The following is a 71,057-nucleotide window of genomic DNA, read 5'->3' on the forward strand; positions in this document are numbered from 1 at the left end:
GAACTTTTTGAAAATATTTTGTAACAACAGTTGCTCCGGTGTTTTCCGCATATATTGTTTGGGCAGACATCACATGAACTATTTCATCACGACAAATTTTAGATTTTAATATTGATAACTTTAGTCACAATGAGGGTGAACTGATATACCCCCTCGAAACAATGTTACTATCAGTTGGCACCCTAACGAGTAGTTTATAATGAAATACAGCTTTTTAACCCAAAAAAAAATCTTTTGAGAATCCAACTCTCACCACCACCAACAACAATGATCCAGTAAAATTTCACAAGCGGAGTCTGGGAAAGTAGTGTGTGCGCAAACCTTACCTCTATCCTGAGGGGTAGAGAGGTTATTTCCTTTAGACCCTCGGCTCAAGAAGACGAAAGATACAATATATCAGTACTATGAATAAAAACTATAAAAATAATAACAACATCACAAGAACTAGTAAATAGATGGAAAGTAAACAATAACTAGTAAATAAGGGTCTGACACTAGGGAAATGAAAAGTAGTGTGAACACAATATTGACTACTAGCAATCTAAGACAAAATCCTATCAGAGTAGCCTCACACTGGTGCAAGTTAGAAATATGTTCAACTACCTCCTAACATATAACCTTAATGCCCGACCTCCACAGCTTTCTATCGAGGGCCATTTCCTCGGAGATTTGAAGCCTCTCCATATCCCGCCTGATCACCTCCCCACAATACTTCTTAGGCCGCCCTCTACTTCTTCTCGTACCCACCAACACCAACCGCTCGCACCTCCTTACCGGGGTATCTGAGCTTTACATCTGTACGTGTCGAACTATTTGAGCCTCGCTTCCCCCATCTTGTCATCCATGGTATCCACGCCCACCTTCTATTGAATATCTTTATTTATAATCTTATGTGCCCTCGTGTGCCCGCACATCCACCTCAATATCCTCATTTCTGCAACTTTCATCTTCTGGATATTTTATAACTAGCTAACTCTCAGCCTATACAACATGGTCGGTCTAACCACAAACTTACCTTTGAGTAGTAGTGGCACTTTCTTGTCATACAGGACTCCATATGCTAACCTTCATTTCATCCACCCCATCCTTATACGGTGTGTGACATTCTCGTCGATCTCCCCACCCCCCTGGATAACCGACCCAAGGTACTTGAAACTGCCTCTCTTGAGAATGACCTGCAATCCAAGCCTCGCGTCCATGCCCGCTTCCCCCGGCTCGGTACTAAACTTTCACTCAAGATATTTCGTCTTAGTCTTACTCAACTTGAAACCCTTAGACTCAAGGGACTGTCTCAAAATCTCCAGCCTCTCGTTAATGCCGCCCCACATCTCGTTTATCAGAACTATGTCGTCAGCGAATAACATACACCATGGTACCTATCATTGAATATGGTGTGTCAGTGTGTCCATCATTAGGGCAAATAAGAATAGGTTGAGCGCAGATCCTTGGTGCAACCCCATAACAATTAGAAAATGATCAGAGTCGCCTCCCACTATCCTAAACCGGGCCTTAGATCCATCATACATGTCCTTAATAGCCCTAATATAAGCAACCGGCACACCTTTAGCCTCTAGGCATCTCCAGAGAATATCTCTAGGAACCTTGTCATATGTTTTTTCCAAATCAATAAATACCATGTGCAAATCCTTCTTCCTATCCCTGTATTGTTCCACCAACCTTCTAATAAGGTGGATAGCTTCCGTAGGAGAACGACTCGGCATAAACTCGAACTGGTTGTCACATATAGACACCATCTTCCTCACCCTCGCTTCTACCATCCTCTCCCAAAATTTCATGGTATGACTAAGTAATTTGATACCCCTATAATTATTGCAACTCTGGATATCACCTTTGTTCTTATACAACAGAACCATTATACTCCACCTTCACTCATCCGGCATCCTCTTCATCCTGAAATTAAGATTAAACAGTCCAGTCAGCCACTTCAAACCTGCTCTAGCCACAACCTCCAAAATTCTATCGGAATCTCATCAAGTCGGTAGCTCTGTCCCGACTCATCTTACGCATAGCCCCCATGGACTCTTCAACCTTGATGCGCCTACAGTACCCGAAGTCACGGTGACTCTCGGAATGCCCCAACTCGCCTAGCACAATACCCCGATCCCCTTCTTCATTCAGAAGTTTATGAAAGTAAGTTTGCCATATCTACTTAATTTAGGCCTCTCCCATCAATACTCTACTGTCCTCGTCTTTGATGCAACTCACTTGGTCTAGATCCGGAGCCTTCCTCTCTCTCGCCTTGACCAGCCGAAATAATTTCTTCTCCCCGCTTTTGGCCCCTATTTCTTCGTACAGACGAGCAAAATCCAGAGTCTTAGCCTCTGTGGCCGCCAACTTCGCCTCCTTCCTAGCTACCTTATACTTCTCTCTGTTTGCTCTCTTCTCTTCCTCGCATGTGCTCCCTACTAACTTCAGGTACGCTGCTTTCTTCGATTCCATTTCACCTTAGACAACTTTAGTCCACCACCAATCGCCTTTGTGTGCCCCAGAGTAACCCTTCGAGACTCTCAACACCTCTCTCGTTGCCTCATTTATACAGTCTGTCGTCGCCGACCACATATCGCTCGTATCCCTACTACTCCTCCAGGCTCCCACAACCGATAACCTCTCTTCTAACTCCTGAGCGTTATCCTTAGTCAAGGCTTCCCACTTGATCCTCGGTCGTCCTCGTGCAGTCTTCCTCTTCTTCTTCTTCTTCTTCATGATACCGACGTCTATCACCAAGAGCCTATGCTGCGTCATGAGGGTCTCACCCGGGATAATCTTGCAATCCTTACACAATCCTCCGTCACACTCCTAAGGAGAAGATAGTCAATCTGAGTTTTTGCCACTGTATTCTGAAAAGTAACCAAATGCTTCTCCCTCTTCAGAAAATTAGATTTCACAATCACCAGCTCAAAAATGCCTTGGCAAAATCCAACAGCGAAGTACCTCCTATGTTCATATCCCAAAAATCGAAGTCGTCATGCCCTCGCCATAGCTGCCTGCAATCGACCCAATATGTCTATGGAAATCTCCTCCTATAAATAACCTCCCAGTAAGCGGAATATTACGCACAATCTCATCTAACCCCTCCCGGAAGCGCCTCTTAACCTTCTCATCCAAGCCCGCTTGCGACGCATAAGCGCTAATGACTTTTAGGGTGCACTCTTGAACCACCAACTTAATACGTCTACCACAGATTCTTTAAGTTCCCTATCCACCAAAATACCCATACCATTCTTACCCTTCAGGACTCCAGAGTACCACAACTTATATTTGTCCGCATCTCGCCTTCAATCCTACCCACCTAGTCTCCTGGACATACACTATATTGACCTTCCTCTTCTGGAGTATCTTCGCCAGCTCTATAGACTTACCCGATATACTTATATTTCATGACTCAATTCTCAATCTATAGGTTCCCTTGTGCCCGTTTACCTCTCTTGCCTCCCGTCCCACCCCTATCCCTGCCCTTCCCCAAGGACAGAATCCAACTTTCACCGGCAAAGTAAAAATTCTAAGTAGCCAACTAATTAAACTACTAAAACTCCCAAATTTGGAGCATATTATTGCACTATTTACAGGGAAAAAATGGTAAAAAGAATTCAAATTCACAACTCCCGTGTTGTCTTATTTCTCACATATCTCAATCAGTTAACTATTTTATTAATGACATAAGTTAAAATAATTTTAAAGTTAAATTACGCGTGAATAACAGCTATTATAATTTTTTTATTATTATATTATTATTATTTTTTTATTTTTTTTGCGAGGCTGTGTTTTTCAGAGTATAGAACCCGGGGAGCAAGAAGACGACTGGGAAGTCACCACGTGGTTCTCAACTTTACAGTAACACCATCCTTAAATAGTAGCCCTCTCCACACCTCTCTTTCTTCTCTTCACTTACGAGCTTATTAGTCTTCTCGAGGGTTTTATCTCGAGGGGCCTGTACATTACACCTAAGGTGAAGCGTCTGTTTTTAATGTTAATTTGCTGCATTTGTTTTAGTGAGTGGAACCCCAGATGGTAAGGTTTCAATATTTTCTTTGCTTTACTTAGTTGTTTGATGGGTTTTCAAGGGACAATGAAAATTTAGGTCGGTTAAAGTGTTGTCGCGTTGGGGTTCTTTTTAAATCTTTAGTACATTTTGTGGTTTGAGAATGTTGTATTCGTAGCTTCTTGAAACTGTGAATTGCTAGTAAATCAAGTCTCTTGTACAGATTTCTTCTGTTGTAACTACTTAAGTCATTACTTCTGAGTTCCCTTTTTAATATAACTTAGTTTTAGCGCGATTCTTGTTTTTTTTAAGTGGAAAAGAGCTCTTTTTAGACTTGTAACTTGAAAGTATAATACACTTGATTTCGTAGTCAATTGAAGTGTTTCACAAAGATTTGTAAGTATAAAATATACTTGATTCCTGAGTCAATTGAAGTGTTTCACTTTCTCAAACGCATTTTTGTTAATTTTAGCAACATCTTTCCACAGTCTGTTCTGTCCTCTGGCTGACAAAATTATCTATTGATCTTAGAATTTGGTGTAACTTTGCGAGCATCTTCTTGATATCATTTTGGTTGATATTCAGATTCTTTTTTTAGACAGAGAGATTCAGATATTTGCTTTATGTTAATCTGTAATCGTCGGTGATGACTCCAAATAGTTCATTCTATCATTGCTGCCATCTATTAGGTCTTTTTTTTTTTTTTTGGAGGATTTTGTTGTTGTTAAGTGAAAGGAATTTTCTAAATATGTATGTATACGGTGATACCAGTTGATATGATTTTGGTTTAAGTCCTTGCTATCTCACAATGCATTGATCTTATTAAGTATTTATCTGTGTCTTTTGCCTGTAGCAACTGCAGTAGCTTTTGGGTACACCTTCTCTGTTACTACTATGGATAATTTCAGAGGTTTTGGGTTGGGCAAAGCATTTAGGAAACAGAGGACTAATCTGTATCGCCGGCCGCAAAATGAGTCCCAGATGCTTCTGGATTGTCCTGACAATTCATCAATTTCATCAACGCCGCAATCTGATAGTGTGAGCAGAGCATCCAGTCATGACATTGTTGATTATGGTAATATTTCAGGAACATCATATAGTAACCTCAGTGGCACTGAGACTGGCATGAATCAAGGTGTGGAAGATGGAAACTCTGGAGACTTCTGTTACAGTGATACTGAACAAAAGGATGATCAGATAGATATGAACAGATTTAGTGAAGGATACGTCACAGCATCTCATATAGAAGATCCCCAAATAAGCGGAACTGTGATTTGCAATAACCATTCTGGACTGCATGGAATAGTATCGGATGGAGCTGGGAATGACAATAAAGTCAAGACAGTGAAACTCAAGGTTGGCGGTGTTACAAGAACAATACACACTTCTGTTGCTGGATCCTCTTCAACAAAGTCTTCCTCCTCTTCAGATGCCCCCCAACCATGGCAACCAAAGGTCATTATTCATTGACCTGTTGTTATCACTCCATTGCACACATTTCATGCTATATGAAACTTTAGGAAACACATCATACTGACTGGGGATGCACCTTGGTCTAACACTAAAGAAATGGTGTTGCTTACAATTGGTATTTACCAGATGTTGCATAGAAGATTGTAACCTAAATGATCTTGGTCTAAGGTGCCAGATTAAGGTTCTGGTCCTAAAGGGCATGGGTTCAAATTCCACATGTTAAACATAACTTAATGCATACCAGGATCTTGAATATGACCGTCTTACAGAGAAGCCTTACAGAAAACGTACCCGATGCGGAAGACACTATTGTAAAGAAACAATGAAAGCCTTGTAGCAAAAGCTGTTTCTCGCCCTTTGCCCTAACTTACGTTACCATTTAGTTACAAACTTTCCCTAACATGTCTTGAATGAGCTTGTCATGTTTAAAGTTCTCTAGAGCTTCTTAGTCTGTCCTCTCAGCAACTCTTGAGCTTCTTTAAGTGGTTTTCTCTTTTTCATGGCTGCAAAATCCAAGTTTGTGGCCTGTGGGGACATCAGCTTGCAGTCTCTTTCCCTTGATAAAAGTTTAAACTTAAAGCCACCAGCTAAGTCCATAAGAATGTGACCATCCATACCCTCCCCCCCCCCCAAGACCGAAAAGAAGACATTTATTAGATTTCTTGGCTTACTGGTGATTTAGTGTTGGCAGAGGCTAATTTGAGGTCTGCTTTTCATATTTTGTAGGAGAATACTGGTGGACATCATCCCTCTTATACTGGCAAGGCAATTGGCTTACGAGGTATCCCCTGGAAGGATTTTGCTAAAACTGGTTTTAGCATCAGGAATGTGGATTCCTTGCAGGATCAGTTACCTGGGCAGATTGTCCCTTTGAAACAATTTGGAAAATATAAAGCAGCTCATAAAAGCAAACCTGTGCTTTATAGACATTTATCAGATGATGAAGAAGATGATGATGAGATCCGTTACCTGGAGAAGCTCAAGTCTTCCAAGTACTCTGCTATTTATAGTGCTGGCTATGAGGATGTTGATGAACCTGGAAGTAAAAAGCAACGGAAGATATCAAAGGTGTCAAGTCAAACTAGTAATGGTTATGGTGCAGGTATTAGTGATTACAACTCGCTCAAAGCACGTAAAGGGATGAAGAAATCCAAATCAGCTAGGGAATCTCAGGATACTGACTCTGAAGAAGGAGCGGTGCTTTCTGATACTGGGTTAGAACCCAAGAAGAAGCAACAACGAAAGGAATTCATTGATTTCTCAGTGGATGGTGGGACAAAATTGGCGGTCACTACTCGCCAACAGGCAATTCAAACTGGAAAAGATATTTCTTCCAGCGCAGGCTTGAGTGCAATTGGATTCCCCCATGGGCTTCCACCTCCACCACCTAAAAGTATGTTTCCCTGTCTTCTGTGGATAACATACTTCAGCTCAGGATCAGCTGGTAAATTCATTTTGATCTGGTTGCAGAACAAAAGGAGAAGCTATCTGAAGTGGAACAGCAGTTGAAGAAAGCCGAGGCTGCACAAAGACGGAGAACGCAAGCTGAAAAGGCTGCTCGAGAGTCGGAGGTTTATACCTCTTGCTCTAGTTTATGTGCTTATGTTGATATAGCTTCCGTACAGCTATGTAAGTTCTTTACTTGTATTGATTTTTACAGGCTGAAGCAATAAGGAAAATCCTTGGTCAAGATTCTAATAGGAAAAAGCGAGAAGATAAACTTAAGAAGCGACAAGAGGAGTTAGCACAGGTGAGATGCAGCACAAGTCGAGCATCTTGAATTTCAAAGTTTATTGTAGCCCCTTCTACTTTATTGCTTTTGGCAATTTCCATAGGATTTATTGAAAGGGAAGCCCAGTGCACAAAGTATTCCGCGTTCATGTAGAGTCCGGGGAAGGGGGCGCACTCAAGGGATGTGATGTAGACATCCTACCCTAATGCAAGCATTAGTGGCTTCTTCCACGGCTTGAACCCGTGACTTATAGGTCATACGGAGACAATTTTACCATTATTTCAAGGCCCCCCTTCTTCCGTAGGATTTACTAAGGGTCAAAATTTTAGCAATTAACATGTTCATGGTGGTTTCATTTTTTCTTCTTTCTTGCCTTTTTCCTTTCTTCTCCTCTCCCTCTTGACCATCCATGGGAATGGTTCCTTTTAGTTCATTCCTTTCTCTGGTCGCCGTCCATAGTAATGGCAAGAAGTATCTTCTTCTTCCCTTCTGCCACTCCTGCTCCTTGCTGCTTAAAATAGTCTTCCATTGTCTTTTATAGTGTCTATGACATCCTTCAATGAGCACATCTGGATCAATTGTGGTCATTCCATGCACTTCTAGAATTAGGGAAGAAGCTGTTAATATTTAAAGAGAGTAATTTCTTGATAAGGAGTCAAAAGCTACAATGTTAAGTTTTCTTCTGCACTCCACTCTTTATTATATATCACAAATTTTCTTTTGCACATATGTTTATTCATTCAGGAGAGGAATGCAACTGCTACTGCACTGTCATCAAGTACTATCAGATGGGTCATGGGTCCTTCTGGTAATGTTGTGACGTTTCCTAATGAGATGGGACTCCCGAGCATATTTGAGCCTAAGGCTTTCAGGTGATATATTCTTTAGAACGAAATGCTTATTTTTGAAGTTTGGATGCTTAGAGTTGTTAGCTTGCGGACCTTTTTCCAATATTCAAGTTTTCCCCCTTGTGTAACTACTGATCACTAAATTATGTTACCTTTTATTTGGGGTTTTATCTGGCTTTTCAGCTATCCTCCACCTCGCGAGAAATGTGCTGGTCCATCTTGTATGAATACGTATAAATACAGAGACTCCAAATCAAAACTTCCTCTCTGCAGTCTCCAGTGCTACAGAGCAATACGTGAAAAGATTCAACCTCTGAGTGCTTGTTGATTGTGCTGAGCTCCTCCGGACCTTATACAGTTATACTGATAGGTACTTGGCCTATTTTTTGTAGAGAATCATGTGGTGGATGTTTTGCATACCATCTTATGATTCTTCTGTCATACTTCTGCTGGCATAATCTATCGCTTCAGCTGGAGTTGTTCATAGTAGTGTACAGTATCGAACCACAGTAGATTATATACGACTTTAGTCGATCCAGTTATCATAACTGGCATTGAAAACAGGGACTTAAGGTCTTAGCATTTTGAGTCGAATGGTAGTTTAAATGCAGTCAAATACTTTGAAGTCGAATGTCAATCTAAATACTGTCATACTGTGAATACACTTTTTGTTGCTGTAATCCTTTCCTTCAACAGTTAAGGGAGGAGGTCCTGTGTGAAAAAGAAAGAAAAAAAATACTAACGAGGGTCTGTGCATCTATTCTCCCGAATTTTGTCCTTTTCTCCAGAATATTCTATCATTGTTTTTTTTGTGTGTGTGTGTGTGTTCGACACGATAATTTTGTTAAGTAAATTTATAAAATTACTGAACTAACTTCAATATTAACTTTATGCTTTAATTTGACAATGTACAAATGTCTCTTTACCTACATTTTTGTCCATGTGCAGTTTGATGAGTTTCATATATGATCATATGTTATAAGTAGGAAATTTTACGCCCTATAGAAAAGCTTAGTACCCTATTTATTTTAAATAAATATCATTTTAAAAAATTATATTATATAGTTACCTTTTACCCTTTATAACAAAATATCTAATTATAGTTATATCCTACACTTAAGGCACCATATACGCTAATTAATATTTTTCTCTCTCCTTTCTCAGATTTTCTCTCACATAATCATGGTAAATTTCACAAACCACGTTATCTCTCTTTTTGCATACATTTTACTCTCTTCTCCCACGAAACCACGATTGAATCACCATCTCCTACGACGTTGTAATACTCTCCGGAAACTGTCAACACCTAACAATTCTTTTTCATTCGCTTTACTCCCACACTATCCCCTTTTCCCAGGCAAAACTCAGTTAGTTTTGTTCACTTCTATGCCTATATAATCGAAATACACTCTGTAAGCAAGAGGGAGTTGATCATGGCTTCGTACCTGGGAGTTGCGAGGAGTGGTACAAAAGCTACGATGGTATTGATGTGTCAAAAGCAATGTACAGGATGCGTGGGAATAATGAGATTCAGGATTTTTGCTCGACGGAGGATTCGTCGGAAATTAGGGTTTGTTGTTGAACAAAGACGACGGATTTTGGAGCTGAGCAACTTGTTTTTCTGTTAATATATTTCAATGTATTTTCAATGTATCACGCTGTATTTTCATGTATTTCATTGTATTCATTGTCTTTTTTTCTTTCATTGTAATTCAATGTATTTCGTTGTATTCCATGTATTTCATTGTATTCACTGTCTTTTTTTCATTGTATTTCAATGTACCGTTGTATTCTATGTATTTCATTGTATTCACTGTCTAGCTATATGTCATGAATGTATTCATATATTTTTTTTTAAATTAATATCATTTATGTATTCAGGTGTATTATATAATTTCTCTGAAGATTGCTTTGTTTTTTGGTGTATTTTTCGGTTGAGAATCTTTTTTATAATTGAAAATACAAAATTTGTGTGTTATAATTGAGTTTATTGAGTTATATTAGGAGTCTATTATGTTAATTGATTCAGTTTCCGTTTTAAAAACAGTGTAATCCCCTATTTCACGCCGTGAATACAGTCGAATAAAATAATTTGTCCAGCTGTAATCCCACGTTTCACTCCATGAATACAGCCAAATACACTCGAATATAACAACTGATTAGCTGGACTTTCCTGATTCACGCCTATTTTTACTACTGTATTCATGAATACAATAGCTTAAATACATCTTATAACCACAAAAAAGATATCTATAATTCGTAATATAGCAAATGGTATCTATAGATGGCTAATTACTACTAAAAGATAGTGCTTTCTTATAAGTATTCATTAACCCAAGTCTCTGCAAAACTAGAGGTAATTGTAAATATATCGTACTTAAATTTTTTGATTTCTCATATTACCATTATTTGTTCAAATACATCATACCTTCGACATCTTAAATTTAACATCTCACAGCATTGGTATATTTATCCATGGGTTAGCGTAAGTGTTGAATCATGGTTAAATGATAAGAGTATGAGATTTGTGGTCTATGTATGGAAAGTAGGGGTGTACAAAGTAAATCGATAAACCACAACAATTCGATAATCCGAGTCAAACTGAGAAAAAAATTCGACTATGGTTTGGTGTTGGAAAAAAAAAACCCGATCATAATTGGTTTGGTTTGATTTTAACTAAAGAAAGTCAAATCGAAACCAAACCAACCCGACATTACATATATAGAAAGTTTAGATATATTTAAATATATAAATATACTTGTTGTGATGTAATTTATAAATATATTCTTAAACTTTTTCATAATTTTATCTTTTAAGGTATTATTTCAAGGTTGGACTTAGAACTTTTGAATGTTCCAACAAGTTTTATAGCCATTAATATTAATAACTTAAATAATGCTAACAAAAGCACAAACTAAAATCAAATCAATATTAATGCTAACAAAAGACATTCAATTCAATACTACAAACGACAATGTATTGAGTATCTATTTTTTGTTTTGCAATAATTTAGATAAAAATGCATAACCTATTTTTATTTTTTCTTTAGCGTTTAGTCATGTAATTAATACTCTCTTATTAGTCTACTTATTTTAGCATGACTTAGTACTTTTTGATTATATTTATTTTTATTATGGCTTTTTAATTAGCAATATTTATATTACATAATGTTATTGTCTTTATTGTTGAATATTTTAGGAGTGCCATGACACATCTCATATTTTGTATTATTTTCTTGGAAAATACCTTATATAGTTGTATCTTATTGGGATTAAAGAAATATTTTGAGCACAAGTTATATGTTGTCCTACGAAGATTTTACCCGAAAAAAATTCGAAAAAATCCGGATAACCCGAAAACCTGAGAAAAATCGAGATTGAAAAACCCAAGTTTTATTGGTTTGGTTTTAGATTTAATAACTTTACACAATTGGTTTGGTTTTATATTTAATAACCTTACACAATTGGTTTGGTTTGGTATTTATAAAATCCGAACCAACCCGGCCTATGTACACCCGAACAGAAAGAACGGGGTTGGTGAGGAGGTCCAAATTCAAGTTTACTTTTCTTTCAATTCCTGTTCTTGATATTTAATAAAGTGGGCAATGGGGCAGTTGAGGGCATGTTCATGTAACATCACTTCATGGCCACCTTTCTTAGGTTATCATCCTCTAACTAACTTATAGTATATAAATTTATTTTGGCCTAACCATTTTGAACTATAAGTTTTTATTTTATATCTATAGTTTTGAAGGAATAACACTATTTTCGAATAGTAGAAATATCCTTATCAACCTGTAAATAGAAATAGTACTTTCTGCTATGCAAATGCCTTCATAGACTCTCTCGTGCAGTAGAATTTATTTTGCAATATTCAACCCTACCAATTTTATTCAAACATTTAATTTAATGTAGGTTTAGAATGAAAACAGGAATTTTATGCGCTATTATATATGAAATCACACGTTGATACAATGTCGAGAGATATTTTCCATAACAGTTCATAGGTCCAATTTAGTCGAGGACATGAAGGCTGAGCAATTCACCCCCCCCCCCCCCAAAACAACCCAACCCCCAACCCTCCAACCCCGGGCCATTGAACCTTGTTAAATATCACTAACGAAATTCTTGATTATGCGATTGAGGTTCTCCAGATCGGACTAGGCGAAGGAAGTCTTGCCTTAGCCCCAAAATATTAAAGGCCCCAAAATTATAAAATAAAATGAGAAATATATATTTTATAATTGCTCTCAAAATAATAGCCGATATATATATATATATATATATATATATATATATATATATATTTGTTTAAATTGAAAAATTAAAATGTAAGAAGTCTCCCTCATGGTACATTGACTTGGAGTATCGTTTATTTGTTGATGACTGTTTCTGTGTCTAGTAATGCAATTTGGCTGCTTGCTTTTGGAAGTTATTTTGTACTTAAATCAAATTTATAATCTAATCTATTGTGCCATAACTTGGCACGCACGCTGATGTTTACTTGAAATGTTTTTTTTTTTTTTTAAAGCGTTTCTCCAGATTCTATTTGCATGTCTAAATCTTTTATTAGGTGGCGAAAGCAACATTTAATGCTGAATAAGAAGATTTGGTTCATATTGTTTTGTTTAGCATTATTTTTCAAGTTTAGGTTTGTGATCTTTCAGGCAAAGAAAAAGAGGACACAAAAAAAATAAAAAAAAAAGATGGTCAACGAGGTCTAATTTTAAATGTCCTTGTACTAATATATAAGCTCTCAATTTCAAGATTGAGGTGAAGGTTAATATTTAAGTCAATCAGTGGGACCAAAGTATATGACTTTTCTCTCCACCTGCTCAGGGTAACATAGATGACATTTAATTTTGTAATTTTTAATTTCACTATTTCCTCTGTCTTCAGTGTACCAACAATTGTATAATTATATATTTACTTAATCTGTATAACAAATACTCCATTATTTAGTAATCTTTCTATGGTACACATTCTCCATTTCTTGAATGATTGGCTGGGTAACCATTACACCGAGGGTACAGTGTCAAAGTCGCATTAAAGCGCATGGATTACAGTTGGTGCATTTAATATAATCAGCTTCAGTTTTTATGTAATCATCTTTATTGATTTAAAAATCTTTAGTTTGGCGTTAAAATAATATAACTAAAGTTATATCCTCCTGCTGCGTAGGAATTTTTCCTTTTCGAACATATTCCAAAAATATCATCTTTTCTATTGAAAAGTGCTTGGTTATAGTAAATTTTGTTTTACTGAAAGTTAATTAATACTTATCCCTTCCAAAAACGAGAGAGTAAATTGAAAAATTTTGCATGTCGAAAAAAAAGTGTTACGTAAAAATGACGAAGAGTTTTTTATATTAGTATTTTCTAGCGTACTTTTCTGATCGATAAGAAAGTAAAGTCATAAATTAGTAAGAAATACTATTAAACATGATCTTTTCATAATTGACAAATGACTCAATGTATTGAATAATTTTTTAGTGAGGAATTATTTTGCAGTTGAAATACAAATATAGACTTTTAAAATGTGACCATATAGTAGAGAACATGATAAAGTTGAATTTTGACACTTTTTTCTTGCCCATAATCGATGTAAAACAAAAAGTACATTGTCAATGTTGGTGTTTAAGCAGCTATCTTAGGATACAAAGGCTTTTACTAAAGTAACACTACTTCACTTTACTTTTTTTTGCCAATAAGAAACAATTGGTTAGATATTTCATAGTATTTCAACCAAATATCTTTTTCCACTCAAATCTCTGAAAAGTTAAAAAGTGCTTGCTCATATTTCAATTCAAAAATTTGTAGACCAAGAAAAAAGAAATCATATGCATCAGAACATCTTTTCTTCAAACTCCTCCCCCCCCCCCCCACCCCCACACACACACACACAAAGAGAGACTCAATATAAGACCATAGAAAGAACAGTTAAAAGAAAGAAAAAAGAAAAACTATAAAAGTGGAAAATTATTCCAAAAAAAATTAAAAACAGAAGGACGAAAATAAAGTACTGATTTAAGGGGACCTTTGTTCAAAGAGGTGACAGACAAAAGACAAAAGCAAGTCTCTTTTAAGTGACCTGACAATCACGTGATCTCTTCTCTGCCTACTCTTCTAGTACTGGTCTTTGATTCTTGATCCCCCCCTATTAACCCCCTCCCCCACCCCCACCAACAAGCCCATGCTGTTGTTTCCTCGTTTAAAGATTTGTTCCTCAAAATCCACGCGCTCACTTTGTTGTTGTCTCTTTTCTTGCTTTTTCCAACATTTGATTCTTTCTTCACTCCTCATTAGCTCTTCTCTCAAAGTTGAAACCTTTGTTGGAGTTTCTTCACTCCCCAGATCTCCTTCTGTAGTTGAAGGTATGTTAATCTTAATCACTTGTTTAGTAATATTGTGCTGTGTATTTGTCCTTGTAATTCTTGATTATGCCCTTTTCTGGCTTAATGAAGTTGAAATTTTGTGTCCTTGTAATTACAGCTTATTTTTAACTCTTGGTGTTATTTTTCTTGGAAAGTTTTTCTGCACATTCTTGGGGACGGGGTATTTGATCATTGGCTTAGCCTGTTGTTTTTATTTTATTTTCTTTGCCTTCTTTTGGTGTTTATTTATGCATGATTACGTCTTCTCTGTTTTATAATTAATGATCTTGGTCTTCACCCTTTTAAGCCTCTGGTTTTCAGAAAGTTTTCTTCTTTATTTTTAATTAAAAGAAACTTTTATTGCCCTTTCTGGTTGGTGGGATGATTTTTCTTAACTGCATTTTGGTTTTGGCTTGAGTTCTGAGTTGTTCTATGTATGTTGCTAATTTTGGGTGTGTTGGGTTCTTTTGTCCTTCCTGTATCACTGAGAAAATTTACTTGTTTTTTCTGAAACTTGAAGGAAAATGGGGTTTATTTCAAGGAAATTATTCCCAGCATGTGGGAACATGTGCATCTGCTGTCCTGCTATGAGGTCTCGATCTCGACAACCCGTGAAGCGTTACAAGAAATTGCTAGCTGAAATCTTCCCTAAAACCCCAGTAAGTACATTCAATTTAGTTTTCTTGAGGTCTAACTAGGGTCTTTATTTCTTTTAGTTGTGTTTTCATCTATCTGTCCAATTCCTTGCATTCTAAAAGTGGAAGCAGGTGACTTGGAAATTTGAGTTTTCATGGTTATATCATTTGGAGTTCACTCCTTCATAGGAGTAGAAGTCAAACACTAATCCTCTGAACCACTATTAGACATTTGTGTTCCACTGTCTGATGCCGTCGTCCAATATTAGTTTTGTACCTAGACTGCTTTATTATGCTTGAGAAAAGTGGATGGACCCAAATCCAAAAGTATCATGAGTAGTGGCTTGCTTAAGTGCATTTCTGGCAATCATGAATCTGTACTTGTGATAGACAACAGTAAATTACTCTGCATCTTGTGAATGCAGGATGGCTCGCCTAATGATAGGAAAATAGTGAAATTATGCGAATATGCAGCAAAAAACCCTTTCAGAATCCCAAAGGTATTGACTTTCTCTCTGCTTGTGAATTTAAACTTTACGTATAGCATGGAAACAATGATACCTAAATATATGAAAATATTGCATCCTTTAAAGATGTTGTGGTTTTCCTTGTTCAGATTGCGAAGTATCTTGAAGAAAGATGCCACAAAGAACTGCGAAGTGAGCACATTAAGTTTATCAATGTTATTGCGGAGGTGTACAATAAGTTGCTTTGCATGTGCAAAGAACAAATGTGAGTTATTATTGTGCATATATATAACAACCTTGATGAATTATAAGAGTTTAAACCCCAAAATATTCTCTTGTATTACTATCCCGAATATGATAGAGTGAAATTTAGCCCTTTCTTCTTTATACAACCTTACTACGTTTTAGCCATGATTTCCCACTATCGCTCTTTAATTTCTTGAAGCACTTTTTCAGTTAAGGTGTAGCAACTTACTTTCAGAATAAATAACTTAAAAGAGCAGATAAGGTGTGCCATAATTTCTAATCTGATATTAGTTATCATTAATTGAGCTTCCTTACCACCGAGATTTTGTGTTTTATCAATAATCGCAGGTTCACATAATACTTACCATCTAACTAGTTGCATATTAATTCCAACCATCAATAGGCTAGCCAGTCGTTAAGTCTATTTGATAGTTGATACACTAACTGGTAGAGTGATTCTATTATGTAATGGTTTAGATTCTCTTGGTTTGTTAAAACCTGTCCTAGATAACTCTGAGATCATTATATTTTGTGAAATGAAGTCAATTTGGAGTAAGCTTCCATTTTATCTTCTAGGAATGTAATATACTACCAATTTTTGTATCTGCAGGGCATGTTTTGCTGCTAGCCTTTTAGACATGGTTGTTGAACTGCTGGATGACTCTAAGAGAGATGCTATCAGGATTATTGGTTGCCAGACTCTGACCAGGTTTATTTACAGTCAGGTGATTAAGGAAAATATTGATGAATGCAGCTATGTGTTATGTCAATTTCTCTGCTGGGGTTGCAATCTGCAGATGTAATGAGTAGTTGATTAGCATAAATACCTTATACAATTCAATGAGATGTAAAAGAAACGTTCTTGAACATGTCTAGTTGGGTATTCTTCACACCGCGATATCCTGGTTGATGAAAGAAGTGTTGCACGACTTAATTCACTTTAAGAGCTTCTATTGGCTCCAAAGGCGGTATTTGGTATTCAACATGCAATTCCAAAGCATCATAGTAAAGATTAAAGCTAGTGTTGTTTTTGTGCCAATTCCATCTACTCATCTCTATGCATGTCAATCCAGTCCAGTTGCAAAGATGATTGGATTCTTTCCTGGTCAGCTTTACACAAGAACTATCAGTATTGATATTATAATTTGTTGCTATCATGATTTTAGCTGTCTCAGATGACAACTCCAAAAGGATGTAAGAAACGAAAAGCCGATAAAGGAAGAGGACATTAGTTTACCTACACCTTCAGGTTAAATGATGAATTCAGAGTGAGATTATCCTTATTGGGTGTTCATAGTTTTAGGCGCCGGCATGTTATAATTGTTGTTTATTCTTTCTTGAAGTTTCAAATGCTATGAACGTATTTTCATAGTCTAGTTATAGTCATTTTATGGATTGATAGTTTATTTGTCCTGTTTGATTCACCTCGATATGAAGCACTACTGCTAAACTATGTTATTTTGGTAGTGAAAACTTGTGTTATTGAAGCTAAAGCATATAACAATATGTTTGGGTTTGTCTTAATTGTCTAGACGCGTGTCCTACTTTAATTTTCCTGTGTAAAGAGTCTCCTCTTACCATATTGTATTTGTTATCTAAGATTTGTATCTTGTCCATTTTAGATCAACTTGTTTGTAGAATCTTTTTTGCCCAAGAATCTTGTATGTAATATTACTACTTCCTAATTATAGTATACCTGGAGTCATTCTACACCGAAAGTAGATTGCCATTAGGTTTTTTGATGTGTAAAATTACTTACCATCTTTTTCTGGAAGCAGGTAGATGGAACATATACGTATAACATAGAAACTTTGGTTCCCAAAGTATGTTCATTGGCAAGGGAGACTGGTGAAGAACATCAGAACTTGAGGGCATCAAGTTTGCAGTGTCTTTCTGCCATGGTACTGTGGAGTTACCTTTTATGGCTGGAGTTGAAAACAATGTTTTAACAATGGTTTTGTTATTTTGGCAACATTTTGCCTCTTTTGAGAACGTTTTTTTTTTTTTGAGAATGATTTGGCGGCATTGTACCTCATACAAGTTTGCTGAATGTTTAGTTGGATCTGAGCAATTGATTCCACCTTTGCAGGTTTGGTTCATGGCAGAGTTCTCTCATATATTTGTTGATTTTGATGAGGTTAAGAGCTCTCTCTCTTTCTCTCTCTCATGCAACTTGTTCTAGTTCCTTATGATTAAGTTATTGCTTCCCTCTTGATAATTTTACAATGGTTATGGATTCTTCATTTTGCCAGACATATTTCATGACTCTCATAGTGATTTGCTACTAACTTCCTAAGATAGACTATATGTTGTGGATAACATTGTACCCCCCCCCCCAGCTCGGCTGGGGTCCTAGCGAGTCCTCTATCCATTCTCGTTTGTCTTTCAAGCTGATCTGACATAAGTTCTTCATGGCCAACTTTCAAGTGAAAAATTAGACCAGTAAATGAACTGATGTAATGAACTTAGCTGAGCCTGTATAAGCTCGAAGCTGATCTGTTTACTTATTGAACAAAACAGATTCATGCTTATTGCATAGCTCTAGGAAATGAGCTGAGCTTGGTAGATCAGTTCAGCTCTTGCCTCGTTCCTATTTTCCTTTGTGAATATGAAAGGTCCACATAAGAAAATGATTATTTCTACTTACCATATGAATGCCATTTTATTCTGAAAAAAAACTCTTAAGAAGAAGTTTAAACAAACTAATAGATGACTAGCTTCATTAATAAACTCGAACTCAGCACTCGGGTTATCAAAAAATAAACTTGAACTTGAGCTGAGCTCGGCTCATTTGTCTAAACAAGCAGAGTTTAGCTTGAGCATGAGCTTCAATAGATTTACTCAAGCTAAGCTCCTTGGCTCATATGCTAGGTGTGCCATGCTTTTCTGTGCTTGTACTTGTAGCATTAGCCAAACCAAGTTCGAACCTCTAGAAATCAGCTAGGGTTGGCTCATTTGTAGCTCAAGGAAAGTTGTCTTGTTTTCTCATTCCAATTGGTTATTCTAGATTGGCTGACTAGGAAATATCTAACTTGTGGATGTTTTCTTCTAATTATGGTTATCTTTTGTTAACAATTGACAATTACCAGACATCATTGAAGTTCTTTTTCAACTTGTGCAGATTGTTCATGTTACTCTGGATAACTATGAGCCTGAAATCCATAATGAAGACTTTGAAAGAGGGGAGGCACACCACAATTGGGTGGACGAAGTAGTTAGATCTGAAGGAAGAGCTGTTGGTAGTGAATATGGTCCTTGCCACATAACTAGACCCCGGCCTGATAAGAAAGATCCATCTTTATTAACAAGGTTGGTGCCGTTAAATCCAGCAAAAGTTGGCTTCCTTACTAGATAACTGCAACTGCCACCAATGAGTTGATATTTGTTTTTAATCAATTTATCTGCTTTCCTTTCTTTATCTGTCTAACTCAGATTTTTTCTACAGAGAAGAAACTGAAACACCAAAAGTGTGGGCTCAAATATGTCTGGAAAAGATGGCTGATTTGGCCAAAGAGAGCAGTACAATGCGCCGGGTATTAGATCCAATGTTTGTCCATTTTGACCATGGGAGGCACTGGGCTTCCCTACATGGATTGGCTGTGATGGTTCTTTCTGATATGATCTACCTTGTAGAAAGTTCAGGTAATCCACCAATACACTGCTTCTTGGACCTGCTGTCATTATCCATACTGCTCCCAGTATGGACGTGCCTGTGTTTTACAACAACTTTTCCTTTGTCCTTGTCCTCATGATTAAGATTCTTGGTAGTCGGAATTTGCTCATCAATCTATGGTTGTATAACCATATCTCATGTCACTGTAAAGATGTTATTTCTTTGTTGGTTTCCACACTACATTCCTGCTAACAAAAGTTGCTACATCTTCTCTGCAACCTGTATTTCCTTACTGTGTCTTGAAAAGAAGGTGAATAACAAAGGACTGTATGTTTAGTATATTGCTTAAACTGGTGGGTCATAGGTCTGGTATCTGTTATGTCACCATGAAATGCTTTGCCATGACATTGAATTTCTTGTAGTCATAATAATTCTACCGGACATTGATGGCGCAAATATTGGAATTGACTTGATAGCATCTAATTGTTTTCTTAATGCTTGTGGTTCTTCTCAGGGAATCAAGAACTGATTTTAACTGGTGTAATTCGCCATTTAGACCACAAAAATGTGGCACATGATCCTCAAATGATGTCTTATGTCATCCAAACTGCTACTGCTTTGGCTCGACTCATCAGATTAGGAGCTAGGCTCTCAGATGTACGGTTTGTCAGTGACTTGTGCAGATACTTGCGTAAAAGCCTTCAAGCAACTGTCGAATCGGTTCAAGAGCAAGAGCTAAACTTCAATCTTGCACTTCAGACATCCATTGAAGAATGCTTCCTAGAAACTGCAAAAGGGGTAATTTATGTTAACGAATGAAGTATATGATAATGTATTTCTTGATATTAACAGAGTTTTTTCCTCTTAGATTGTTGATGCACGGCCACTGTTTGATATGATGGCAATGATGCTGGAGAAGTTGCCATCTCTTAAAGTGGTTGCCAGGGCTACAATGGGGTCCTTGATCATTCTTGCTCATATGATCTCATTGGCATCTGTCGTTTCACGATGCCAACAGGTAAGAAGCTAGCTTTTGTCATCAGATGTTTTGGTCCTCTTAGATGGCTGGCTAGTATGCTTACATGAAAATATGTTTCCTTCACTTGAGCTTTAATTGCACATTTTCTCATCTTTTAATGAAAACTAATACGTGATGTTGAAAATGCAATGAGAAAGAAAATTCCCATTGATGAATTAAGTATGCGTTCATCTTCTATATCATTTGCTTTTGAAACTGGATTTACTTTTGTATTTAACTATCTTTTAATTCTTGTAGGTGTTTCCTGAAGAGCTATTTGTTCAGCTATTGAAAGTGACATTGCATCCGGATGTCGAAATTCGTATTGGAGGACACCACATCTTTTCTGTTCTCCTAATTCCAAGTTCGAACCATATTAGACATGACATAGCCAACCATACAAGGAAATGGAATGCCAATGGTACATCTACGTTTGTGTCAATTACTGCTCTACTTGAGAAGCTTCGGAAGGAAAAGGATGGAATTAAGTTGAAGGAAGGGTCTGGTAGTCCAGATGATTTAAAGGAGAGGGACATAGTTGACGAAGAACGGAATAAGGGTTGGGCCCTAAAGAATTCTCCAAAATTTCAAAATATTAGTTCTATGATTGATTGCACAGCTGTATCAGTTGGTAGCTTGAATGAGGGTGTAAGTACATTAGTGATATCACATTTTTATTCTAGCTCCTTTTTTTTCATTCCCGCTAATTTCTGGCCCAACTGAACCTCGATTTTTACTGGTTGACACAGGAACCATACATTCTGAAGCTAAACAAGGATCAAATTGTCCAGTTGCTGTCAGCCCTCTGGACCCAAGCCAACATGCCAGATAATTTACCTGCAAATACTGAAGCTATAGCTCAGTCATTCTGCTTAACGCTTATTTCTTCACGTGTTAGGGTGCGCATTCAGATTAAAATAACTCATTTGTAATGCATGTTAGTTTGGGTGGATACACCTTGCATTTTGTAGACCTCCAAACAGTCATTTGCTTTCTCTAAGCATCTTGTATCTAAACTATGCTCATGATTCTTAATCTTCTATTGTTGCAGAAAACCCACAATAACTTAATGGTCCGCTTTTGTCAGCTTCCCCTATCACTTATGAAGTTATCCGTGGACCCTAATAATGGTACGGCACTGTACTGTAGTTTTCCAACTAGTAACGAACTCATTATTGTCTGGTAAAATTACCTTGGAATATTTTCTTTCAGGGTCGCTACCTCCAGCATACCAGCGTTCGCTTCTTGTGTTATCAGCTGCAATGTTAGCATTTACAGCGAAGATTTATCAGATAACTGACCTGAATGTTTTACTCGAATCATTACGGGGTTGTGGTGTGAGTAATCTATGATAAACTTTTCATAAGCTTCATTCTCAAAGTCACAGCTACATTTTCTGATGCTTGGAAAAATTAATGCAAACTAGTGGTCTTATCTTGCCTTTTCATTAAAAGACTCGTAACGGGTAGGATATTCACAACATTATGCAAATAGAATAAACTATTTTTCTGTGTTGGACAAGTTGTGATTGCAACGCTATGGAAATAGAAGAAACTGTTTTCCTGTTGTTGAACAAGTTATGATTGCAACAACATTGAAGTAGAAGAAAGTCTTCTTCTGTTGAGGAACAAGTTACAGAAAATGTTGTTTCATCTCTATTAACATGTTGCTTAACAATTTTGTTGTATCTTTAGCATATTGTACGTATTAATTGCTGCTAATTCCCTTCATGTTCAGGTTGATCCTTTTCTGGGTATCAATGATGATTATCAAGTATACCTGAAGCCTCAGGCAGATGTGAGAGCATATTGTTCTGCAGCTGATAATGAAGCAGCTGTAATATCACTATCAGAATTGCGGAGCAAAATTCATGAGTGCCACGAGATAATAAAGGATATCTTAGTTAAAAGCTTGTCTAGCATTGCAGAGGTACTAGCTGTCTTAAAAATATTATGCATACTACTTTTTTTTTTAACTAACCTCCTCTCCCCAGTCCTAAAAAAAGGAAAGAAATTACGAAATGGATTTATTTAGGTCCTTACTTATTCTCTTGGAATGTGCCTTAGGTTGAGGCAGATGACATATTCAAGCAGCTATCAGAGGATTTCACTCCTGATGATACTTTCATATTTTGTCTACAATCAATGGTTGACATGGATCATGCCCAAATAGGATCACACTCCAGAGATTCACCTTCATTTGATGGGGTATGCTCATCAAGCATTCACATGTTTCTTTGTGATGTGACAACGGTGGTGGATTAGCATTCATCGTGATACTTGTTGCTACATGAATCTCTCCATATTATTCTCTAGTTTTTAGTGGCACTTTTCTTATTGTTAATATATGCTCTCATCAACCTGAATCACAACCATTTTTATACGTTTGTCGCTTATTGCTGCAGGATTTTTCTCCAAATTCATTTGTAGAGGATGACAAAGTAAGTGAATCCTCAATTGCTGACATCGCCAGATTCATTCCCAAAATTCCTATGTCTCCGTCCCCTTCAATGACTCATGTTGTGAGCATTGGACAGCTTCTTGAATCGGTAATATTCCCTCAACCCCTTATCTTTGTCCTCAAACATGCATCTGTCTATTTGCCTTTGTGTACTCCCATGGATGAGCTTGCTTGTCGAAGTAGAGTATAGTCTAGCCAAAAGGAAAAAATTATTAATTATAAACAAGATTAGGGAGGTGTGACTAATAGTTGATTTGCCTGTTTCTGATAGACTATCTCCATTTTGTAAATGAGAGTGTAAACTATTTCAAAGAAAAGGAAAGTCTTCATTAAAAGAATTACTTACAAGCTTAGGGAGGTGTGACTAATAGTTAATTTGGCTGTTTCTCACAGGCGATCTCCATATTGTAAATGAAAGTATAACTATTTTTAAAAAAAAGGAAAGTCTTTAATAGAAAAATTACATAATGAAGTAACTAGCTATCTGCAACAGTATCTGTCAAATACTGGTTCTGATTTTAGGTGATGCTAAATGCACTTTTCTGCAAATAGATTTCACCTTTATTGAAATCAAAAAATGAGTGTATTTTGCGTTTGTAGCTCTCTCTCTCTCTCTCTCTCTCTCTCTCTCTCTCTCTCTAAAATTTTGAATTCTTGTCTATCAATTCATATTTTGATCCAATGGTCAATGTTTAGCCTATTTTGAACGTCAAGTCTATGTCAGAAATTGCACAAGAAGAATGCAATTTTAATTAGTGGGAGTAAAAATATAAACATGATAGACGTATTATCCTTCTATTTCATGCAACATCCTACGAAGTGAGAAAATGTGAGTTTAAAGCTGAAGCAAAATAGTTAAATATCTGCTCAGTATGGGCCATTAGTTCTTGTATTTGCCAGCAGGCTTGCATTTGAAGTTTGTTCATAAAGTTAGCTTGATATTGATGTTTGTTCATAAAGTTAGTATTTTGCATCTCCTGTCAAGTTAAAGAGATGGATTACAGCTCCTTAGTATTATGCTAGGTGGTCTTGCCTAGTTTCGAAACATTTTTGTGCTTCTTCCATTGTCTGACAAGGGCAAGTTCTGCTCCCTGATTGGAATCTTTTATTTATGACTGCTCGTGGTGTTTTGCCGTAATATTATTTAGTTAGGCTGTATTAAGAATTGAATCTGGACACGCATAAAACTGTCATAGTTTTGGTTAGTCCAAATGATGAGAGCAGACAGATCACAAAGATAATGATTATTAGGGGGTTTGAGAGCAGTATTATTCAGTTAGGTTGGTTTTGTGTTTTCAGGCACTCGAGGTGGCTGGTCAAGTAGCTGGTTCATCTGTCTCCACTTCACCGCTTCCATATGATACCATTGCTGGTCAATGTGAATCTCTTGGCACTGACACAAGAAAGAAACTCTCCAATTGGCTAGCTCATGAAAATCGCTGTACGAATGCAGCTGGCATGGCGTATCCGGCCTTCCCAACAAATGGGCCATCAGCAGTCGCGAAGGTGATACTGTGTTAACTGTCTTCTAACTAAATCTTCATGTTTTTGAATCCTGTGACACTTGTGTATGCTTGGAAACTTGGAGCACAAATGTGTTTTCGTATGATTTTGTTTTTATCAGTTTCCAAGTATGTTTTCAGGAGATATAGCAAAACGACATCCTAGTATAGAAGTTGCTTTTGTTCTTTTATGACTCTTTATTTATGCCCCTTACTACGCCATCATTGTTTTAAGGCGTAACGTTTTGCCTACTTGTATTTGATAACCATATGGGCATGTGTTAACATTTCACAACTTGTGTTTGCTGCAGATACTTGAAGAAGAGGGACCTGTTAGGGGGCCTCCACTGTCAAAGGAACCATGGTTAGCACTTAGGCTACCTCCTGCAAGTCCTTTTGATAACTTCCTTAGAGCAGCTAGAGGTTAGATGCACGCAACCGGTCTGTTTAGTTGTAAATGACAAGTAGCTAGTGGTGACTAGTAGGTTTAGCTCAGTCTTTTGCTTAGTTCTAACCGCGGAGCTGCCACGCCTGAATGTATTGAGTGCTCTATGTTAGTCTTTGTGCGACTTAGTTTGCTGAATCTTTGTTTTAAAGTGCAGTATTACTAACGCATTTCTGGCTGTATCCAGTTCTAACTTATGTTATTATGAAACTGGCTTTAAGACTGCAGCTCCTAAATATGCCCCCCCAAACCCCAAACCTCCCCTTTCTGGTGCTAGATTATGTAAATGTTCATTTCCTCTATTTAGTATTGTAACGTATTTGCATAATTATTTTAATGATGATTTGTTTTGTTTCTAAAATGTAGTATAGTATATAGGAATGCTCAAATGTCCCCGTAAACTCTCGTGCTCGTCATTAGTACTCATCATCCATTAATTACTGCCATTTCACTCAAAATATCGTAAAGGGCCAACTCATAATTGCTAGGAGCTCATCATATACAAAAGAATTATATATAACCAATGCATGTACTTCTGCCAATTAATCATTGTGTTTAAATGTTAATACCAAAATGATGAAATTTCAACTACATTAGTATATGATATCTTTAAGATTCAGGCAATAACTTTGAGATTCGTATCTAACATGTCTAAGTCATGAAAAATATAGAATAACAATTCCTTTAAAGAAATAAGCAAAGCAAATCAGACAGGATAATACTATACATGCTGTCAGTGCAAAGAATACTATGGTAACGCGCACGATGTGATCATATGGAAACCTGAAATATGACAAATGGCAAATGCTACCAACTTTATATATCTGCGATAATTTCATCTTATATATGCACGTACTCGCAACAATCAAGAAACCTTTGACTTTGACAAACTAATGTTGTGTTGTATTTATTTCGTGGGCATGAATAAAATTTGAGGAGAAATAACGAAAATGAAGTTCTTCTCTTGTATTTTTGTGCTGTTAAGTCTCTTTGTCTCCATTGTTATTGCTGTAACGGATCAGAAGGTAGCATACAACGTGAGCAGTATTATTCCGGCAGTTTTTGTGTTCGGCGATACCGTAGTTGATACAGGCAGCAACAACTGGTTTCGCACGCGGGAACATCCTACATCATGGGAAGAATTTCGAGGGAGGAAAGCCCAATGGCAGATTTTGTGATGGAAAAGTTCCCTCTGACCTTTTTGGTACCAAGAATTTACCACTTTAATTTCCTCCTTGTTTTTATATGCTGACATGGTTTAGTTCAGTTTGGATGTGGCAGTTGGGTCAAATTTGAGCGTGTTAAAACATGTCAAATCAATAATGCTAGCTCAAAGTTTGCTTGGGTCAATATGAGTGGGTAACACGTTTCGATGGATCAAATAACAAGTCATAAACTCAACTTTAGGTCGTCCGACATGACTAAGCTCCCCTCTTTTTTTGAAATAGCTTTTTATTAAAAAAATGTAAAAGCTACTCATATGTAATTTTTCTTAGATTAGGAGCTTAACTTCTTCCAAATTTACATAACTCTCCATCTCAAATTTTGATTTTTGGATGCTTGAGTTTGGATTGCATTTTGACCCACTGATTTACATTATTTTGTATCCAATATTAAATTTTGAGTTGGTTGGACTAGTTGCTAAAAAATGAGTAGATCACGAATTTCAGTTTTATATAAGTAACAGTTTCCTTGATTATATTTGTTATAAATAGTGGAAGAACTGGGAATAAAGGAGCTCCTGCCTCCATATCTTGATCCAACGCTGCAAGCTAAGGATCTCATAACTGGAGTTTGCTTTGCTTCAGCAGCCTCTGGATATGATCCACAAACAAACGCTTTCTTGGTATAGTTTCCTTTTCCTTTTATCCTTAAAGAATAAAGGTGAGGAGTTATCTTTTTTCTATATTTTTTTATTGATCTTTTTTTTCTGATTGATGAAAATGCAGCCAGTTTTATCAATCCCAAAACAGTTAGAGTTGTTCGAAGAATATATCGAAAAACTTAAAGCTATTGTTGGACAAGTTAGAGCTTTAGAAATATTAAGCAACAGTCTTTTTATAGTAATTACCGGCCAGGTTGACATTCAATTTAATCCAGCTTCCTCTCTAAACCCATCGTACAACCAGCTCTTGGTCAACTTTGCTTCCACTTTTTTGCCGGTAGTTTTAATTTACATACACTTAATTTAATTATTTTATGGTTAAATTAGCTACTAAACTGAAACTGTTTGATCTTTGCTATTTGAATTTTTATTTTTGAAAGGGCCTGTACAAGTTAGGGGCACGCAAAATTGGTGTATTTGGTGTAGGACCAATAGGATGCTTACCATTTTACAGAAATACGCAAGGAGGAATTCAAAGAAAATGTGTCGATTCTCTTAATCACAAAGCATACTCGTTCAACAACAAGCTCTCGACTGAGATAAACTCTCTTATTAACACATTTCCTGACGCTAAAATGGTCTACATTGATTTCTACAATTTCATCCTTGATCTAATCAACAACCCTACAAAATATGGTAATTACTATGGCACCACCCATTTGTTAATCTTTAATACTACGTCCGTTTCAATTTGTATGAATCTATTTCCTTTTTAATTTATGCAAAAAAAAAGACTCTTTTCCTTATTTGGAAACAATTTATCTTTATGCAATGATTTAGAGTCACACAAAATATATATGCCTCATTTTATACCACAAGTTCAAAAGTCTTTCTCTCTGTTTCTAAAGTCTTTGTGGTAACGGGGGCAGAACTCGGAAGGCTGGTCAAGGTTGTGTCCTTCCGAGTGAACGAGGTCGACCTTTCAACATCAGAAAAGACTTCTCTTCATCACGAGACTAATCGGATCCGCCATAGACACCCGAGAGATCTTTACAAGGCAGACTAAAATAAAAGACTAAGAGGTGCCGCAAGCGAGCAAAGAGTTATACTTTCATTTCTTTGTTGAGATTGAAATCAAATTAAAAGGTTAGGTATAATGCACGTAGGCCAAGTCAAGAAATGGACTTGCCCAATCAAATGAATTCAAATAAATTAAAACGGATGGAGTACTAAACTATCTTTAATCTTCTACAGCCAGCTACTACTTGACAGGAACTTTTGTGAACTATCATTCCTAATAGCTAATCGTTACACAATTCATATCGTTCTTTTATTAAAATGAAATTGGAATACAAAGTTTAATTTCATTTTATTTGATTTGCTGTGGCAGGGTACAAGATTGCACAAAATGGGTGTTGTGCTCTTGCTGGAAAACTAGATTTGCTAGATTACTGTCCCACCGCATGTTCAAATGATTATGACTATATTTTTTGGACGGTTTCCATCTTACAGAGAAAGGCTATAGACTCCTAGTCCGTCAAGTTCTCCTCCAACATCTTCAAACCTTCATCTCATGACCAAATGATCGATTCATATACACAAGCATGGTTCTACTTTCCTCTATTTGGTTACTGTTAGAATATTAGTTGGGCTTAGTTAGGGTTTGGTTGCATTTGGGCTTCATTATTTATATTGGGTTGTAGTTGGCTTTGTATCATTTTTCTTTTTCAACTTATTCTTTGTAAATGGATCTTACTTAACTAATAGAAGGTTTTAGAGAGAGTGAATCGGTCATTTTTGCTAATTCAATTTTTCTCTCTCTATTGTGCGACGATCTTCTTCTCTTTCTCATTGTCCCCAAATTCGAATCTCATTGGATTCTAACATTGTATCAGAGCCATGGAAATCACCTTGTTTCCGATTGTGTCTTTGATTTCCTTGGTTAATTCTCCTTAATTTTTTTTTTGTTTTGTTTCTGGATCGGGGAAATTCTCAATTTCGTTGCTGTTTTTTACCTAATTTTGTTTGCCATCAATTTGACCTTCTCCTTCAGTTCACGTCAAGAGATTGATCGAATTCCTTCATATGAGAATCAGCGGTTCAATTGTTTTGGTATTTGAGGCGTTTTCGAGGAGTTCCGTGGAGGTATTTCACAGAAAATTATGACGGGAAGTTGCTGTTGTTTTTAGGTGTTCTAAGTGAATTGATAACATCTCATTTTTTTAAAATTCTCTGATTGTGTAGCACTTTTTTTTTTGCGATGGGTGATACAAGTGATCATGATGAACAAATTAACCAGAATCCATCTCTAAATTTCCAATTTGATGATGAACCTGTTTCCCCCTTCACATCCTTTCTATTTGCATCCCTCTGATAATCCTGGTATTATGTTAGTTTCCAAACAGTTTGATGGTACATGCTTTGGTACCTGGAGGAGGGGAATCATTATCGCACTTTCTACGAAGAAGAAAACAGGGTTTATTAATGGTAGTTATGTTCGACCTCATATTGAGTCCCCACTCTTTGATCAGTGGGAACAGTGTAATCATATGGTTATTAGTTGGATACTCAATTCTCTAGACCCGGATATTTCTCAAAGTGTCATATATTCCAAAACTGCCAAAAGACTTTGGGATGAATTGAACCAGCGGTATGGACAGTCCAATGGTGCTCGAATGTACGAAGTTTAGAAGGATTTGAGTTCAGTTTCTCAAGGGTCATCTGACGAGAGTGGTTAGTTCAACAAAGTTAAAAGACTTTGGGATGATATGGAGTCCTTAAACACAGATTCTTACTGTATTTGTGAGTGTACTTGTGGGGGTAAACATAAGATGATGAAAAGGGATCAAAACTTGAAACTAATGCAGTTCTTAATGGGCCTCAATGAAATCTTCAACAATGCTAGGGGAAACATCTTAATGATGGAGCCTATTCATGTTGTGAACAAAGCGTATTCTTTGGTTATTCAAGATGAGAAACAAATGGGCTTTCAAAATCTTCCTGTGTTTCAATCGGATTCGGCTTCCTTTTCTGTTGGATCTAACTCCAAACCCAAACACTCCTTCAACAATCCAAGAACTAATTTCAATACTCAACCGCAGAAGTATCATTTCCCTACTCTGAATCAATATCAAAGGGGAAATTCTGATGGATAAGGAATCTCAGATCCTCAGAAACTGTTTTGTAGGTATTGCAAAAAGAATGTGCATCTAATAGAAAAGTGTTATAAACTTCATGGCTATCCACAGAACTTCAAATTTGGCAATAGAAACGCGAGAGTTGCTACTAATGTGTATTCCAATCCTGAAAGCAAAGTTGACAATTTCTCTGAGAATCCCACTTCATCCACTACCATAACCGCAGACCAATACAAGCAGCTAAGGAACATCCTTCAACAAGTGCAAGTTGTAGATGAAGGCCAGAATCAGTACCCCTCTGCTTCTGCAAGTTTCGCAGGTATTCTTGCTTGTTTCTGTCACATGAGTTATGCAACTTGTTCGTGTTTAAAGTCTCATTTAAATCCTGGTTCTTGGATTATAGACTCTGGAACAACTGACCATATGACCTCTGATAAAAGTTTACTTACCAATATAGCTAACTTACCAATTCTCATCCTTGTCACACTACCTAATGGATATAAAGTGAAAGTGACCTCTATTGGTACTGTACATACTAACTCATTAGTTACTCTTTCTAAAGTACTCTATCTGCCTACATTTAAGTACAATCTTATTTCTGTCTATAAGCTCATTCTTGACACTTCATTACTCCTAACTTTCTCCTTAATCGCATGCTTCCTACAGGGCCCTTCTCTGAAGAAGCCATTCGTACATGGTAAGCTGGCTAAAGGGCTTTATCTCCTCAATTCCGGCTCCACAGGACCACAATCTGATTGTTCCACGGTTCCTTTTTCACTTTCTGTTCATGTAAATAATGTCAATATGAATAAGTCACACATTTTGTGGCATAATAGGTTGGGTCATCTTCCCTTTTCCAAATTACATAAAATCACTTTTATCAATGTTCCATCTTGTGATAGACAACCTTTCATTTGTGATGTGTGCCCACTTGCTAGACAACAACGAATTCCTTTCCAAAATAGTCAGTCACATGCTTTAAATATTTTTGATCTTGTCCATGTGGATATATGGTAAGGGTGTTTAACGGGTAGGCCGGGTCGGGCTGGGTTAGGATTTTTTGGACTCGTACGGGTTATGGTCCGGGCCAGTTACGGGTTGGGGCTTACCGGATTTAACAGGTTCGGGTTCATCCGAGTAAAAATTGAACCGTAAGGGTTACGATTTGAGGGGGTCGGGTCGGGCCGGGTTTAGTGTATTTTTTTATTTTTTTATTTTATATAACTATTGTAAGTTAAATTAATACTTTGTATTAATATAAAGAATACAAGGAAGATGGGAAAAAATTGCACTTATAAATTGCAAGTGCTATATTTATTTCAAAATTCAAACTTACAAATTGAAAGGTTTATATTTAACAACAAGTAAATTAACCAAAAAAGAGTAAATTCAAAGGTTTTGCATTGCCTTAGTAAGTTCTTCATAATCAATATGAACTGAGTGGCCTTCTTCTGGAGTGTTAAATTCGGATGGGTTACCATGTGTTAATATGTCTCCAAGTTCCTCATCTTCTGGGCTATCAACATCTTCACATCCTTGATTTCTTCGTTCCGATCTAATCCAATCTCTGAAACATACTAAAACTTCCAAATCATTACTTCCTAACGAGTGACGGGTGTCTCCAAGTTGTTGTCTTGCTTGGCTAAATGCACTCTCTGATGCAACAGTTGAAATTAGCACATTTAGTACGTCCCGAGCCATAGCGAAAAGAACAGGAAATTGCTTTCCATTCTCATGCCACCATCCCAACGGTGAAAATTCCTTTGTGCGAGGCTCTTTTTGCTTCTGCAAGTAGAATTGAAGTTCATCAATGTTCCTGCTACTGGTTTGAGTGTTAGAAAATGTAGAAAAAATATTAAAACTATCAAGGCCTTCTTCATCATCCATAGTAGCAGAAGTGGTACAGTGCATAGTGGGATTAACATTGCCTACATTAAGAGCAGCATCATCAATTACATTTGCATAATAATTATATAATTGTTGTAAATATTCATTTAGCTTGTCCATACAAGTATATAAATCTGAGGTTTCAGTTGGTCCAATCTCCATATAAGTATATAAAGAATTCATTAATTGGTGACAATCAGACATCTTAATAGAAGGATTTAAAACAACACCAATTAAGTAAATCGGAGGAATTGAAAAGAAATATTTTTTGAATTTTGCTTGCATTTTTTCAACAACATCCCTATATTTTCTTTCTTCTTAAATTCAAAGAGTAGAAAAGAAATTCCAGCTATATGTACTAAAGCCATAGTAACAGTAGGGTAATATGCTCCAGAAAACTCAACAGTAGCTGTATAAAATTTATGTAAAAATTTAATAACATATTAATGACCTCCCAAGTAGTAGTTGTTAACATACAGTTTGGATCAATACAATGCGCATTAGCAACTTCAGTTATTGGGAATCTATATTTGTAGCAACATTTTAAAAATATATGTATAATTCCATCTAGTAACAATTTCGTCTGACATGAATCTGGGTTTAAGGTTATACTGGACACACTTATTCTTAAATTCCTTTATTCTAGATTGTCTATTATTTCCTTGAATAACACTCTAACATGAGTAATCTCAGTTGAAAATAAATCAAGGCCACTTTTAACAATTAAATTATAAACATGACATGCACACCAAACATGAAAAATTTCATCAAGAGGTGGTTGCAAATGCAGTTTTAATATTGAAATTGCGGCATTATTGTTAGAAGCATTATCAAAAGACATACACAATACTTTTTGCTTGAGATTATAAAATTCAACAACTTCACAAATAGTACTACTTATAAACGCAGCAGTATGACTCTGATCTTCATCATATCTAAAAGCGATAATACGTTTTTGCATACAAGTAGTATCATCTATCCAATGATATGTAATTGTCAAATAATTATTTCCATTAACAGCATGACCAATATCATAAGTTAGAGAAACTCTACAAGGAAGGTGGCTAAACAAATAACGTATGTATGTTTGATATTGTCCATGAAGTCTAAAGATATCAAATCTACAAGTACTTCTAGGGGTACCTTTAAATAAAGGATTGTAGATCCTTTGAATATACATAATAAGATATGATGAAGAAGCAAAAGAAAAAGGTGGACAACCCAAAGCAATCATTTTTGCTAACTCCTCACGATCCGTCATTTTATTATATTTCAGAAGACCTCCAGTAGTAGGGTTTAGAGTTGATTGATTTTCATCTCCATCAGATCCTCATTCTATAGGATGCTCAATTCTCATATGTCTACTAAGTGTCCCAGTCCCCCCTAATTGTCCCCAGTCTTATGTTTAAAGGTATCATTACAAAGTTTGCATTTAACTCTATCAGTACCTTCTATTTCCTCAAAAAATTCCCAAACCTTACTTCTTTTTCTACGATTACTAGTCGGGTCCACAGGTGGTCTACTACTAGCACCACGACCACCACCCCTGCTAGCAGCTCCAACACTACTAGGTGTAAGTGGTATCTCATCTTCCATTTCTAATTCATTATCATCTATACAAAAATCTTCCTGCAATTGTTCATAATCTATATTATTATCAGGTAATGTTTCAGGAATATTTGGAGAGGTATTTAAATTACTACCAGATGCTGAAGCTGAAGTACTACCTTTTTTTTATTTTCCCGATTAGTAACCTTGTTATAAACTCTTTTTGCAGTATTAAACAAATTGTAAAAATTTAACTACTAGCAACAAAACAAATAAATATGCAAATAAAATAGTAAATAGGAGAAAGAGTTAGAGGGAGTGCACCGAATTCGGCAATAAATTGAGCACTTGATGATTTTGCAACTCCAATGTTACCACAAAGAAACATCAATTATTCCAATTTTGAAGTTCAATTGTTCAAACTTCAAAAAATAAATACTACGATAAATTAAATTTCAAAAAAAATAGCCAAATAGTTGATTGCACTTTAATAGGTGAAGAATAAAGATTGAAGAATGAGAGAATATGAGAATTGAGATTGAGAATTGAGAGATGAGTGAAAAAATGAGGAAGAGAGAGGGGGGGTATTTATAGTTTTTGAAAAGGGGTTAATTTTTTAAAAAAAAAAAATTGGGCTAATTGTGCAATTCAGCCGTTGGGCAACGACCATTTTCTGAAATGGACCGTTGCCAACAGTCAGATATGGGCCCATATTTAAAAAAAAAAAATTACTGTTAAACCGGTCCGGGTCGGGCCCGTTAACCGGTTTGATATCATTGTTTATCTATCGGGTTGTATCGGTCTGGGTAACCGGTATTTCAAATGTGAATGGTGCAACCCGCATGTCCCCCTTAACCCAGCCCAACCCAGCCCCCTTATACCGGTCTGGGCCGGTTTCGATTTTAACCTGTATGGGCTGGTCCGAAACCGGGCTGACCCGACCCATTTAACACCTATAATATATGGGGACCATATCACACTGCAACATACAGAAATTGCAAGTATTTTTTAACACTGGTAGATGATTGTAGTATAGGTACTTGGACTCATCTTTAAAACACCAGAGGGAATGCACTTTCTGTCCTAAAATCATTTTTTTCAATGGTTGAGACTCAATTCAACCTGAAAATTAAAACCATTAGAACAGATAATGCCCTAAAACTTGGTATGAGTTTTGAAGCCACTCAATTCTTTCAGTCAAAAGGAGTTTTACATCAGACTTCGTGCCCTTATACACCTTAATAAAATGGTATAGTTTAGAGAAAGCACAAACATCTCTTAGAAACAACAAGGACTCTCCTATATCAATCCAAACTTCCACTTCATTTTTGGGGAGATTGTATACTCACAACTACCTACTTAATAAATAGACTTCCTAGTACAATTTTATCTGGAAAAATCCCATTTGAAATTCTATATGGAGTCCAACCTACCTATAATCACTTGAGGAGTTTTGATTGCTTGTGTTATGTAGTGGTCCCTAAGCCTTTAAGAGATAAATTTTCTCCAAGATCTACTCCATGCATTTTCCTTGGTTACCCTCCTGGAAAAAAAGCATACAAGCTGCTGCAACTTTCAGACAGGAAAATCCTCATCTCTAGAGATGTTGTTTTTCATGAAAATATTTTTCCTTACTTTGAGTCCACTTCACCTACAACATTGTTTCCAGATGTTTTTAGTTCTTCAAACTTTGATTATCCTACCTCTTGTATACCTGGTCCTACTAATTCCTCTCGTCAGCACACTTCTCCTTCTTCCCAAAATATTTCTACACCTTCTCCCTCTTCTGTTACCTCACTTTCTCCACCTGTTTCAATTCCTATCTCTGATATTTTTGCACCTTCTCAAGTTACTGCACCTGAAGTTCCTCTAAGATATCCTTCTCGGCGCCATCATCAACCTTCTTACCTGAAAGATTATGTGTGTGTTTCTGCTTCTTCTCGTTTTCCACTCACTTTAACTTATGTTCCTACTTCTCTCAAGTCAGTTTGCTTTAGTAGTTTAAGTTCAACTAATCAAGGTTTAATAAAGCTTTAGATATTGTTCTTGAGCCAACAACTTATCAACATGCAGCATTACATCCTACCTGGAAGGAAGCTATGTTGAAAGAATTTGAGGCCCTTAAAGCTAATGCGACTTGGAATATTGTACCTCTTCCACCTGGAAAGAAACCAATTGGAAATAAATGAGTATATAAAATTAAACATAAGGCCGATGGGAGTATATAAAGATTTAAGGCAAGATTAGTTGTGAAAGGGGACACTCAACAAGAAGGAATTAACTACACAGAAACTTTTTCTCCTGTTGTCAAAATGACCACAATCAGATCAATCATTGATGTAGCTGTTAAGAAGGGTTGGAATATGTTTCAATTAGATGTCAACAATGCCTTTTTGCATGGGGATTTAGATGAAGAGGTGTACATGAGAATTCCTCAAGGTATGATGGTTTCTGGGAGCAATATGGTGTGCAAATTGAAATTTTTTATATGGTTTAAAACAAGCCTCTATACAATGGTATTCCAAGTTGAGCGAATCTCTTATTCCCATGGGCTATTCAGTTTCTAAGAATGATTACTCACTTTTCATTAAGTCTGGTCATGGTCTTATTAGTATTGCGGTTGTTTATGTTGATGACATTTTGTTGAGTGGGAATGATGAAAAAGAAATGTCTTCCCTCAAACTTTTTCTGGACCATCAGTTTAAAATAAAAGATTTGGGGCTTCTTCACTATTTTCTTGGTTCGGAAGTGTTACCAGAACCTGGAGGGGTGATCGTTTGTCAAAGGAAGTTTGCTCTTGATCTCTTAACTGAGTTCAACTACTTGGATTGCACTCCTGTAGCTAGTCCGATGGATGTTACTATGAAATTCAAAGCCAATTCTGAGGAACTCTTGCCTGATCATACACTTTACAGAAAGTTGGTTGGGAAACTGAATTTTCTCACTAATACTAGACCCGACCTTGACTTTTCTATTCAATTTTAAGCCAATTTATGCATGCTCCTTCTTCTTCTCATCTCACTGATGCCTTTCATGTGCTTAAATATGTCAAAGGGACTTTGGGTCAAAGTTTTTTTATGTCTAATGATCCTGATTTTTCTCTTCAAGCTTACTGCGATTCTGATTGGGCAACTTGTCCCCATTCTCACAAATCTGTTAGTGGTTATTTGGTTCTACTTAAGGGGGTCCCTTATTACTTGGAAATCCAAGAAACAACAAATCGTTGCACTCTCTTCTACTGAAGCAGAATACAGGTCTATGCGTAGAGTCGTTGCGGAGTTGGCATGGTTGACCAGATTGCTCAATGAGCTGTCCGTTGCTTCGATTGTTCCAGTTCCCCTTCATTATGACAGTTAATATGCCATCTATATATCTCGAAATCCTGTTTTTCACGAACGCACCAAGCATATTGAGCTTGACAGTCATTTTGTGCAGGAAAAGCTTCATGAGGGTCTCATCTCTTTATCTTTTGTACCTAGCAGACTGCAACTTGCGTACATATTAACTAAAGCTCTTCCTGGAGTGGCTCACCGATCCATCTTAAGCAAGTTGGGTGTGGCAAACCACCCTCCAACTTGAGGGGGGTGTTAGAATATTAGTTGGGCTTAGTTGGGCTTTGGTTGTGTTTGGGCTTCGTTATTTATATTGGGTTGTAGTTGGCCTTGTATCATTTTTCTTTTCCAGCTTGTTCTTTGTAAATGGATCTTACATAACTTATAGAAGGGTCCAGAGAGAGTGAACCGGTCATTTTTGTTAATCCAATTTTTCTCTCTCTACCGTGCGACGATCTTCTTCTCTTTCTCATTGTCCCCAGATTCGAATCTCATTGGGTTCTAACAGCTATTGTTTGGGGTTTCCAGCGTTGTATTTTTTCTACTTTTTCTATTGACTGTTTGTGATGTAGACACCTATTTTTTTGTTGTACATTGAAAAAATTTAAATAAGTTATCTAAAATCTTTCTTAAGCTACATGGTTTAAATCTGTTAGGAGAAAAAAATTCAATTTCCTTAAGCGCATTTTCTCAAATTAGCAAATCGTCGTTACAGTTGTGACCTTCATTTAGTAGAAAATCTGTAAGTTTGACACCTATAGGCTATAACATATGATCAAATTGTCCAACTTGAAAATTTAAGTGATCTAAATAACACCATGTTTGTAATTACTTTTATTAATTGAATATACATGATTAAATAATTAATATAAAATATATGATAGAATCTCTGTACAGATCTAGCAAGGAAAACAATTGCATGCGATTGAAATAAGCTAGAATGGAAATCAGAGAACGAGAGAGGAATAAGAAAGCGAATCTTTCATTATGTGACTAACTGCCCTGTTAACACAGAGTGAGTTAGTTATATACAACTCAACTCACATGAGCTCACACGATTCATGTGTGTAGAGTATATGAAAGGACTAAAATACCCCCGCTCACAATGTAACTACCACAACTAATATGTCTTTACTCTAATACTCCCCCTCAAGCTGGAGGGTGGAAGGCAACAAACACTCAAAGCTGGGAAACTAGCAAGTTATGACGAGGAATAGACAGACCCTTTGTGAACAGGTCTGCAAGTTGAAGAGCAGAGCTAACATGGTGAGGTGCTATGAGCCCAGACTTGATTTTTTTGTCGCACAAAGTGACAACCTATTTCTATGTATTTGGTGCGTTCATGAAATATGGGATTCACAGTTATTTGAATAGCTGCTTTATTGTCACATAATAGTTGAACAAGTTTAGAGATTGGTATCCCTAGTTCTTCAAGAAGGCCTGATAACCAAGTTATTTTTGTTGCCACAGCTGTCATACTCTTATATTCTGCTTCTGCTGAGCTCCTACTAATTGTTTGTTATTTCTTAGATTCCCATGAAATCAGAGAACTACCTAGTTTAACAATATATCTTGTCACAGAGAACTACCCATTTTAACAATATATCTTGTCACAGATCTCCTAGTATTAGGACAAGCTGCCAATCTGCATCACAATAGGCAGTTAAACTGTCAATTGGCTTTGCTTGCAAAAGTACTCCTAGATCTGGTGCTCCTACAATGTATTTAACCACTCTTAAGGTTACATCCATATGAGATTGTTTTGGACTTTGCGTGAATTGACTTAATGTTTGGACTGCAAAGCTAATGTCAGGTCGTGTGATTGTTAAATATAAGAGCTTCCCAATCAACTTCTGATATGCAGTGATGTCATCTAATTTTGGATCTCCTATTCTCCCTACATGAGCATCATATTCTATAGTGGTAAGCTTTTGATTCAACTCCAGATATGTTGAAACAGGCTTAGAACCACTTAATCCTACTTCTGAAATCAACTCAAGCGCATATTTTCTTTGATTCAGTAGGATCCCTTTTTGTGAACTGAGGACCTCAATACTAAGGAAGTATCTTAATTCTCCCAAATCCTTCACTTTGAGCTGACTTTGCTATGTCTTCTTAGCATCATTGACTAGTTGAGAATTACTTTCAGTAATCAATAAATCATCTATATAGACCAGTATGATGACCATATCTGAGCCTTGCCTTTTGCTGAAGAGAGAGTGATCAAATGTACTCTTTATGTAGCCATATGTGATCAAGGCATCAGTGAGCTTTATATTCCATTATCTTGATTCTTGTTTTAATCTATAAAGTGGCTTTATCAGCTTGCAAACCTTTCTCTCCCCATGTCTATGAAATCCTTGCGGTAAGGCCATATAGACTTCTTCATATAAGTCGCCTTGTAAGAAGGCATTGTTGACATCCATTTGATGCAAATTCCATCTTTCTGCTGCAGCAATACTCATAATGGTTCTAGTAGTTATCATTTTTGCCACTGGAGAGAAAGAGTCATGGTAGTCTAGACCCTCCTTTTGGTTGTAACCTTTGGCTACTAATCTGGCCTTAAACCTTTCTATTTCTCCATTTCCTTTATGCTTTATCTAGTAGACCCACTTTGATCCAATAACATGCTTCTCTAGTGGTATATCAACCAACTTCCATGTATTGTTTTCTTCTAATGCATTTATCTCCTGCTGCATTGCCTCAACCCATCTGCTATCTTGAGCAGCCTCCTTAAATGAATCAGGTTCAGTGTATGCTGAGAAGGTTTTCAAATAAGACTGATATCCTACAGTGAGGTTTGCATATGACAGTCATTGTGAGATTGGATATAGACTGTTGTCTGTGAACTTCCCTTTTGTCATATAATCTTTTAACCATATAGGTGGTCTAAAGTGTCTTGTTGATTTTCTAATATCAATAATAGCATCTCCTTTAGTTGGAATTTCTGCTACTTTTTCTACTGTATGTGTAGCTAAAGAATCTGGATGAATGATGTGTTCATCTGCCTCTTCATGGTCTTGTGATGATAAATGATCAACATTGTCTGTAGGCAATTCTTCAAGTGGCTGATTTTGTGGTTCTGCTTGTGTGGTAATTGGAGAGGCACTTCCAGCTGGTGCATGGATATCATGAGAAATGCGGTGAAAAGTGTTAGAATTAGATGATTCATCAATAGGCATTAAGGAGGATCTTGTGGAAATATGTCATCCAAGTCTGAGATCATTCCTTTAAAAGGAAATTCTGCTCTCTGAATATAACATCCATGCTTACTAGGAATGTCCTGCTCTCCAAATCATATAATATGTATTCCTTCTGAGTCTCTGAATACCCTATCATTACAGCTCTCCTAAATCTTGGAGCAAACTTGTCTCCTTTTTGGTAGAGTGCTTACAAAACACAAGCAACCAAACACCTTTAGATGCTCAATCTTAGCTGGTTTCTTATAAAGGGTGATTGCTCTGACGGAATAGAAGTTGGCCACTTGTTTATCACGTAAACTGTTATTTTTACACAGACTCCCCAGAATCTGTTGGTAAGGAGCTTTGAAACTTCAAGGCTCTAGCTACCTCCAGTATATGCCTGTGTTTTCTCCACCACCCCATTTTGTTAGGGTGTGTATGGACAACTACTTTGATGCACAATTCTTAATGAAGTCGACAACTGATTACATTTTGAAATGAAGAACTCAGTTCCATTATCTGATCTCAGTTTTTTGACATTCAAACAAAATTAATTATGCACCATAGTAAAGAAATCCTTCAACACAACAACTACTTCACACTTAGACTGTAACAAATATAATCAAGTATATCTGCTAAAATCATCCACTAAAGTTACAAAGTAGTATTTTTCGTCATATGTTGATATCCTTGTAGGGACCCAAACATCTACATGGACAAGTTAAAAAATCTGATCTGTTTTACTAGTACTAAGCTGTAAAGGCAGTCTATTTTGCTTTGCTAAAAGACATATTTCACAACTATGTTGTAACTTGGTATCCACCTTATTCTTTAATAGAGGAATATGTTGCATTATAACAGTTGAAAGATGACCTAATCTCATGTACCAGAGTGCTGAATCTTCCTGCATTTGCACTACACTTCCTATTATAGCTGGGAATTCCTTATTGAGCTCTTTCTTTAGCAGATATAAACCATTATGCTCTTTACCAATCCCCAGTACCTTCCCACTGTAAAGACCCTGAAATACACAAAAATCTGGAAAGAATGAAGCACAACATGAAAACTTATTAGTCAGTTTAGAGATTGATATTAAATTGAATTTAAAGTCAGGAACATGCAGAACATCCCTTAGTATCAAATCCTGTAATATCTTTACATTTTCTGTATGTGCTACATGGTATTTACCTCATGTAGGTACTTGCACACCATTGTTATTTTGGTTTTCAATCTTTTGTATATTTTCTAATACTTCTTTATAAGGTGTAACTTGATGTGATGCACATGTATCTATTATCCAATCATAGTTAAATGTCTTGGATAACAATGAAGTTATACCTGCCATAAGAGTATAACAGTCACCTGTATCGGGATCTGGTTTGTTCAAGAGTCCCAATAGCTGTTTGTATGGATCCTCTGTGAAGTAGTGTCCCGGCGTATTAGAGCTCCCTCCTTCTCCAGCTGACACATTTGCATAACCCTTCACACCAGAGTTTTGATATTTCGTCTTGCTTTTAAAGTCTTGTGGATAGCCTATAATCTTGGAACAATTCTTCTTTAAGTGACCATTGTAGCCACAGTAATCACATATGAGTCATGGTTTCCTTCCTGCTTTGAAACATTGTCCTCTTCCAGCTAGCATAGTTAAAGGCTCCTTGTCTAAATTAACTACACTAAGTGTACATTGACTCTTTTCCTGAACTGCTAATGCATATGCTTTGTTCACAGTCAACACCGGTGTTTTAAGTAGAATCTCACTTCTCACATGACTGTAGCTTTCATTTAAACCAACAAGGAATTGCAACAAATGCAAGTTCTTAAACTGATCTAGAAAAGGCTTGGTTTCCTCACATTCACATCCTACTCCTGCCACCATTAAATTCATTTCATCGCACAAATCCTTCATCTTAGTATAATAGGATGTTATAGAGTCGGTTCATTGCCTCAGTGTTCCTATTGTCGTCCACAAGTGATAAAATCTAATAAGGTTTGACTTGTTAAAACGTCCCTTAAATTCATTCCATATCTTCCTCGCATCTGATGCGTAGATGATGCTTGGCTGCAATTCAGTAGATACAGTGCGACCTATCCCCGAAAGCAACATAGCATTGCACCGTTCCTATTGATACCCTAATTCTCCTCTATAAGAGCTTTTTAAACAAGTTCCATCGATGAACCCTTGCTTGTTTTTCACCAACAAGGCCATTCTCATCGATCTGCTTCATAAGGCGTAATTTTCTGGTCCTGTAAGCTTGATATCTATCAACGCTATTCCAGGAGTGTTAGTTTGTTGTAAAAACAACGGGTGATTGTGATCAATTTGCAGATTTCCAATTTTTGCCATGACTCGCCAGCTTAAGCTTCAAAAATGGCCGTCAATTGGAATTTTGAAATCATCAATCTAATCTCAAATCTCCTGTTTTGATACCATGATAGAATCTGTGTACAGATTTAGCAAGGAAAACAATTGCATGCGATTGAAAGAAGCTAGAATGAAAATGAGAGAACGAGAGAGGAAGAAGAAAGTGAATCTTTCATTATGTGATTAACTGCCATGTTAATACATAATGAGTAAGTTAGTTATATACAACTCAACTCACATGAGCTTACACGATTCACGTGTGTAGAGCAGGTGAAAGGACTAAAATATCCCACACTCACAATGTAACTGTTGCGGAAGCCAAATGTATATAGTGTGAACGAGTCACAACTACTATACCAAAAAATTATGACAACCACCAAATAATAAATAAGATAATAAAACAACAATAAAAGGAACAACAGAATTTACGAGGTTCGGCCAATTTTGCCTACTTCCTCGGACACAACTAATATTTTATTCCACTCCAAAAATACAAGTGAAATAATACTAAAGAGAGAAGATACAAATGTCTTAAAAAGATAAAAAGGCAAATAAGAGGTGTGTTTAAATCCCAAACATTAGGCCTCCTTTTATAAAGAAATATTCTCTGCCAAAAGGCAAAACCACCGATGTGAGATTTGACAAATTCAACAGTAACTAATGTAACTACCACAACTAATATGCCTCTACTTTAATAGTATATCTCTCCTCAACCAAATGAAGAATAGCCACAAAGATTTTTTTGATGTTCGATACCTACTTTATCTAGGCTTGAACGTTGAGAAAGCTGAGCTTAATATTGTTTTGCTACACTATTAAGTTAAGCCAAGCCAAGACCGACCCAATTACTTTTGCAATGAACCTGAGCTAAGTCCTGGTTAAGTCTTTTTATTTTGGCAGAATGGCCCAAGTACCCCCTAAATTCGCACAGAATTTTAAAACCGGCCTATCAATTTTCATTTTTCTCATTTTAACACCTCTATTTTTCCCAATTACTATTTGGTTGAGGGGCGTACGTTTATGGGATATGTGCTAAGTTACGCTGAGAGCGCTGTTCCGCAACGTCCAAGCTCGTCGTTCTCGTTATTTGCTTACTCCAACACTCAACTACTCTTTGCCCCAAAAACCTATCTTTTTACTCTTCCCCTCTACTCCAAACTCAGCAAATATCAACACCCTTCTCTCTCTCTCTCAGCAAAAAAAATCCCGGAAAAATGGCACATTCTTGCATAGCTACAACTTCCTCCGTCTCAAAATTCAAGTACCCAATTGAATCTTGCACTCTTCCCCAAGCCCACCCCGTTTCCCTCCCATTTAAACATCTTCCCTTCAGGTACTCAGATGGGTTTGCATATTTTCACTTTTATATGTAGCTAATGTTGAATTTTTTCCTTTAAAGTTTTGATTTTTTTTTTTTGCTAATTCCCCAGGAAATTAAAGACTGTTGGGAAGGGGAAGAATAGGGGAAACAGCACCGTGAAAGCCGTATATTCCGGAGCTGAGTGGGATTCAGCTAAGGCTTCACCTACAGGAATTTGGTCTATAAGGTTTCTAAACTTCTTTAAAACCCCAATCTTTTGAGTCTTGTTGGAATTCCTTGTTAAATCTGCAAATTTTGTTCTTTTTTCCTTGTTAGCAGGAAATTGTCTATTGGAGATGTCAATTTGACTTGTATATCTTGGGTTTATGCTCAATTTTAGCTAAACCAAGTTTAGACAATGCATAAGAAATATGGGTGTGCCGGCCTGTCTCCTGTTTAAGATGTCAATTTGACTTCAATATTAGTAGCAGAAGAAAATACTAAAGTGAGGGTTGAAAAGTTTGTTCCATATCAAAAACGTCACATGAAAGTTCAAAAATTGAATACTGAAGTGAATTTTGAATTCTTGAAATTTGGGAAGGTTGTGTGGAATCAAAATTGTTAGTGGAATGGTGTCTAACAATTTGCGATTTCCCAAGATTGAAAGAGTTCATATCAATTGAGACAGAAGAAGTACTACTTTTTTTCTTTATTTTCTTTTGCTTCACTGGAGAATCACGTAAGTTCTCCAGCAAAATATATTGAAGGATGTTCTCTTAGGTCATTTTTGTAGGATTTATTGAGAGAAAATTTCAGTTTCGTGGACTTGTTTCATAAATCTTAAGAATTCATTGTTAATGACTTAGTTGCTTTGTCATCTTATGTGCCACAGAAATCCGTTATGTCATATGATTTTTCCTTGTTATTGTGTTTTGCAGAGATGATTTGCAAGTTCCATCATCACCTTATTTTCCTACATATTCCCAAGCTCAAGGACCACCTCCGATGGTACAAGAGAGATTTCAGAGTGTGATCAGCCAGCTCTTCCAATATGTAAGGATTTGTGTTTTTATGGAAAATTTTACACTGACTGCCAAGTTTTGAAGTATATGCTAAAATTTTAACTCTTGTATTATTATTATCTTCTTGTAGAGGATCATACGATGTGGTGGAGCAGTTGATGATGATATGGCTAATATAATAGTTGCTCAGCTTCTTTATCTTGATGCTGTTGATCCCACAAAGGTATATTTTCAAGACTGCATTTCTTTTTCCTGGGATACTCTTGGTTCAAATATTAGATGTTTTAATTCAAAGAGGATTCTGCAGTAGGCATTCCTTCAGTAGTATACATCATCTTTTTTTTTTTTTTGAAAAAGTAAGCGGAATTTTATATATGGCATCCAGAAGATGCAAGGTGTACAAAAGAGAGTACTTAAAAAAACAGTCAGCTATGAACAAAAAGGAGCTAAGCAAGAGCTAAAGAGCTGACAAAATCAAAAAACTTCATATGACAGTCATTAGGAACTAAATTATGCCAACTATACAACCATAGAAGACATCTAGCCTTAAGCACCATAGGAGGAGTTGATATCCCGTCAAAACACAGTAGTATACATCATCTTTTGTGTTTGGCTCTTCCATCGCATTTTCTTGCCGAATATTATCTGTCCACTGCTTAATTGCTTGAGCAATTTATGAACTTCTTGTCTCTTTTTCATGGTGGATTTTCAGCATGTGGTATCAATTAACATGTTTGCTTGAGCTAAGCCTACTGAGGCCACATTGGCCCAGTAATGAGTGAAGAAAGTTGAGGCCTAAGGGAAATCGTGTGAAATTCCACCTTTCTATCTCTTTCTCTTGGTCTAAATCTTATAAACTGATGTAACTGACAGCCCTTATGCCATGTGAGGCTTAGCCCTTGATCAGCTTAAAATGAAGAAAAGCTTCTTTTTATTGAACAAGAAAGAATAAAGGGATGCTTCTATGGTTTTCTTATGCAGCTCTGCTTCTTTTTTTGGCATATGCTTGTGTGACTTTTGCAGTAGCATCCCTTTTCAGTGAAGCTTTTAATTCTTCCACTTTTTTTCCCTACATTTTTGAATTACATCATTTTAATTACTTTTTGCACGGCTTTCTCTTAATTCAACTGAGCAGCTCTTTAATTCGTTGCGCAGGACATTGTCATGTATGTCAACTCTCCAGGAGGATCAGTAACGGCAGGTACAACCAAGTGTTTCCAGTCAACTCACTTTGTTTCTGCTGCCAATTTGCCATAGTTATTTCAGTTTTGATTGCATAGTGTTGACTGTTATAATCAGTTTTACTGTCTACTTTAATGCATGGTTCATCAATTGTTGTGCACCTATTATATCTCAGGAATGGCCATATTTGATACCATGCGGCATATTCGACCTGATGTCTCCACTGTCTGTGTTGGACTCGCTGCAAGGTACTTCTTTGGTTGCTTATACCTTTGTGTTTCTCCTAGAAGATGATCTTACTGCACATTGTTGCTTGTGATGCATATTTTGTGAAAATCACCTTTACACAACCCATGATGGGACACCAAAGCTTTCCCGCATAGGTTCTTTTTTTTAAATTTCTGATTAGTATCTTTCCACTTCCGATCATGCTATTGGCATTTTTGACAACCTCTCCTTTCATTTGGTATTTTGCACTCTAATTTTTTTTTTTTGGATCGGTATTCACACTCCTCTATTTTGGTGCCGAAGTTCGTCAAAAATAGTTTTTCCTGGAATTTAGGGGAAATATTTGAAAATGTTGGGATCGGATTTGCTTTTCCTTTCTCTTCTTCCTCTCCCTTTACCCTTCTCTTCCTCCTTTTTCTCACTTTTAGCCCCTTGTAAGCCCTCTTCCTATACTGTGTCAGTTCATCTGATCCCAAATTCCTGAGGACTTCCCTTGAATGAAGAAGTATCCAATCTCAGAGAAATTAATCTAATATAAATTTATTTTGTTTGTTTGAATAGATGTGTTATCTGATAGTATTTCCAGGTTGATGTAATTGCTTTTACAATCCACCCCACCTTTCATGCGGTTATTTCCTTGACCTTCATATCAATAGATGGGTGAGTTGCGGACAATTTACAAGTTTATTTCACAAGGTTTTTTTTCAATTAAAACTTAGATTCAGTTACAAATGGAATTTATGGAGTCTATTTTACTTTTGGTACTGTAAGGTGATTGCCTTAGCTTTTTTTTTTTCCCCCTTCATGGAATAACTAGATTTCCTTTACGTAGCTAATTTTTATGTTTTGGGGCATTGCAGTATGGGAGCTTTTCTTCTCAGCGCGGGCACCAAAGGTAAATTAAATAGCTGATTCAAGGATAAAACAACTTTCTTTATGCTATACTTCTAGTTTTTGTTCTTAACTTTGATGTGATTATCACCTTGAAGGAAAGAGATATAGCTTGCCAAATTCAAGGATAATGATTCACCAGCCTCTTGGTGGTGCTCAAGGTGGCCAAACTGATATAGATATACAGGTAATCACTCTATTTTATGGCACAGTTTGTTCAAAATTTTTGCATCTTGTAGTCAATATTGCAATATTGCTTCTTCATCAAAAAATATTGGTATATAGAGTACAACATCTGGCTTCATCCCATGGCAGAATCCCAATCCCTCATACAAAAAGATGCTATAATCACAATTCCTTACTTTAAAAAAATTACATTCTGCATAATGTGGGGCCAAATAAAAGTACCATCCGAACAGTGCCCCTTAAAACATAAAATAGATGGAAAATGTCCAATTCTATGTTTATTTAGAGAATGCATTATAAGTGGTGGTTTATAAGTTACAGGATCCAATTATAAACTGCCCATGACAGAACCTCTGACCCTTGAAAAACTAAAATCAGCCTGCACTGTGTGCTTTCAAAGAAAAGTACCTTTGAACTATTTACATAAAAAAGGATAGAAAAGTACGTTTGGACAGTGCACTTGTAATGGAAACTAAGGAAATATCCAATTCTTTGTTCATTTAGAGAATGCATAACACGTGGGACAATTTTGCGATGTTGGCGGTGGTGAAATATAAATACAATAATTTTTACCAACCCCAAACCTTGTGGATTATTCCCATCCAATCCTTTGAGAGAGCTAATCAACTTGCTTGGGATTGTGGCATAGTAGTAGCTGTTGTATCTTAGTTTAGACAATTTTGCGATGACGAGAGTTAATTTTCCAAAACTTCAGCTTATGCACACAAGTTAGTCAGAGCTTACAGATTTCCATCTCTCTTGTGCAATAACTCAAATAGTGCAACTTCTCTTCGATAAGTTAATAATACTGAAATATGTATGTGAAATCATTTCTTTTTTTCATGCTAAGACGCTAAACCACATATAAATGCATGGCTTTCATTGAATTATAACTCTAGTATTTGTAAATTGGTAATGATGGGATAGTTAGACCTAAATCATGCTGGCATGGTGTTCAGGCTAATGAGATGTTGCATCACAAAGCTAACCTGAATGGGTACCTTGCCTACCACACTGGTCAAAGCCTTGAGAAGATTAACCAGGACACAGATCGTGATTTTTTCATGAGTGCAAAGGAAGCTAAAGAGTATGGGCTAATCGATGGTGTCATCTTGAATCCCATGAAAGCCCTTCAACCTCTTGTAGCAGCTGCTGAACAATCATAGCTGAATTCCGAGGCTGGTCAATTTTCTCCCATCATTTTTCTCTCGCGCTTGGATGATGTTATTGATAGTCATGACTAGAGATTGTAATTGATTACTGGGTTTTGGGTAGAATTATCATTCCTGCTGCCAGGAGCAATTGTACACGAACGTTTACAAGTTCATCAGAGCGACAGTAAGGGAAGAGTAAAATGTATCTGACCTAATCCCATAAATGTTTTTCGCGCAGGTCTTGATGTTTCTTTTAAAGATTATTTTCTACTCTCATTTTTCCTTTAATAACATTCAAATTCGTCCGGATGGCATGCCATGTGAAAGAAACTTCTATTTCTTTCTGTTCATGTTTTGCTGCTTGATGAGGGCACAAGATAAATGTTGGCACTGTATCAAGTGCAATCCCTGTGGAGAAGCTTGTTTCCTGTGACTCTAGACAGTTTCGATACAGGTTAAAGGGCATATATAAGTTGAATAAATGGCGAATGTGGAAGCTAGTTTATTTGATTTCCAATTTATAGGCTAACTGGATTATATTATTGTTATTGAAGAACAAAGGCTTCCAAAGGACAGCTAAGTGACAAAGAGGTTTGCAACTTATTCTGGTGTTACTGCTATGTACGCATTTGGACATAAAAATTGTAATTTTTTTTTAAAAGTAGTATTTCCTGTTAAGTTGAAAAATAATATTTTGAAATTGTGTTTGGACATGCATTTCACTTTAAAAAAATATTGCATTTTTGTGAGTAGGGAAAAAGTTTGTTTTGAAATTTTTGAAAAACTCATTTTGTAATTTTTTCAAAAACTTACAAAATTTTATGGACAAATGCATTTTTGAAAAAAAATAACTTATGGACAAACTGGTCCTAAGAGTTTGCATCCCTAGTTGGGTTTTTCTTTTTTTCTTCCTCAACATGTGAAAGGAAACATAATTATTGAACTGTGTGAACAGGGAAAAAAAGATTTTTATTGAATATTGACGAACTTTCCTAGTTTGCCTATACAATGCTACTCTTTATTGAAAGGTTCTTTGTGAGATGAGATTTCAATGTAAGTTCAATTATTTTTGTTTTTTAAGGCAATTGACATACAATCGTTTATTATATCCTTTGGCCCTTGCGATGCACGGTAAAACACATTTAATCTTTAATTAATTTAAGTGTATTTTTATCCTTTTATATAGAAAATATTTTATTTTAGATTTTTTTGCAATTATACTACCCTCATAATATGAAATAAAACAAAAAAAAATTAGCATAACATACAAGTAGTGACGTAGTTTAACATATAAAAATTCATTAAATGTGTGGCTATTCATTAAATCGAAGCTTAAATATGTCTAAACGAATATCACAAGGACAAAAATAAAATTAGTCAAGAATTCAGGGGCTAAAAGTGTACTTCATTCTTCAACCAAAACGATTGACAACTGATGAGATGGGACCAGACCGTTTCGTCAGCCCAAGGTAGCCCCTCTCTGAAATGGACCTTCCTTAGTATTACCTGCCTGGGCTTACTATCGGACTGTAGCAGGAGATATTCAAAATTAATCTGATTTATAACTGCTAATACAAAATTAGCTATTATTTTACATGTAGATTCCATCATAATGTATTGGAGTTCAAAATATCCTGTATGTGAATTCCACATAATACACTGAAGTTTAACTTGTATCCAGCATAATATGTTGAAATTCGCTTACAAGGTGTCTTTGAAGTTTCAACTCCAGTACAATATGCTGGAGCTTTATATGCAATAGTTTCATTATTCAGAATGTTATGCTGGATTTTTCCTATGTTTGCTAAGGATATTATTGTTCAGATTTTATTTCCGCATAAAAATCGCGGTTATTTAATATAATTTTGCAATCACGAGTTATTTTTCACTATAAAGCCCAGCAGTGAAACGTAACTGCTTCAGAGTTCCTTTCTGAAGTGCTCCTCTCGTAGCAATTTTGATATCATCAAGTCTTCCTCTTATTTCTGTTCCCCCCCTTCATTTTACCTACTCCAGGGAAAATTCCATGTTACGCTCGCTTTATGCATGAATTTGAGGTTTAACTACTAGCACAAATTAAGGGGTCGTTCGATTTCTAAACAAGTTATACAGAAATTATAAGATCAAAATTAAATAATTGCAATATTATTTAGTGAATATTCTTTTATTAGTAGATATTTGATTTATATTAGATTATAAATGGGACATATGAGCTATAATATAAGACACGTTTGATTTTACTATAGATAAATTTGAATGGCTAACGGTGGATATTTCAACAACGTCTGCCGTATTTTCATGAACATCTTCTTTTAACTTATAAATTAATTCGTCATAATCCCATAATCCCACGTATTTATCAGTATTGGATGGTTGTTACCCGTTGCATTGTTACTTTAAATACAATATTTGTTTTGATTGTTACTTAAATTTTATTGTATCGTATCGTTAAATTCGTTATTATGTAACGACGAAAAATACCACTTTATGAAACGACCGATTTGATGTGATTACATTGTTTCCTCTTCTTTTTTTTTCATCTTGTCCTTCCTTATTATTAAATAATCAATCTTTATATTTTACCCTACCTTTTTATATAATAACTAGGGAACTTGACCGCGCTTCGCGCGATCATTTAAATATGCTATAATTATGTAATCATATTCCCACGTTGGATATTAGATATGGTGAAAATGAAAAACGAAGTCCATCAATTTGAGCGTCTAATAAATGGGGGGTAAATAACATTTATTTGTAACAATATAAACTTAAATTTTGCAAATGCAATAACATAATATTCGAATATACATATAGTCATTCTTTGCATGATTTATCTGGTAATACTCCTTTATATAATTCATTTCTAAGTTGTGCTTGCTCATACTTCAAATATTTTATCCTCATTTGTGTGATTCTTGTATACATCTCATCCATGGAGGGTTCAGGTTGTTTTTCTACCTCTGTAACAAAAGACGAATTGTAGTTTTAATATAGCTAAGAATAGTAAAGTAATAAAATTATTTAATTTAGCAAAAATAATTTACCTTGACAATTATTCAAGGAAGTTTGATGTCGTTGATCTATAATCTTGTTTATCCATTGTAGAAATCCTGTATAATGTAAGACAAATTTTAGTGTGCAGATATAAGCATATCATGAATTATATTATTAATGTATATTTAATATAGATCTCTATAATTATGTATTATTTTATATGCTTAAATCTTTATGCTACTTTAGAGACAAAAGTATTTGTGCAAAGGAATATGATTTGTGTAGAACAATGGAAGAATAATGTATAGTTTAGGAATAAACCTGATGTTTAAAAACTGCTCCTCTTCGTGGTTGTATTATATTTTGTGTTATTTTGAATCATCCTTCCACCTTCCTTGCATGGTGTCTTTCTTGAATTTATAGGGGTAAATTGAATGTTTGTTTGAATCGCTGGAGATCTTGAAAAAAGATGTGTATCAACAATTTGAATGATAATAGAAGGATGATTAGGGATTTATTTTATTTTTTTAATAGGAAAGAGTCGTTAGTGATTTAGTGGAATAATGAGAGAATGGGAAGGTAAAGAGGAAAATGAGAGAATAGGTGTATAAAAGATAAATAATAAATAAGAAAGAATATACATTAAAGCGAAATCTTTTTCGGAATCTCACCAGTGTAAAATTTATAAAAACAGAACAATATTCATCAATCAGTCGATTGTTTTTAAAACTCTTTTAATGTTATAATTATTGTTTTGTATTATAGATGGCCGTAAAGTTTTAAGACCAACATAAGAAAAGTTAAATTTTGTAACTAAAAGTACCTCAGCGAAAACTCAACCAGCTGACCACATATGAATTGCATTTGTGTATTATGTAGCCCTAAAGATCAATTCATGCGTCCTGTAATAGCGAGATCAAATGTAGGTATATTGGGCTCCACAGACACCTATGGTAATTGAAAAAAATTCTGAGTAGATGCAAACAAATATAAAATATATAGTTCTCAAAAAATAACACGTACCAACATCTTTGCACTTCCAAAAGCATAAATCTTTAATTGTTTAAATAGAGGTTTAAAAAAATTAATGTCGAACTTGCTTTTGATGCAATAAGAGATTACTACCTGTAGACCAATTCAACAATTATCGAGATGGATAATTCCGTTTCACAGGGCTTAATATGGTATACGAATGCTTATTATACATGTAGAAATAAACATAAATAACTGAATCTTATATTCGTACTCTATTAACACAGGGTTAAATAATCCTCTTTTTTTTTAATGTTTTTGTCATTTTTTTATTGAACTGAGAGATCGGTAAAGGAGTAGGGCCTATAAAAATAGTAAAAAATGAACTCATACCTATTATGTGGCGTTGATAAAAGAAAAGACGTAAATATTTTGAGATGAAAAGACACGAAGAGAATCTATGTATAAAAGTATAAGAATCATGAAGGTACCTTTTCGTCAATAAATATCATATCCAAGCCAATCAACTCTCCATTTTTCTTGGGATTAAAAGAATCCCACATTCTGCAAATTCTAACCCTTATCAACCAATTATCCCTATGAAGAGCTAACTCTGAAAGGAAAGAGTATGCCATTCTAAGAAAATAATAAAAAGCAAGAGAAAGCAAGCTAGTTACAGTATGAAAAACATTCATCACCATCTATATATAATCCATCAAAAAAGAGTACCAATAGGCAGAAGATTAATCATCAATTTAATAATCAAAAATTAATACACAATAAATATCATTGTAATTAGGAATTATGAGGATGAATGGAGAATTATTAGGAGAAGATAGTAGAAAAAATCAAACGGCTACAACATGCCATAAACTGAAGAAGGGATTTTACCTTGGCATGAAGCTGTGAAACGTGGGGTGTGTTAAGAGGAAACAAAAAAACGGCAAATTGAAATTTTATCGTGAAGGGTAAAACAAAATGGTTAGTGAGCTTAATGTTTGAGATGTTTATTAGCATTTTAATAGCAGTTATTATTTGGAGTAGTGTGCTAATAAAATACTATTAGAAATAAATGAAGAAAAGGAGTGAAATAACAAAAAAATTCAAAAAAACCAGGAAAAAGAAAAATATGAAAGCTGGCCATTCAGGGATGCCACATCAGCCGGTCATTTCCCAACTTTATATATATATATATATATAGATTTTATCTAGTACTATACTTTTTCTTTATAATGTTGCAAGTTTATTTTTCATATTGTTGGTGCATGATATAATGAAACGACGACAAACAATACAATCTATCCAACCATTATATACATCAATACGATACAGTACAATACAATAATATACGATACATTATGAAAAGATACATAATAACCATCCAGACAGGCACCACTGAAAACTCTCCCATCCTCTTCTTACCTTCTCCTTATTCACAATCGGCAATAATTTGCTCGCAATTGAATTTTTACTAAACTAATAAATGTATTACTTTATCATTCAAAAGCTTACATCCAGTACAAGATATTAAAGTTAAAAATATTGTTTTTTGTATGGAGGCCGGACAGAATTTTAGGAATGAAGTGAAATATGAGAATAACAGAGATCCAGAAATTGCGGGAAGGAGTATGGTCCATTTGGACGTATTGTCTCAAGGGTTAACAACTCACTAACCTCTCATGGTCTGCACTCTTTGATGCAATTGGGTTCTGACTTGCCCTTCTTTTATTATTATTATTATTATACTATGAACAAAGCCAATTCATACTTAAATTTCTATTTTCAAACTCATGCCCTTTGTTCTTTTCTCCTTTTGTTCAAACACCACATATACCTAGTCTACATATTTTTTGCCATTTTTCATTTTTCTCATGTCCGCGAGTTTACTTGTTATCTACCCCTTGATTGATCTCCCCCCCAAATGAATTTTTGACTCGTGTCCTATCTAAATTTTTCTCTTTCTCTGTGAGTTTTCTTATCATCACACCCATTTTCTTGGTTGTGGAGCTTATATGCCCGATTGCTAAAAAGTTAGTTCAACTTTTATGGCAACAAAAAGAATTTTTTCATTAATTTATCATTAAAAGATAACGACAGGTAGTAATTCGCATAAAATGAAATTAGTTACTCAGAAAATAAGGGAAGTAACATGCTACAATATATTAAATCACCATAATAATTATGAGTTTGATTTTTATATACTAGCAGTAAAATAATTTTTTTAAAATAACTATAAGTATCTCATAATAAATAAAATTGGTTTTCTAAAAAATATTACATTGATAGTCTTTACAATACTATCAACATATATAATTTTAATCATGATTAACTTACCACGTCTCCTTTCCCGTCCAACCTGAAATAGCATGCTAACGAGTTATATGTCATATTATAATTTCTGTTAATGTCTTTTACTTAATGAACTAAGTCTATTTCATTATTTTTTTAAAATATTCATAGGTTATGTGCCGACGTAGTAATGAAACATTAAAGAATACAAATTTAACCCTAAATGCTCAATTAAAATGAATCTTTTACAATAAGAATGAATGAATTGAATGCTGAAGTTTACCATTGTGAACCTAGGATAAAAAACATTCTTAAAATAGAACAAGTTGAACACAATGATTAAAAGAAAAATGACATTACATAGCCGATGTAAAATTAATAGTCGAAAAAATATATAAAATTTATATATTTTTTGTATATATATTCTGTATATTATATACAAAAATTATACAGATTTTATACACTTTTTCGACTACCCAATATAAATAGTTTATGGCGCGAACTAAAAATGATAATACACCGTAATTAAATTGCGTTCTTCAAAATGGCAAAGGGGAATTAAGACGATCTTGTACTAGTAAAATCAGGTACGTCCGATGTTGAGATAGCACTTTGCCCAAAGCTAAACCAATATAAAATAAAAGTGTTGGGGCCGATTATTAGATTGGAAGCTAGCTAGCTATAGGTTACACTATGAGGAAAAATGTTCAGGATCCTAAGGTTTTATATTCGTGTTTAATAAATATATGGAAGACAAATAGTTTAGTGAAACGAACATGTGCTGGCTAAGAGCCCAATCATTTGATAAATAAATTAACCCAAACTTTAAATTAAAAAATATCATTGTTGATAAAGTTATCATATTATGTTCTCGGACATAAAGGGGGGAGAATCATTAGTAGCTAAGGATTCTGCCTTTCTTGAAAAAAGTCAAAGATTTGGTTCAATGATATGGTTGAACTTTTAAGATATCACACTTAATTAGTGGTGCTACTTGGTCTTAATTAGCAAATCTTCTCTTCCATCATATATTACTTTGCATTTTCATCTCACTAATTCAACCACTAGGTAATTAGAGTTGATTACTTTGAAATCCATTATATTTATTTTACTATCTTTTACCTATATCCCATAAGAATACGTGTTTGGGTCGTCAAATAATATTTTCTTCTTACAGCATTTCGTTTTTCATTGTTTTCCATCTGAAAGATAATAGAGTACAATATTACTGCTTGTCTGCTTCATATTACCACTAGGGATGTTTTAATCAATCTTGTCCATTCTAAGTCTAGTATTTCTATTATTATAATTTATGAGACATAATTTGACTCGTCACAAAATTTAAAACATAAAAAAATTATTAAAACTTATGATTTCTAAAATATTAATATTTATGTAGTTATATTAAATTTAATTATAATTTTAAACATGTCATAATATATATTTATACGGGTAAAAAATTTTGTCTACAAAAATAAAATTAAAATTTTTTTTTTCAAACTTTAAAAGGTATTACTCTTTTTTTAATGGACTAAAATAGAAATACTATTGCATAAACTGAAGGGAGTACATAACATTCCAAACTAGGGAAGTGTTCAACCTTGAATGTAACTCACACGAGCAAGCGATCACTTAATATGACGTAAAAATGAATTCGTGGGGACACCACACGAGCAAACAATCACTTAAATAAATTCGTGGGGACACCATGCATCCTTTGAGAAGAAGTAGCTAGTAAAAAGCAAAAAGGAGTACGACGGAGGCAGACCTAGAATTTAAATGTGACGAGATTATGAGCAAACTACTTAATCAGTATTAAGGATTTCAAATAAAAAATTAAATTATATAATTATTTTTCACATATATACATGTATATATCTAAAAAAAATCATGAAAATAACGAGGTCCGGTGAACCCTTAATTCAGAACATAGGTCCGCTTTTGCTCACAGAAGCAATAATAACAAGGCTCAGAGGCATGGGACAATAATTCTTGGCAAACTCAGATGATGAGAACTGAGAAGAGGAGTAACTGAGGTTTCGGTTTCCGTTCTTTTAGGACATAGTACTAATTGTGGTCTTTTTTTGAGCCTTTTTCTCTGTTTTGAATGACTAAACAGAAGAATGCATGCTTTTGTTGTGTGATGAACAATCCATCAAACAGTAGAAAAAGTGAAACTTATTAGTTTTACCGCCCAATGACCAATCGAAACATAGCGTATTGTCAAGTCACCCACAGCACCTTCTTTTTTTTTTCTTTTTTTTTTTTATCTATCAACAGCCTTTAATTTGCTTTAATATTCCAAAAAATAATTTTATTTAAGCTTAAATAATATTCCATCCGTTTCAATTTAGATAAGATAGTTTGACTTGACACGAAATTTAAAAAAAAAAAAAACTTTTGAACTTGTGGTCTTAAAAGCTTAAGGGGTAAAAGCTTTATGAGGACATGACATTTGTGTGATTATAAAAGCTTCTCATTAAGGGTAAAACAAAGTGTTTAAAATTGAATTATTTTTAAATTTAAAAATGTGATATTTATTTTGAAACAAGCTAAAAAAAGTACTTTATCTAATTTGAAACGAAGGGAGTATTAAATTTTATAAATAAAAAAAATTATACTCAATCAGTATAAAAAAAAATAATGCTTACTTTTACCAATGCAAATATTTTAGAGCCCGTTTGGACATAAGAAATTTTTTACTTTTTAAAAAAATCAGTTTTTTTTTTAAATCGGTGTTTCGCCATAAAATTTTCAATTTTCACTTGATGATGAATCTTGGAATTTTTCGAAATTTTGAAAAACTCCAAAAAGCTGTATTTAAAAATTTTCACTCGGATCACTCACAAAACTTTAAAAACAACCCAAAATTATATTTATGTCCAAATACAACTCTAATTTTCAAATACCATTTTCACTTGAAAAACAAATTCATTTTTTCTTTTTTTGGAATTTTATAATTCTTATGTCCAAATGCCTACTTAGAACTTTAGATTAAACTACTAAGATCTTCATATTAGTAAATATATTTTTTACAATAATAATATTTGCAAACACATGATTAAAATGATGTTGGAATCGCATGCATTGAATTACAAATGATGTTGGAATCGCATGCATTGAATTACAAATGATGCTGCATTCCAACCTATCACAAAACAACAGCGCGCTTAGTTCAACAAAAAATTAGTTATCAATCGCATAGATTACTATATCATACACAATTTACAAGAGCTTTTTATAACGTAAATAAACAGTTTCCGTTTCAAGTTATCTTAGTCTCTGATTATTCAGTCGAAATGAAAGTATAAAACTCTTTATATAGTAAATAATAAAAACTAAAGGAGACTTAAAAATAACCATGAGCAAAAGAAAAAGAAAACAAATGAAAATAATGAGCTAGAAGATACCAATAACTCCCATTGCTTGGTTTGGTAGTGCTTTCGCCATAGACGTAACGCTGCAAAAAAAAGAAAAGAAAAAAGAAAAAAAAGGGAGAGAGCTCAAAAAGAATGAATGTGTAGCTGGAAGGGAGGAGAAAGCTTTATGGGAAGAAATTTGAGAACCGAAAATATTAATCATCCACCATCAAGCATTAAGGGATTAATGGATATTTTGACTCTTCATTACCTCAAACATTAAGGGATTAATGAATATTTTGACTCTTCATTGCCTCACTATTACAACTTCTTATTGTCCTCACAACTCTTCACGTACTTCCGGTTTGCTAAAAAAAAAAAAAAAAAAAAAAAGTTACAACAATAACAATAACAATTCAGTGTAACTTTATAAGTGGAGCATGAGGAGGGTATATGGACCGAGTTGGTTCGATTTTTATCAAAATCAAACCAAACCAATTATATCGGTTCGGATTGGTTCGGTTTTGTTGGGTTTTTTGGGTTTTTGGGTTTTTTTGTTACATGAATATTATTTCAATCTTACTTTATTAAAATTATAGATAAAGCTTTGATAAGTGAATATATGTTTAGTAAATATGGAAAAATTGATAAACATATGATCTATTAAAATATTCTAATTATAGAAATTTTTTAGTAACACATGATAGTTATTTTCTTAGTCGTCTAAAAATAATTTTTCGTTAATTTACACTTTCAAGGTTAATACATGAGAAATCCCAAATATTTCTATATTTTCTAAAGAAAAATCACTATAAAGTCTTAAAAATATAAATAAAATTTATATATTTATATGTCGGTTTGGTTCGGGTATTTTTACTCAATACCTACCAAACCAAATCAAACCAAACTTAGTCAGGTTTTTTAATCGGTTTGGTTTGGTTTTTCGGTTCGATTTGAACACCCCTAGTGTATATGCAACCTTAGCTTACTCCTACTTTACGAAAGTAGAGAGATTGTTTCCGATTGACCCCTGCACATGCAAATTAAGCACAATCATAATAGTTTAAAACAATACAATAGTGAGAAAAACCATAAAAGAGAAGTAATATCAAGAATAAGATAATAAGATAAGAGAAGCAAAATAAATAACATTTAATAACAAAATCTAAGGGTAAGAAATACAAGAATAATAATCAAGCCATAACAGTAAACAAATAAGTATGAAAAAGGGCAAAAACCAACTTTAGATATAAAAAGATATAAATGACCTCCCAGGCAAATAGTTTAATTAACTTTTATAGATATTTATCATTTATTGAAATATAAATTCATTTTTTGGTACAAAACTAGTATAAGAGTAGTATTTTAAAGGAACAATCAAATGGTCTTTTAGCTTTTGATGGATAATTTAGTAATTCAATTTCAACTTTAAGTTTTACACCTATAATATAGTATGATAATGATTAGTGGCGGAGACAGGATTTTCACTAAGAAAATTCAAAAAAGAAAAAAGATAAAAAATTATGGTTAGTGAGAATTAAACAAGTGATCTCACAAAATTTTTAAATCTCCTTAACCACTAAGCTATGCTTTTAGGTTGTGTCAAAGAGATTCAAAACGCAATATATAGAGATAGAAATAACAGATTTTGCCTTATGTATACAGTATGGTTTTTCGACGAAAGGAGTTCGAATGAATCCATTCCGCCCCTCTAAATCCACATGTGATGATGATGAGATAATAAACAAAAAGTTTGAAGGAAAAAAAAAAAAAGACAACACTAACTTTTTGCACATGTGCATCTTATATAAATTTTATTAAAAATTAAAACTTCTTATTAGAATCTGGCTTTAGAGCATTATTTTTATTAAACCGCATTTGCTTCAAATTTACCGCTCATACTTTGCTAATTCTTACTTTTATACATCCAAATACGCTAGCCTCAGGTCATGTCCCTTTTGTATGCGAAAGAATCTTATCAAATTAATGTTTTTTATTAATTGAAAACAAATTTGAATTTCTTATCAAATTAGATATCACTAGAGAAGAATCTTTCAGCTTTTCCAAAAGTTGGGCACCAAGTATAGAATCATTGAACTGTAACAATGTTCCTCAGAATTCACCTGAAGCCTTAATAAGCATGCAATATTGATTTAAAAACAAATGGTAAATGGATCACTATGCCATGTTAGCCTCAATAAAGTTTACTAATTATGGTAATTGAACTTACGATTTATTACTGAAAAATTCATGAAAATTTGATAAATTATTTTTTACCACATTAAATATACCTTCGCTATACGATAACTTTTATTTGGTGCGAAATATTTTATCGGATAACAATTCTAGCATAGTATCTATGTAAGAAGGATTTATAGACTGAGAAAATAAAATAAAAATTCACAATAGTCTATACAGTTATAATTATGTTCCCTTTTTACATTACCGATTGTGAGCACGTGATTTTTGTTTACGCAATCACTCCAAAAGAAATCAAAATAATAACAAATGGTCTTGCTGTACAATTTTTGGAATTTACGTGACATTTTTGATAGTTATTTGTGGTTTTGTCCATTCTCATTTAGTCTTATCAAACAAAAATACAAAAAATATATCGTGTGTGATTAAACCGTATTTCGGTTATTAAAAGGAAAATCATAAAATATGCAGCTGTTATTCTATTTGTCGTCCTTGAGTGATTTTATTTTTTATTGAATATTAATGTGTGTGATAGTTGTTTAATAATTGTTTTACAATTTAGGTGGGATTTTTAGAAATTAAAGAAGAAAAGAGAGGGGTTTCCGGATTGGGCCAATTTGAACTAAATAAGAACAGGCCCAAACCAAAATAGCCCAGTCCAAATCCCTTTTGCCCGGTCCAATTAAGCTGGCCACACGACCGTCCAAACGACGTCGTTGTGTCACCTTCAATTTGGACCGTTAATCTCACTAGATTGACGGTCCAGATCACTCACCCATAACCCCATACCCGACCCGTTACCCGGACCAATCCCGACCCCAATACTAAACCAAACGACACCGTTTGATTAACCTTTGGATCCAGGCCATTGATCTCGATTGATCTAACGGCCAATATCGAACCATTCATTTCGTATATAAGCTCACCTCTTTCACCCCGCACCCCCCAAGCCAGACCCCCCTCCTCACTGTTCCTCCGTCTCTCTCATTTCAGAGACGGACCTGGGTTTAGAACCCTAAGCCTCCTTAGCCCCCTTCCGTTTGAAACCCGGCGGCATCAACGCCGTTGGCCACCAGACTAACACCCTAGGACCACTCAATCACCCTGAATCCAAATCCACCAACCGTTTAGTTCGAATCAATCCCTAGGTTCTCGAATCTTCATTTGAAGATTCGAGCAAAACCACGATCTACACCGATCTACCCCAGATTCACACTAGACACTCCCCTGACCTCCCTCGTGACCAAACCAAGCTTGGTTTGGTCCGAATCTACCCACAAATCCCAAAACCCCAAATCTGAAGATTCAAACCCTAGAGCACAAGAATTTGTGGAGTCTGTTTAGATTTAACGGAAGTTCGGGATCTAATAGACCCTAATCAAAGTGTTCTCAGTCGAGAACACCTCGATTAAGATCTGTTCGACCTCAAATGGGCAAATCAATCTCGGGCCTGGGTCATCTGTGTTTAAGCTTTTCTGGTTCGTTCATTGTTCCCTTTTGTTATCTATTTAGTCTAGATTAGTTTATCGGCATGTTTATTTAGTTTGTTTGTTTATTTTGGGATTTCTGTTGTCAGTCGTTCTCCATCTCCATAAGACCTGTTATTTGGTCGATTGTTTATTCTGTTATGTTGAATCCGTATAGTAGTATACATATTTCAATGTGATTAACATCGTCAAATCAATAATGTCTAGTTTTCCCCTGTATCGTGCACATTGTCAAGAACAGTTTTATGCCTTATTTTGTGTTGTTTGTTTGGTCGACTGCTTGTCCTGTGTTATAATTAGTATAGTCGATTAGATAAATGTCGTTGATTAGTTTTATAGGACTGAATGTTCAAATGTCCTGATTTCTGATAAACTTCATATGATTTGATCGAACCATTGTCGATTAGCTGATTGTTTGAAACTATCTGTGAATGATTTGTTAGCTATAATACAATAGTTGGAATTCAGTTAGGATAGTTGTTGAATTTGAACTCCCATAAGTTCAGAATTTCATTTTTTGTTGAAGTTGGGATAAAACAGTAATGGTCAGGGGTTTTAAAAGGTTTGGTCTGGGTTTACAAAGTTCTGAAATGCTTAAAGGCAAGTGAGCTGACGATAAAGTACTAAAACATTGATTCAACTAATGGAATTAATTGACCAATAGTGGAATTAATGACATATTAAGTGACTTTAATGGCTGGAAACCAGTGACAACATGTGTTTGTCAGAAGTAGGGAATTAGAATAATTGGACAGCATGTGCTGTCAGGATACATTCCTGCTGCCCATGTTTTGGTTTAGTTTAATAAAATGATAAAGCATTTTAATATTGAAAAGAGAGTTTTTGTCAGGAGAATCTCATGGGAGGGGGATTTATTTTAATCTGTTGAGTGGAAAGAACAGCAAGAGAACATGGGAGGGAATTGAGTTTGTCTAACAGGCTGTGGAATGGGCTGAGGCTATAAGTAGAGGGGTTTTTCCATCAGTTTAGGAGGAGGAGAGGAACAGGGGAAAATAAGAAGAGAGAGGGACAGAAGCTAAAAACTGGGGAAGCAGACAGTAGAGAGTTCAGATTTTTTTTAGTTCTGAAAATTAGCAAAGAAGTTCTGAAAATTAGAAAGAGAGTTCTGAAAATAGGAGATAATTCTGAAAAATCAGAAAAGAGAGAGTACTGAAATCAGAAAGAGAGCAAGAGTTTTAAAAACCATAAAGAAGAATTTTCCAGGGTCTTAGTCTGTTAAAGTTTAGGTTTCGCAAACAAAGAACTTCAGTTTTGTCTTCTGCTCAGAAACTACTGTTTTATTGTCTCTGCTTGCAATCTTAGCAATCTTCTTGTACTGTGGGATTTATCGGGTAGCCTAGTTGTGTGTTGATTTTTCAAGCACTACTTTTCAAGCTACTGGCTTCTTCTTTGGGTTCTATTCTTTCCTGGAGATTCTTGCTGCTGTTGTTATTGGTTTTACTAAGTCCTGTTGTACTGCTGCTTTGTGTATGCTACTACTGCCCTACTGACTTTCTGCCTCTTCGATTGTAAGCACTTTCCAGGTACACATTTGAATCTCATACTGATGTAACAGTTAAAATCATGAAATGAAAGATGCAAATGAGTTTTAATCATCGGCTGCTGCACTTACAGTTTTTTTAAATGTGTTTAAATTTGTGTAATTTTTAGTTTGTAGCTCAATAGAAAAATACATTATGCAGTGTGTGCTTAATAGAAGCTTTTATTTTGTTTAACACTATTGATTTTAGTTGTCTGTATGACGTAGAGTGCGCATGTGCTTAGTATATTGGCAGTTTAAATCTCAGCTTCTATCTTTATTTTAAACATGTAAGGCAGGATGCTTTTAATTCGGCAAAAGACGCATCGTAATTCTGGGCCATTTAAACTAACTCTATCAAATTGGGTTTCGTTAGGCAGTTTATAGGACCATGTCCGAATCCCATTGGTAGTAGCTTCTAGTAATCAATTCTATTAGTCTAGTTAAAAGTTAGCTTAAATTTAAACTTGAAAGATGTCTAGGATGAGCTTAGCATGCTATTTACCTTGTATGCAATTTCGTTTATCAAATTGAAAGCATGTTCAATAAGGCACAAAATTCCCCACCTCGCAGAGAATTAATCCAATAACTAATAAGAGGCCAGAATTGGCCAAGCATGTAATTTAATAGCATGTATTTTCTTTCTTCCATTTTCTTTAGAGACAAACATAATAGAAATGTAGTCGCTGTAGGTTTATCCTTTCAAATAATGAGACGAGTCTCGCCAAATAAAACGCAAATCGCGGGGCCCTCAATAATCGATCATAATAAATACTTAGGATTTGGGAATGGCTTGTTTAGTGAATTTCACTGTCTTCCCCAAAGATAATAACGCGTCAGACTCTTTAGGCGCGATCTAATTATATTCTTAAATTCGGGTGCGCATTTATGTGACCCAAATTCAAATCTCAACGAAGTTGAAATGTGTTAACAACTACGGGTGCATTGATTGTGACGTGGTTCGAGATGCATTTTCACGACGTTGCAATTCTATAAAAAATAAATGATAATAATAAAAGCGGTTTAAACTTAATAAAAGCAACATAAGTCACAACATATATTTAAATCAGATATTTAGCCATTATAACAATTTAAGCGACCGTGCTAGAACCACGGGATTCGAGGGTGCCTAACACCTTCCCTCGGGTCAACAGAATTCCTTACTTAGAATTTCTGGTTCGCAGACTTCATTTGGAAAGTCGAAAATTTCCTCGATTTGGGATTCATGATAAACCGGTGACTTGGGACACCAAAAGCCAAACTTTTCCCAAGTGGCGACTCTGAATTAAATAAATAATCCCATTTCGAATATTGTCACTTAAATTGGAAAAACTCCATCGCGCACTTTACCCTTCGGGGCGGGCGCGCAAAAAGGAGGTGTGACAGCTCTGGCGACTCTGCTGGGGACTTCAGAACCCAGAACCTCCGGTTCAGGGTTCGAGAATTCGAGCTTAGAATAATTGTTATATTTGGCTTTATTATCTGATCTTTATTATATGTTTTGGCATAACGTGCTAAATGTTATCTTTTACCGCTTTGATATTATCTGAACTGTATATAAACTGTGCCGAAACCCTTCTCTTCTTACCTCCGGGGAGAAGCTCGCTGGTCGAGACTCCCCATTCTGTTAGTGTCAATACCTGAAATAAGAAAGAGGCCGAACAAGTTACAAAGCCGGACGATCTCGCGGGTCCCCGGTACGTAGCCCCCTCCTCGACTCGAGTTGTCCGCTCGGGTACACAGTCTAGAACATATACCCAGGTTATAAACCTAGTATAACGAAACCTCTTGCCGGATCCCTAGTAGGAACGCTTATTTGCATCATGTTGCATTTGACGTAGGGGACTCAACACAGGGGTTGGGTCCGTCTAGGACAGGCAACCTGAAATGAAGAGACCATCCTGCTGCATCCCGTTTGCTGGCGCATTTATTTGCTTCAGATCTGCGTGCTGACCGGTTTCTAAAAAAAAAAATCAAAAAGGGAAAGAAAAATAGCAGCGTAGGGAGATAATTACTTATTTTTGGAAAAATAAAACTAATGTCCGAGTAGTATGAAAACCTCGCCGGTTTATTTATAAAAAAAACCTCGCCGGTATATATATATAAAAAATTCCTTCAAAATCCAAAAAAGGTATTTATTTAAAAGTAAAAAGGGGGAAAATTCAAAATTCAAAAATGTTTGTTTCATTTGTAGTATCTCTTTAAAATATTTTCGAAATTTCAAAAATAAAAAAAAAGTGAAAAGAAGTTTAAAATTCATAAATATTTCCGTAGTTTCTGATCTGGCCCGAACTACGCCGGTTTGATTCTCACAGGGTATGAGATACGTAGGCAACCCTCATCTGGTCCAACCTCCCCTTTTCTTCAGAAATGGCCAAAACGTCAGAATTTTAATTTATGAGTCAGGTGATGCTGTTTTGTCGAGAATAGCCGAATGTTCTCGAAAGGGACGCCGGAGGGCTGACTTTGCATAAACAGCCACCTTTTGGGTCATGTTTAAGATTTGGTCCAGCTGACCCACATAGCCTTAAAAATCTTCGTCCACGAGGCATTGAAAAGCCGTGTCTGCAATATTGAGTTTTTCATTTTTGAAAAATGATAAAAAAGAGTCATAAATAAGTCGGGTGATGCTGTTTTTGTCAATAATAGCCAAATGTTCTCGAAAGGGACGCCGGAAGGCTGACTTTGCACAAACAGCCATTTTGGTCATTTTTAAATTTTGACCAAGTGGCCCAATGGCCTTAGGATCCTCGTCCCCGAGGAGCCGCGAGGCCATGTTCCCAATATCGGGTCACCATTCTAAAAAAAATAAAAAATCAAGTGATGCTGTTTTTGTCAAAACAGCCAAATGTTCCCGAAAGGGACGACGGAAGGCTGACTTTGCATAAACGGCCACTTTCAAATCATCTTTTAAAGTTTTGATCGATTGACCCTCACAGCCTTAAAATCTTCATCCCCGAAGTGCTGAAAGGCCGTGTTCGAAAATCGGATCTTTCTTTCTAAAATATATTCAAATCATTTTTGAGCCAAATCATTTTTGCTTAAATCACCCTAATAAATGTGCAGGATGAGCACAATGCAAAATGAACACTTGTTTCTTTATTTTTGCACTTGTTAGTCCGAACTACGCAAGATCTGATTCACGCGGCATCGTGATACGTAGGCAATCCTCATCGGATCCGGTCACATTTTAACTGCAATTAGTAATAAAAAGAGAAAGAAAGAAAAATAAAAAAATAAAAATAAAAAATAAAATAAAATAAAGGGGAAGCCTAAAATAAAGGTTCGTTGCTGAGGACGAGCAACATGAGTTATAATTATGACAGAAGGATAGGCTTAGAAGATGAAACCAGGAATATTCCCTTGGATATTCCTCACACTGTACTTTTTAGGGTTTTTTGGAAATAACCCTTATAAATAGTAAGAGATAGAGAACAAATGAGGATATTGGCTTTCTAAGAAAAAGACATTGTAAAGAGTTGACTCAAGAGAACATACGAAAAGTTGTCTTGTTCATTGATTATATTATTCAAGTACATATTACTCGATCTTGATCAACAAGATCCAAAGATTCCATAACCATCTTCATCTCTCTTCTTTCCACGTTATTGCCAGGGGAAGGAACCATCCAAATCATACAATAATTGGGTAGTAGATTCCTTTTTATTACATTTATTGCTTATTTATGTTATCACATTATTAGCATTCATTGAATATAAACGTGCTCTTTAACGCTATCAAACGTCGATCACTACATCGATTCCTCAACACATTTGATCTAGAATTTATTATCCTTAACTAAGATTCATCCTATATCTCATCATTAATTAGTTTAATTAAAAGGTTCAACATTTTTTTGGTCAAACAATTTGGCGCCGCCTGTGGAGAGTTTTTTAGTTAAAATTTAGTTTTTTCTAGATCAAAAAAAGGGGACAACCATCTTTTCCTCGTGGACACAAACTAACAATAGCAGGAAAAGGAGATGCAAGACAGAAAGCAATAGCGGGTGTCACTACCAACATTTTGAACATCATCAACGAGGATGATATAGAAGACAATGAGAATGTGACGCCGAGCATTACGCCCAAGCAGAGTGATTTACCTCCCCCTCATGAAAGTGTAACCATTTCACGCGAAAAGGGAGCTTCCATGTCTACAACTGAATAAGCACCACCAGCAGTAAAAAAATTATTAGAGGAGTGGCTGACAAGTACCCTAAATGACATACTCGACAAACCCGTTTAAAGGGCGAATAGAAATGTCGCGCTAGCTGATACCACAATGACTACCGATGAACAACCCGCTCCCCTGACAGGTAACGCTCACACCACTGTTGATGCAGGTAATGATGCACTGACAACCATTCTAAAGAAAATGGAAGAGATGGAAAACGAAAATAAAGCACTCATTGACCAGATGAGAGAACATCAAGAAAGGGTAAATAAGATATCGGGCGCCCCAAAACTGCTACCACAGCGGGATGTCGGCCGATTCATCGAACAATCGTATAGAGAGGAGGCATCCCCACATTCCATACCCAAAACTTTCAAAATGCCACCATATTTGATGATATATGATGGCACCACAATCCCAGAAGATCATATCATTCACTATGTCACAACGGTAAATGGCAACGACCTATCAAAGGAGCAAGTACCGTCAGTGCTAGTAAAAACGTTTGGTGAAACCTTAACTAGGGGAGCCTTAACTTGGTACTCACAATTACCAGCATGGTCTATAACAACGTTCGAGGAAATGGCCGACAAGTTCACCGCCCATGCTGGAGCTAAGAAAGCGGAGGCCAGTGTGAACGATATTCGCCGTGAGGCAATCGCCTGGCAAGGGACTCAGGGACTTCCTTGCTCAGTTTAATAGGGTAAGAATGAGCTTACCAAACATATCGGAAGGGATGGCAGTAGCAACCTTCCAAAATAGGTTGAACAGGAATGGGTCGAGGGCGATCAGGAAGTTGTTAAGCAGGCTTATGAAATACTCTCAGACGACTTGGGAAGAAATTTAGAACGCCTACTGCGCCGAGGTGAGAGTAGACAACGACGACCTCAACGATCCAACCCATGTCGATCCAAACGGAGCTGAGGAAAGATCATCGTAACGACAGTCGAAGAGACTAGTTAAGCCCACGCCTCAACCGAGACATGCATCAACCCTATGTTAGAACAACCTTTCCTCCATCCCCTCGACATACGGAAGGGCCGTCCAGGCCGCACATAGGGACTCAGCGAAACGAGAGAGGTATGCCCCCACTCTTATCTACTCACAATTTTTGTGTTTCTCCTTCAGAAATAGTGTACGCACTAGAGAAGCTTGGCACGAAGGTGATGTGGCCGCAAAAAATAAAGTCCAACCCAAGTACCCAAAAATCGAACGTCCTTTGTGAATTTCACTAGGACCGGGCTTACAAAACCAAGGACTGCATAGCCCTACGGCCAGAAGTAGTGAACATGCTGAACCAAGGGCACGTGAAGGAGATGATGAGTGACCGAGGATGAGCCAACGTCGGCCGCGGACGAGAACAACACCAAGACCCTCCAAAGTAGCCCTCTCCTTCCCGCACCATTCAAATGATCATTGGTGGAGGCGACGAAACAACAATCAACCATATACAGTTTACCACCACATACAAGCTGAAGCGGTCAATCACCCACGACCGGTATGATGACCTCGAAAAAAGTATAATCTTCGATAAGTCAGATACCAATAGTTTTATTTTTCCTCACTCCAATGCTCTTGTCATCATTTTACGTATTTCAGATACTGATGTTACAAGAATAATGATAGACGACGGAAGTGGTGCGTGTGTTATTCACCCTCGAGTGCTTGCACAAATGCAACTCGAGGGAAAAATAGTACCACATTGCATAACTCTAATAGGTTTTAACAATGCAGCTGAGCGAACCTCAAGAGAAATAACGCTTCGCATTCTGGCCGGGGGATCACCCTAGAAACAACGTTCCATGTTATGAACCAGGACAAAACTTACAATGCAATCATAGGACGAGTATGGATACACGTCATGAGTGCTATCCCGTCCAGTTTGTATCAAGTAATCAAATTCCCTACCCCGTAGGGCATATTCAACATCCGAGGCGAACAATGGATAGCCCAAGAATGCTACCGCATCGCCCAAGACTACACATTTACTCAATAGTTGAAAGGAACAAACTTAGAAGCATAACAATTATCAAAGTCGGGGCCCAAACTCAATGATCAGAAAGACGTTATCAAGGACCCTGACGTCGTGGAAACCGCGGGATCAACAATAGAGGATCTCGATCTCGTCCAACTGGATAGAAACTACAACACCAAAAAGGCTTATATAGGCCATAAGCTCTCCAAGCCAGGTAAATTTCATGAGTTTTTAATCAATAATGCCGATCTGTTTGCTTTTTCCCACGCAGATATGCTAGGTATTCCAAAAGACGTTGCCGCACATAAGTTGAATGTCGAACCCTACTAACCCCTAGTACGACAAGGGAGAAGAAAATTCAACGCCGCAATAAACGAGGCTGTTAGTGAGGAAGTAGATAAACTGCTCACTAACGGCTCCATCCAAGAGTTGAAATATCCACAATGGGTCGCCAATATAGTCATGGTGAAAAAGAAAAATGGGAAATGGCGGATGTGTGTGGATTTCACAGGCCTAAATAAGGCCTACATAAAAGACTTCTTTCCCCTGCCTCATATCAATCAGCTAATTGACGCAACGGCAGGGCATGAGTTGTTGAGTTTCTTGGACGCCTACTCAGGTTACAACCAAATCCTCATAGAGGAAGAGGATCAGGAAAAGACTACTTTCATTACCCACCAAGGAACGTACTGTTACCAAGTCATGCCATTCGGCTTAAAGAACGCAAGGGCGACTTATCAAAGGTTGGTATCAAGGATCAGCTCGACAAAACTATGGAAGATTACATAGACGACATGTTGGTCAAATTGAAAAGGAAGGAAGACCACATCGACCATCTGAAAGAAGCCTTCGAAATACTAAGGCAGTACGGTATGAAGCTAAACCCTGAAAAATATGCCTTCGACATAACTTCAAGCAAGTTCCTCGGGTTCTTGGTATCACAAAGAGGCATTGAGGTCAACCCCGACCAACTCAAAGCCATTGAGGGAATATCCGAAGTTTTAACCAGCAAGAAATAGGTGCAAAAATTGACGGGTCGCATAGCTGCCCGGTCAAGGTTCATCTCGCGATCTTCCGACAGATGCCACAAATTTTTAACGTGCTCAAAAAGGAAAATGGGCTCAAATAGAATACAGAATGCATCAAGGCCTTAAGAGAATTAAAGGCATACTTGTCATCTCCCCCGCTACTCGCCAAAGCAGAACCTGGTAAGCGTCTCCTTATATACTTAGCCGTATCAGAGGTCGCGGTAAGCGTAGTATTGGTCCACGAAGATAAAGGTACGCAGTCTTCGATACTCGTCGACGCCAAAACGAGGTATATATCCTCACCTCGAGAAATTGGCCTTGGCATTGGTCATAGCTTCACAAAAACTTAGACCCTATTTTCAATGCCACCCCATATCGGTGGTGACAAATTTTTCCCCTACGAGGTATCCTGCATAAACCTGAGCTATCGGGGAGATTGGCCAAATGGGCCATATAATTGAGCGAGCATGATATAAGGTATCAACCGCGAACAATGGTAAAATTGCAGGCACTCGCCGACTTCGTCGCCAATTTTAGTGCCAAAGTAGTAACCGAGGTCGAAAAAGAAATTTCTCGTACCTCGTATGGTATACCTGACCTATAGTTCCTATACACCGATGGAGCATCCAACGCGTCAGGATCTGGATTGGGACTCATACTCGAAGTGCCAACGGGCGAAGTCATTCGTTAATCCATACGGTGCAACGACATGACTAACAATGAGGCCGAGTATGAGGCCGTAATTGTAGGATTGAATCTAGCTCTCAAATACGGAGCATGACGAGTAGTCCTTAAATGCGAATTGCAACTCGTTGTCAACCAAGTCAGAGGGACTTTCCAAATCAAAGAACAGAGGCTACAAAAGTACTAGGCAGAAATTCATAAACTACTACCATAATTTGATGAATGTCGACTCGACCAGATACCTCGAGCACAAAACAACGAGGCAGACGGCCTCGCCAAGTTAGCAGCGGCCACCAAAAATATTACAAGA

At 36.0% G+C, this 71,057-nt stretch overlaps 6 protein-coding genes across 10 annotated transcripts; 5 read left to right on the forward strand and 1 right to left on the reverse strand.

Moving 5' to 3' along the window:
• Nucleotides 1-3,793: 3,793 nt before the first annotated feature.
• LOC107771854 (uncharacterized) lies at nucleotides 3,794-9,900 on the forward strand. 5 transcript variants are annotated; one of them, XM_016591312.2, is made up of 8 exons: nucleotides 3,794-4,029; nucleotides 4,854-5,455; nucleotides 6,200-6,866; nucleotides 6,944-7,044; nucleotides 7,134-7,223; nucleotides 7,950-8,077; nucleotides 8,237-8,423; nucleotides 9,218-9,900. In XM_016591312.2, the coding sequence occupies exons 2-7, from the start codon at nucleotides 4,895-4,897 to the stop codon at nucleotides 8,379-8,381; spliced, it is 1,692 nt and encodes a 563-aa protein (XP_016446798.2). In that variant the 5' UTR covers nucleotides 3,794-4,029; nucleotides 4,854-4,894; the 3' UTR covers nucleotides 8,382-8,423; nucleotides 9,218-9,900. The 5 variants fall into 5 exon arrangements, with proteins under 5 accessions (XP_016446798.2, XP_016446796.2, XP_016446799.2 ...); XM_016591310.2 differs by lacking the exon at nucleotides 9,218-9,900 and having other exon boundaries at nucleotides 8,237-8,823; XM_016591313.2 differs by lacking the exon at nucleotides 9,218-9,900 and having other exon boundaries at nucleotides 3,827-3,967; nucleotides 8,237-8,823.
• A 4,098-nt stretch (nucleotides 9,901-13,998) lies between these two features.
• On the forward strand, nucleotides 13,999-25,047 carry LOC107771855 (protein SEMI-ROLLED LEAF 2). The gene is made up of 20 exons (XM_016591316.2): nucleotides 13,999-14,425; nucleotides 14,946-15,084; nucleotides 15,486-15,560; nucleotides 15,677-15,792; nucleotides 16,384-16,498; nucleotides 17,552-17,674; nucleotides 17,863-17,910; nucleotides 18,895-19,082; nucleotides 19,219-19,415; nucleotides 19,901-20,184; nucleotides 20,255-20,404; nucleotides 20,663-21,052; nucleotides 21,154-21,303; nucleotides 21,456-21,534; nucleotides 21,617-21,741; nucleotides 22,142-22,333; nucleotides 22,471-22,611; nucleotides 22,809-22,952; nucleotides 24,164-24,370; nucleotides 24,678-25,047. Exons 2-20 carry the CDS (start codon nucleotides 14,950-14,952, stop codon nucleotides 24,792-24,794), a joined length of 2,976 nt encoding a protein of 991 aa, XP_016446802.1. The 5' UTR covers nucleotides 13,999-14,425; nucleotides 14,946-14,949; the 3' UTR covers nucleotides 24,795-25,047.
• A 714-nt stretch (nucleotides 25,048-25,761) lies between these two features.
• LOC107771858 (GDSL esterase/lipase EXL3-like) lies at nucleotides 25,762-29,326 on the forward strand. The gene is made up of 6 exons (XM_075218611.1): nucleotides 25,762-25,903; nucleotides 26,527-26,657; nucleotides 26,761-26,973; nucleotides 27,077-27,332; nucleotides 28,027-28,101; nucleotides 29,031-29,326. The coding sequence occupies exons 1-6, from the start codon at nucleotides 25,762-25,764 to the stop codon at nucleotides 29,324-29,326; spliced, it is 1,113 nt and encodes a 370-aa protein (XP_075074712.1).
• A 141-nt stretch (nucleotides 29,327-29,467) lies between these two features.
• LOC142162278 (uncharacterized) lies at nucleotides 29,468-35,397 on the forward strand. Its single transcript, XM_075218612.1, has 5 exons — nucleotides 29,468-29,739; nucleotides 29,824-30,092; nucleotides 30,177-30,470; nucleotides 34,683-35,228; nucleotides 35,282-35,397. Exons 1-5 carry the CDS (start codon nucleotides 29,468-29,470, stop codon nucleotides 35,395-35,397), a joined length of 1,497 nt encoding a protein of 498 aa, XP_075074713.1.
• Nucleotides 35,398-39,762: 4,365 nt separating this feature from the next.
• Nucleotides 39,763-41,628, reverse strand: LOC142162280 (uncharacterized). The gene is made up of 4 exons (XM_075218613.1): nucleotides 41,343-41,628; nucleotides 41,061-41,255; nucleotides 40,467-40,760; nucleotides 39,763-39,929 (listed from the first exon to the last, which is right to left on the reverse strand). The coding sequence occupies exons 1-4, from the start codon at nucleotides 41,626-41,628 to the stop codon at nucleotides 39,763-39,765; spliced, it is 942 nt and encodes a 313-aa protein (XP_075074714.1).
• A 1,670-nt stretch (nucleotides 41,629-43,298) lies between these two features.
• LOC107771859 (ATP-dependent Clp protease proteolytic subunit 5, chloroplastic-like) lies at nucleotides 43,299-48,054 on the forward strand (the record flags this gene model as incomplete). Its single annotated transcript, NM_001325119.1, is given in 9 exon segments — nucleotides 43,299-43,417; nucleotides 43,515-43,631; nucleotides 44,323-44,437; nucleotides 44,537-44,629; nucleotides 45,562-45,607; nucleotides 45,764-45,836; nucleotides 46,677-46,711; nucleotides 46,806-46,894; nucleotides 47,853-48,054. Coding segments are annotated over 9 exon segments (889 nt in total), but the record flags the coding sequence as incomplete, so codon positions are not given.
• Between the last annotated feature and the right edge of the window lie 23,003 nt (nucleotides 48,055-71,057).

Source organism: Nicotiana tabacum, chromosome 7 (assembly GCF_000715075.1).
Source record: "Nicotiana tabacum cultivar K326 chromosome 7, ASM71507v2, whole genome shotgun sequence".
Classification (NCBI taxonomy): Eukaryota; Viridiplantae; Streptophyta; class Magnoliopsida; order Solanales; family Solanaceae; genus Nicotiana; species Nicotiana tabacum.

Excerpts from the sequence above, each read along its gene's own strand:
- LOC107771854 (XM_016591312.2), top strand. The coding sequence starts at position 4,895 with ATGGATAATTTCAGAGGTTTTGGGTTGGGCAAAGCATTTAGGAAACAG. Across the intron at positions 6,867-6,943 it reads TCCACCTCCACCACCTAAAA|AACAAAAGGAGAAGCTATCT; the intron begins GTATGTTTCCCT and ends ATCTGGTTGCAG. Across the intron at positions 7,045-7,133 it reads AGGCTGCTCGAGAGTCGGAG|GCTGAAGCAATAAGGAAAAT; the intron begins GTTTATACCTCT and ends TGATTTTTACAG.
- LOC107771855 (XM_016591316.2), top strand. The coding sequence starts at position 14,950 with ATGGGGTTTATTTCAAGGAAATTATTCCCAGCATGTGGGAACATGTGC. Across the intron at positions 15,085-15,485 it reads AAATCTTCCCTAAAACCCCA|GATGGCTCGCCTAATGATAG; the intron begins GTAAGTACATTC and ends TTGTGAATGCAG. Across the intron at positions 19,083-19,218 it reads GATCCATCTTTATTAACAAG|AGAAGAAACTGAAACACCAA; the intron begins GTTGGTGCCGTT and ends TTTTTTCTACAG.
- LOC107771858 (XM_075218611.1), top strand. The coding sequence starts at position 25,762 with ATGAAGTTCTTCTCTTGTATTTTTGTGCTGTTAAGTCTCTTTGTCTCC. Across the intron at positions 25,904-26,526 it reads CGATACCGTAGTTGATACAG|TGGAAGAACTGGGAATAAAG; the intron begins GCAGCAACAACT and ends TGTTATAAATAG. Across the intron at positions 26,658-26,760 it reads CACAAACAAACGCTTTCTTG|CCAGTTTTATCAATCCCAAA; the intron begins GTATAGTTTCCT and ends ATGAAAATGCAG.
- LOC142162278 (XM_075218612.1), top strand. The coding sequence starts at position 29,468 with ATGATGAAAAGGGATCAAAACTTGAAACTAATGCAGTTCTTAATGGGC. Across the intron at positions 29,740-29,823 it reads TTCAATACTCAACCGCAGAA|GTATTGCAAAAAGAATGTGC; the intron begins GTATCATTTCCC and ends ACTGTTTTGTAG. Across the intron at positions 30,093-30,176 it reads TGCTTCTGCAAGTTTCGCAG|ACTCTGGAACAACTGACCAT; the intron begins GTATTCTTGCTT and ends CTTGGATTATAG.
- LOC142162280 (XM_075218613.1), bottom strand. The coding sequence starts at position 41,628 with ATGAAGGATTTGTGCGATGAAATGAATTTAATGGTGGCAGGAGTAGGA. Across the intron at positions 40,761-41,060 it reads CTGTTATACTCTTATGGCAG|ATTTTTGTGTATTTCAGGGT; the intron begins GTATAACTTCAT and ends CATTCTTTCCAG. Across the intron at positions 39,930-40,466 it reads GCCTTTACAGCTTAGTACTA|CACTCTACCAAAAAGGAGAC; the intron begins GTAAAACAGATC and ends GTGTTTTGTAAG.